This window comes from Camellia sinensis, chromosome 6 (assembly GCF_055761805.1).
Source record: "Camellia sinensis isolate YWXY chromosome 6, ASM5576180v1, whole genome shotgun sequence".
Classification (NCBI taxonomy): Eukaryota; Viridiplantae; Streptophyta; class Magnoliopsida; order Ericales; family Theaceae; genus Camellia; species Camellia sinensis.
Window position 1 is genome coordinate 152,271,073 of NC_138966.1, and position 60,948 is coordinate 152,332,020.

The 60,948-nt window shown below is 35.4% G+C and overlaps 2 protein-coding genes across 2 annotated transcripts; both read right to left on the reverse strand.

Moving 5' to 3' along the window:
- Positions 1 to 10,082: 10,082 nt before the first annotated feature.
- On the reverse strand, positions 10,083 to 21,623 carry LOC114267815 (kinesin-like protein KIN-12B). The gene is made up of 16 exons (XM_028208885.2): positions 21,188 to 21,623; positions 20,926 to 21,063; positions 20,755 to 20,838; positions 20,482 to 20,607; positions 20,328 to 20,387; positions 20,183 to 20,236; positions 20,001 to 20,093; positions 19,560 to 19,655; positions 15,964 to 16,109; positions 15,650 to 15,799; positions 15,439 to 15,568; positions 14,119 to 15,324; positions 13,925 to 14,023; positions 13,691 to 13,843; positions 12,801 to 13,601; positions 10,083 to 10,574 (listed from the first exon to the last, which is right to left on the reverse strand). Exons 1-16 carry the CDS (start codon positions 21,521 to 21,523, stop codon positions 10,272 to 10,274), a joined length of 3,975 nt encoding a protein of 1,324 aa, XP_028064686.2. The 5' UTR covers positions 21,524 to 21,623; the 3' UTR covers positions 10,083 to 10,271.
- A 14,264-nt stretch (positions 21,624 to 35,887) lies between these two features.
- On the reverse strand, positions 35,888 to 60,042 carry LOC145793705 (uncharacterized). The gene is made up of 5 exons (XM_082876572.1): positions 59,371 to 60,042; positions 58,629 to 59,287; positions 58,394 to 58,552; positions 36,950 to 37,178; positions 35,888 to 35,952 (listed from the first exon to the last, which is right to left on the reverse strand). The coding sequence occupies exons 1-5, from the start codon at positions 59,885 to 59,887 to the stop codon at positions 35,888 to 35,890; spliced, it is 1,629 nt and encodes a 542-aa protein (XP_082732698.1). The 5' UTR covers positions 59,888 to 60,042.
- Between the last annotated feature and the right edge of the window lie 906 nt (positions 60,043 to 60,948).

Consider the following 60,948-nt stretch of genomic DNA (forward strand, 5'->3'; position numbering starts at 1 on the left):
AAAAAATAAAATAAAATAATTATAAATTAAATATGACATTTTTTTTAATTAATTTTTTAGTCTATTTTATATTTTTATAACTAATTTAATTAAAAAAATCATTACAAACGATGCCTAAGGCCTCGTTTGTCAAGTGACTTTTTTAGTCAAAAAATAAAAAAGTTACTAAAAAAATCAAAAAAACTAACAACTTATATCAAAAAGTCAAAAATTTCTTTTTCTCTCTACTTTTTATACATCTTTTCGTAAAAAGTCAAAAAGTCATCCTAAACACACTAATTTTTTTTACATCATATTTTAGCCAAAAAATCAAAAAGTTAATAAAAAAGTATGTTCCTAAACGAGGCCTAAATGTAAATTCATCTCAAAAATATTATCAAACTATTTTATATCTTTGGATATTTCATTATTTAAATTGAATTTTATTTATTTTCTCTGAATATTTCAACCAATTCTAACTTCACACACCACCCATCCTATCCCTTCTTACCTCGTTAGCCACCTCTCCATTGCCCTGCCATACCAAACAGCCACCTAGGCCTCGTATGTTTGGAGGGTTAGAGGCGAAATTGAGATTGGTAGTGAGGTGAGACTCACTAATATTGTGTTTATTTTGAGAGATGAAGAAGAGATTGATAGTGAGTTCCGGATTAGGATAAGTCTCCCCAAGGGGATTCAGATGGACCTCCAGGACTTGGTATTAGAAAAATAGTCTGGCGGACTAGAATTTTTTTTTTTATTTATTTTTACATGTCGGGCATTTATTTTGAACATTAATGTTTAATTTTTTGTATTTTTTGTTAAATAAAAATCATTATTTTATTTGTTTTATTTTTTGCTGAAAATTTGTTATTTTATTTGTATTTTTAAAAAAAAAATTTACATGTTGGCGTTTTTTTTTAAAACATTAATGTTTAATGTTTTTGTATTTTTTTATTTGTTTTACTATTTTATATTTATTTTATATAAAAATAATTTAATAATTCCTACACTAACAACTATCATCAAAATAAACATAATTTTACTTGATCCCTCACTATCAATCTTTCCATTCTACCTTTAAAAACAAACGGCCCTCATCTCTTCTCTTTTCTATTCCGTGGTCCCTTCATTTTCTCCTAAAATGGGGGTGGCGAAGGATATCAAGAGGAAAGTAACGCTATGTTTGATTGAAATATTTAGGAAGAGATTTAAAAAAAGAAAAGGGAAAAGTATGTGAAAATTATAAAAATATTTTATTTACATTTTATCTATTTTTTTATTTTTCTTTTCAAATTTTTATTTAAATTTCACAATAAAAAAAGAAATGGAGATTAATGGAGAGTGAGAACTTAAAGGGGGTGACAACTGAAGGTGCAGAGTGGGTAGCAGTAACTGTCAAAAGGTGGTGGTGGCAGTTGCTAACAAAGAAGTTATGGCTGAAACTCGTGTAGAGAGGACATAAAAAGAAATGAATTTTAGGATTTTGTCCATTTTAATAATTTGACTTAAGGATACGATAGTATTTATAAAAAAAAATCTACGAATGTAAGGTTTAACAATATTTAGGGATTGTTTGGAATAACTTAAATAAGTGTATTTTTTATTTTTTTACGAAAAAATATACAGAAAAATAAAGAGATAATATGATGAAAAAAAAATAAAAAGATGAATTATTTTTAACTTCTCAAATTTGGCCTTACTACTAAACTTTGATCCAATGAAGCTATATCTTAAGATGTGGTAAAAGGAAGATCAGAAGTTCGAGTTGTGCAGCAGTGATAATTCCTTTAATTATTATTTAATTTTATTAATAAATTTATATCCTATAATTTTGATTTAAAAAAAAAAAAAAACAATTCAGTGCATTTAGAAGCTCTCTAGAAAGAGATGCTTTTTATTTATTTTTTTACCACGAAAATCCAAGGTAAGGTTTTTAGAGTTATTTTAAAATTAAAAAACTCAATTTAGTCCTATTTGATTAGGTCTTGACATGTTAAATTGAGCATAAATTTAACTTTTGACATAATTTACATAAAATGACTATCCTCATGTTTAAACTCGAAAGTTCAAAATTAATGAATTGAATTTTAATTATTCAGCCGTTAAAAGTACATCTAAAACTAATAATTTTAAAAAATTAATCAAAAGTTAACTTTTTAATTTTTTTATCTTTTTATAAATAAAAAATATAAAAAATAATATGATCTAAAATAAGTTAAAAGTCAAAAATTAAATTTTAACCAGCTTTTCTAATGAAGCCATCTCCGGTTAAAGGCCCTGTTTGGTAGGACTTATTTCCAGCTTATTTCAGCTTTTAGCTTAATATAAGCTATTTTGATATATTTAGTTCAGCTTAATAATACAGCTTATAGCTTGTTGTAAGTCAAAAATCAGCTTATTCTTTGAGTGAGGAAGGAGAAGCTTAATTTACAAGTCAAAAATCAACTTTTGTTCACAGTTATAAGCTATAAACTGTTAGGTTATAAGTTATAATCACTTTCTCATAACTCTACCAAACGGAGCAAAGTGTGAGTTGAGGAGATATTTTTCAACAAGACAGAATCCCAGAGACAGTTGTATGGGTAGCCCAAATTTTCAAATCAATGAGTTGTATAAATCAGTTCTGTCTATGTCTCTTTCAACATATCTCCCATATATTCTTAGAAGACTAAGGCTATGTTTGGCAGGTTAGTTTTAGGTTAAAATAATTAAAAATAAATAAATAAAATAAGTTAAAAAATTAATAAAATAAAATATTATATTTAAACTATAATCATTTTATTTTTTTCTCACAAAAATCAAAAAAATTAAAATGCCTATCACAAACGAGACTTTTTAACTTCAAATTAAAATGATAAAAAATTTAAAAATTAACCCACATCAAGGCTAATAAAGTCAATTAGATTGGAGATCTATTGACAATGGGGGTGTTTGGTGTAGCTTTTTTAAGCCAACTTATGGCTTCTGGCTTTTAAAAAGTTATTTTGGACTGTTTGGTTAAACTTATTTCAAACAGCTTCTGATTCTAACAACTTATTTTAAGTCAAAAAAGCTGATTCTGAGAAGCTGCTCACCCCTTGCTTCTGATTATCAGCTTCTGCTGTGGACATGTTAATTCACGGTTATACTCTTAGATTTTTTTATTTTTTATTTTTTTAAAAATAGAAAAAGACTCAAATGGACTATTAAATATTATTATTATTTTTTATGAAAAATGTAGATAAATAGTGAATAATAAAAAATAAAAATTAATTGAAAAAACTACTTCACAGCTTATTTAACAAACACTACTCAGCAACTTAAATCTATAATCCAACAGCTATACCAAACAGATTAACAGCTTCTGATTAAAGTCATAATCTATAATCTGTTAAGCTATAATCTATAATCTGTTTTAACAGCTACACCAAACACCACCAATCTCTGCTGATCACTTCTAATGGTTTGAATCCAAAAAATAAATAATACATAAAACACATGTCCAGTGCATAATGATGATGATGATGGATTTTGACTACAATTAGAAGAGCCTAATCCAATAATTAAAAGAATAATAATGATGGGTCCAAAGAAAAGAGTTTGGCTGGGGAGAGATTGATGGAAATATGTTACTAACAGTGGGGGCCCATTTACCAGGCTGTATCTCTTTCCTTTACTTATCATTGGTGGTGGTGGTGTTGGACTTGTGTCACTCACAACTTTATAATGTACCTCTGTTTCATTCTTTCACTTTCTTTCTTTCTTTCACCTTAAGATTAAGAAAGAATAAGAAGGCATTTGATTTTTAACTTGGGTTGGTTGGTGTGTAGTATCATCTTTTGATTGGATTGAGAGAAAACACAGGCTGTGAAGATTTTCCTCCATCATTTTATTTCACCAACCAGTGGCCCCATTGTTTAAAAACTTGATTTTAGACTCTGCTTGAGTTGACTTGATTTGATACAACATGTGTAGTAAAAGAGAAAATTATAAATCAACGTATGTGTTCAAAAATAATTTTAAATTTATGATTAATTTTATCAATTTTAATAATTAAAGTGATTAATTTTTTATGAATTTATAAATATTTTGTGAAATTATCACTAATTTATAATTTTTTGTAACGTTGTGTTTGGTTGGGGGATTTGAAGAGGGAATTGGAAAGGGAAAGAGAAAAGTTAGGTGAAATGTAAATAAAATATACTTATATTTCACTTAATTTCACACACCTTTTTCCCTTTCTCTTTCCAAATCTCTCCCCAAATCCCTTAACCAAACACAGCACAAGTGAAGTTACAATTTTTATTTAAATGTAACAGTGGGATTAGAGGGATTAGGGAACTCTGGCATTTTTAAGGTCTCGTTTGGAGACTTGAGTTTGTGGTTAAAAAAATAAAAAAATCATTACAAATTATCAAATTACTATTTTTATTCTTTTTTTCAATATTTTTTTCGTAAAACGTTAAAAAAATTAACAAAAATAACTAATTTCCAAACAACGCCTAAGTTTCAAATAAATCAATTAATTTGTAGTTTTTAGTTTGTAATTTTGAAAGGATGGACTCCCAAAACATTTCAAGTCTCACCATACTATTAGATGAGATTTTGTTTATGATTCATAATTATGTTCGATAATGACATATAATAGTTTTTTGGGTTATAAAGTGTTTAGTTATGGTGTTCGTTATGAACCAAACCAATGGTTAAATTTATTATTATTTTTTATTTATTTTAAATCTAACGTCTTGAAGTGGACATGTTTATGGCATGCATTTTTTTCAAAGAGTGTAATATCTTTAAATCCTAAGTAACGTCATGTTTCGTGCTATATGACGAAAAGAAAAAAAGAAAAATATCTATATAATTTTTTATTTTTATATATGCCTATCTTAATGCTAATTGAGAATTTTATTGATAGATTTAATGATTTTTTTTAAATGAATATAATGAATATTAGAGAAATCAAACCCTTTAGTGTGACTTACGTACAATACTTTCATTATAAATAAAATAATAAAAAGATGGTTGTCAATTTTAGATACAAACAATTTCGATTCTTCGTACTGTAGTTCTTGTATCTGTCACTACTTATATCATAATATCGATCTATTTATAAGGTTTCGAATCTAAAACTAAAAAGGAGCAAAACCCAGGTTCTAGACCTTGACCACCCAAAAATTGTTTGTAAATCACTTTCACTTTGCTTACTAATTTGCAATTCTCTCCTCTCTTTATTTTTTTTCCCTTTTTTTTTTTTTTTTTTGTCCTTCTTAAATATCAATTTGGGCAAGGGAGAGGTGGAGAAAAGTGTTTAGGTTTCTTCCTAAGTGGGCCAGCCTATCATTTAAGGTTTAAGAGTTCCAAACTGCTCCTGTAGGTTCTCTGTTAGAAACAAGTTTATCCTTCTTGCAATTGCTTTCTTGCCTCCTGAATTAATGAGGGTTGTTTTCTCTGCATGTCACTTTCAAACTCACTTCCCCCTCCTTATTAATTTGTGAAAGCATTTGGTTACTTTGATTTTCTTCCCAATTTAAAAGAAAATTGGATATTTTTCTTTCCCATTGGATAATATATGGTTGATATTTGTCCCCACTTGGTTCTTTTCCATGTCCTGTTAGACCTTGAATTTAATGAGGAAAAAAAGAGTAAATTACTTATATTTTTTAATAAGTAACTAACTATATATATTTATTTTCTTCGCTCAACCAAAAAAGAGAATTAAGTATTTGCTTCATTATCTTTTCATACGTTTTTTCCTCTCAACAAATTCAAAATCTACACAATTAGAAATACCTATAAGAAGAAAGAGAAATCCTGTAAAGTGCATAGCAATAGGATTCTCTGCAATAATCCTTACAATGCAATTATAAGATTCTTTACAATAGTTTGACTACTTAATTATAAATCATCTTTAAACTGCTATTAAAAACCCCTTAAACTAGCATTGTAAGGATTATTGTGAGATGAATTATTGCAGAGAATCTTACTCTTAAAAAAAATTTACAAAACAAGACACAGATGTGAGACAAATGGGTGAGACTCACGTGTATGAAATCTACAAATAAAACTCACTTTTTATCTCATATTTGTGTTCCATTCTGTGAAATTTTTTTGTATTAGTAGAATAGCTGTGAAGGGAAAATGGTCCACAAGAACCAAACGGGTTGTAACTTGTGTGGTTAATCTTTTGGCTACTAGGTCTCTCCTAAGGAGAGATCTTCGATTCCATTCTTAGGAGTGAAATGAGAGGCAAGATTAAGTGTTTGCAAATAGTGGGCGTAAGTTCAACTCTCCCAAATATTAATCTAATAACTAATCACTAATTTTCACAGATTAAAAAAGAAAAAGAAAAAGAAAAAGAGAAATGGTCCACAGATAGGAAGGGATACGTGTAAGAGAAGACGATCACAAGCAGCTTGTTTTATGGTCTCCACCATGACAGATAGACTTCTCCCTCCCACCCTCCTCCTTCTACATCATCATCAGTAGGGGCTCTGCCAAAGTAAGTACTTGACGACTTGTCTGCATTTGCATTTCCAAATTATTCAAAAATAAATAAGAAAATGGACATACTTCTCACCTATTGCCCCCTATCCACTTCACAACCAACCAATTAAAATGATCTATGCTTGTGAACTTACATATTTCTTTCGTCTCAAAATATCAATTTCTTATTTCTTATTTCATTTTTAATTATCTTAAAATATTAGTCGTTTTTTAAAAATTAAAGACTAAAATAATAATAAAAAATTAGTTTGTCCTTCTTTTAAATTTATTAACAATACAAAAAGTACAATTATGACAATTGGTATTCTCTAAAAAATATTCTATTAAAAGATAATTTTAAAAAATTAATATTTTTAAAATGTAATAATTATACTATTAAAAAAAATTAAATTTTTCAAAAAGAGACTTATTTTATGACAGATGGAGTATTTATTTTGAAGAACTTTCTTTGAGGCTTTTCCCAATATAAGCCTTTTTTCCATTGTATTTCCAAAACTAGGCCAACTTCTGACGGAATTCTAAAACTAAGCTAAAACGCCATTACTATTCGCGCTTTTACTGTTAGGAGGCCAAAAGTTAATGAATAATGAAATCGCTATTTGAAATCGCGATTTTAATTAAGAAAACGCTGTTCCAAATCGCGTTTTTAACATAAAAAAAATTTCTGAAGAAAACGCTATTTAAAATAGCGCTTTTACTGTGCATATAATAATTTTTTTTTTTTTTTTTAAAAAACGCCATTTGAAATGGCGTTTCTACTGTTGAATCACCAACCAAAGCCAACCCACACACTGACACACACACCAATGGGCACACCCACAACACTCAAGCATTGAAATAATATAATTTTTATATATAATAATAATTTATAATAATTAATTTTATAATTTTTATAATTTTCGTAAATATAAATCATTTTTAGGTTATGAATGGTTTGATTTATAATACGTATGTATGTAAGGATAAAAATTTTTATAATCAAAAATAATTTTTTCAATTTTTATAATCAAAAATAATTTATAAATTATCAAAAATAATTTATAATACATATGTATTATTTAAATCTTTACATTTTTTATTTAAAATTTTTTACAGTAAACCGATCTTCACATTTTATAATACGTATGTATTATTCAAAAATAATTTATAAAAATTTATAATTAATACGTATGTAAATTATTTAATACGTATCTTCACATTTACATTTACAGTAAACCCATCTTCACATTTACATACGTATGGTTTAAGGGTAAATTTTTTTATAAATGACTTAAATGATAAATCAAACCATTCATAACCTAAAATTTTTTGGGGGATGCACCAATAAATCCCAAATTAATAACTTATGCACTGTTTAGTCCTAAAAGTTTTCTTATAGACGGAAAGGTCCCATTACAATGTTAATAACATCAGATACAATGTTAATAACATCAGAGTCATGTTACAAACATTGGATTTCAAACATCTAATGTTCATCAAATTTCAATAATGTTTGAAAATATAGGATGAAAAACATCTAATGTTCATCAGATTTCAATAAATTTTGAAATTATAGAATGAAACATCAGATCATTTACATCATTCACATCAAGTTGATGTAAAAATGGGACTAAATGGAGCATAAAAAAACTTTTAGGACTAAATGGTTCAACGTTTCAAAAATTAGGACTTATGGGTAAATTTTCCAAATTTTTTACCCTTACATACGTATGGTTTAAATAATTTATAAAAATTATTGTCATACGTATGTAAAAATCGATTATAAAAATTGCAAAAATTGATTATAAATTTTTTTATATATAATAATAATTTATAATAATCAATTATATAATTTTTATAATTTTTAAAAAAAAAATTTAATTTTTACAATTTTTTTACCCTTTATTTTATAAATAAAGGGTAAAAAAATGATTTATATTTACGAAAATTATATTTTGCAATTTTTAAAATTATAAATAATCTAAATGTGAAGATGGATTTACTGTAATAATTTTTGAATAATTTTTGCAATTTTTATAATCGATTTTTACATACGTATGACAATAATTTTTATAAATTATTTAAACTATACGTATGTAAGGGTAAAAAAAATTAGGTTATGGATGGTTTGATTTATCATTTAAGTCATTTATCAAAAAATTTACCCTTAAACCATATATATGTAAATGTGAAGATGGGTTTACTGTAAATGTAAATGTGAAGATACGTATTAAATTATTTACATACGTATTAATTATAAATTTTTATAAATTATTTTTGAATAATACATACGTATTATAAAATGTGAAGATGGGTTTACTGTGAAAAATTTTAAATAAAAAATGTAAAGATTCAAATAATACATACGTATTATAAATTATTATAAAATTTTTTATAATACATACGTATTATAAATTGTTTTTGATTATAAAAATTATAAAAATTATTTTTGATTATAAAATTTTTTATCCTTACATACATACGTATTATAAATCAAATCATTCATAACCAAAAAATGATTTATATTTACGAAAATTATAAAAATTATATAATTAATTATTATAAATTATTATTATATATAAAAATTATATTATTTCAATGCTTGAGTGTTGTGGGTGTGCCCATTGGTGTGTGTGTGTGTCAGTGTGTGGGTTGGCTTTGGTTGGTGATTCAACAGTAGAAACGCCATTTCAAATGGCGTTTTAAACAAAAAAAAAAATATATATTTATTATATGCACAGTAAAAGCGCTATTTTAAATAGCGTTTTCTTCAGAAATTTTTTTTATGTTAAAAGCGCAATTTGGAACAGCGTTTTCTTAATTAAAATCGCGATTTCAAATAGCGATTTCACTATTCATCAACTTTTAGCCTCCTAACAGTAAAAGCGCGAATAGTAATGGCGTTTTAGCTTAGTTTTGAAATTCCGTCAGAAGTTGGCCTAGTTTTGAAAATACAATGGAAAAAAAGCTTATATTGGGAAAAGCCTCAACTTTCTTCAGTGACCCGACCATTGTCTTGGGTACAACCTTATCCATTACATTGGAAAGCATTGTTTCAGTGCAAATTTATATTTAAAGGAAAAAAAAATCAAAGATTTTATGAATCAATTATGAATAAGGGATAAAGTTACACTGACTCTTCCTGAACATAAATTTAAAAAAATATATAATTTTACATTAAACTCTCTTGAGAATTTAATTCACGTTACATTTAATCCCTTGAAATTTTTTATATTCTCGTACCATCTTTATTAATTATGATCAAGGATCACTCCACTTGTGTCATTTCACTTATATTCGTAATTTTTGTGATCAGTTCTGTGTTGGTTCTATTTGTAGAATATTATTGTTAAGAAATTTTTACTTGCTTTCTTACAATGTCATTCATATTCTAGCACAGAAAGCAGCACCAAAAAACAAAAAAAATAAAATAAAGAAAAGAAAGCAGCAAAAATGTGTGGCGTAGCTGAAATTGTGGATTTGGGTAGAGCAGAACGCGGGCAAAAGCATGTGACCAAATAGTTGAAAATATGCTTTTGTTTTGTTGTGTTTTGTGGTGTTCTGTTGAGTGTGTGTTACACAAAGCTTCAGTGAGACTGAAAAATCAGCAGTCATAGGTATTTTGAGAAATTGGGTTTGATAGAAGAATACAATCATTGATTCATTCATCTTTTATGATTCAAGAATCCAAAATGAATACATAGCGCACACAGAGGAACCAATTCATTGGTCCTCACAATTGGTCAGAACAATTAATATGAATTATGAATAATCATAAGTGTTAGCCAATACATACACTAGTAACGCCATTAGATGTATCTCGTCTATATGTTGCATCGATCATACCCCGAGAACCAAGAAGAGGGTGGTTCTGCAAGTTTTGATAACCCACCTTCTTCAACGTTATAGAATGGCTCAAACTCCGCTCTCCATCGCTCATCAGACTCTCCTGCATCATATTTCACCACATCAGAGTCATCATAAGCCGGTCTTGTTGCTTCCGTAGGCAACCGAGACTCTGCAAGTAGTTGATTTAAAGAACTGATCTCTTTTTCATGTTTTTTCTTCAATTTATCGATCTGTTTGTAAGCCTTTTTAGTCTCCTGCTCTGCCTCTATGGCCCGCTTCTGCAAATTTAGAAATTAATTAAACAATCAGTTACAAAATATTTATTAATTTCTTTATTATTTGGACATTTTTTAAAAATTTAGAAAAACAAAAAATGGCAAATAAAGTCTATAGCCAATATCACACGTTTCAATAGAGCAACAACTTTTGCAGCAACTTCTGAGTACTATGCAAGTTCCGAAATTTCAAGCTTCAGCAAATTAGGTAAATTGTAACAACTCCAAGGATTTGAATGTGACCATGGGAGGAACACTAAAACATCAAAATACAAGACGATATTGTGATATGTGTAGTTCAATTAATTGCAATGAAACATCAGAATGTGTATGTGTGTATTGATATATATACATACCACCAAGGGGTCATCCTAGTTAGTAAGGGAGCATGCTACTCTCCTTACTAACCAGGGTTTGAATCCCCTACTACTTAAGTAGAAGTACGACGATTTAGGTAGATCAGCTAGCTTCTCCCAATTTGACTTGTAAGGGTGAATTTTAAAGATCCTATCTTAGGGTGTTCTGAGTATCAAAAATATATATATATATATATATACATCATCCAAAATTTTGTTTTGCTATGTTGTATTGGTTAGCTTAGAAACAAAAATGTTACGGAAACATAAGGGAAACGGCAAAAGGAATTGGGAAACGTATGAAAAATGTTTGGAATCAAAAACTAAAACCTATATAAATGTTAATACATTCTCAAATATTTTCTTTTAGAAAAGATCATTCTTGGATATTCCTAATTGGTGTCGAAACGACTTATTGTTTCAGGATGTTTCATAGTGTTTCGGTGTGTTTGGTATGTTTCAGTGGACAAATTGGAATTTCAGTATTCCACTAATGTTTCATTTAGGTTTCCTAGAAAATGGAAACGTTTCAATGGGAAAAAAAAAAATGAAATTTTATTCCTTGGTCAGCATTAGCATATTAAGAGAATGGTAAAATGAATATATTAGAATGTGATGGTCCAGTTTTGGGGCTGGTTGTGAAGAGAAAAGAAGACATAAGAAGGTTATTAGAGTTTTTCAACATTAGAGTTATGCTGCCACTGGCTCATGATGTCAACTGACGTTTCCCCTGAAGATTTTCATTCAAGAAATTCACAAGCAACTCCATCCTTTTATAATCCACCCGTTAGTAATTTTGTAATCAGCTAGTGCAATTTGAAACTAGATAGGTTAAAACATCTTAAAACAAGATTTTTTTTACTTGAAAAAATTGTCATGTAAGTTGTAACAAACATTTAGTTCAAGACGAAAAAACCCATAATCACAAGCTTGCTCGGGGGATAGATATTGTCAATCTTTTGAAGAAACCTAAGAAGTTGTGTCTCGCGACAACAAAAAATGCGCCAAGTATTCCTCAGCAAGGCAGAAGACGGGGAAGGCAGTGAGAGGATTTGCGCTTTGCATTTTACTATTGCCTATTCTCTTGGGGTGTAAGAGATTTCTTTCTAGATCTAGGGTCCTTTTTCTCTCAGGATGTGAGAGATTTGCTTTTAGCCTTTGCGAGTGTTAAATTGTTGACCAATAAAACTCATTTAAAAGCTAAGCTGTTAGAGCGGATGGCAACTTTATTCTTTATTATATTTATAGTCTCAACAGGGAGTGACAAGTGTGTTTTGTGTAGCCTTGTTAGATATGTGTTGAGCCTATATGTAAACATCTAAAATTCTTACCAAAAAAACTATGTAGACCAAAGGAAATGCTTCATATCATATCACATTAGTCAGAATTTACACAGGCACATATCAATAGCAATGTTGGGCCACCAGAGATCCCATGTGTTCAATCCCCTCGGCCCAAAAATAACCAACCATTGTTGGACCAGGCCAGTGATTGTTATCATTGGCAGGTCATTAGCAACACGTTGTGCAGTAAACAAAACAAACCACTGAACAAAGAGAAAAGGAGATGATTTCTACATAGATTTAATCATCCTCCAAACCATCCAAATATTCCCTTTACTATCTCATTGCAATGGAATATCAAATAATCCAAAGAAACTACAGAAAGAAAAAGAAAAAAAAGGAAAAAAGCGGCACACCACATGGACATAAGATAGAAATGCAAGGAAGCGCAAAGAATATGCATGACCAAAGGAAATGAATGCATGGAGAAGAACACAGAAGATAGTAATCTTCGGTTCCCAATAACAAAAAACAACTAATATTAACAGAGAAGAAGTTACAGCAATAGATACGGCCAATTGCAAACTCACCTGGGCAGCAGCAATAGCTTCTTCTGCTTCTTTAAGCCGCACAAGTAGTTCACCTGCAGCCTGCACGGCTTCAGCAGTATCCCTCAGTTGGTTCTGCAAACCTTTTTTCTCATCTCTGAAATACCGCCTCTCTTTTTCTCTTTCCACTTTTAGTGCTGAGATTTCTGCAGCAAGGGCATTTATGAACTTAGATTCAGCACCCCTCACTCCAGCTTTGGCAGCTGCTTTCTTGACATCATCTATTCCATCTTGAATCTTCCTATGCCTTGCAAGCAAGTGAATATGTTTCTCCTCGAGATCTACATACTGTTCGAGCATGCGTGCATGGCCCTCCATGGCCATCTGCATTGCTTCCTTCAGCTCTTCTGAGCATTTCTTCTCCAAATCTAATTCATGCTTAAGCTTCTCAGCAAGAGAACGGCTGCCTTCAAGTTCAATCTTCAAATCTTCTGCAAGAGAAATCCAATTACTCTCTGCTTCAGTCCAACGAATTCTCTCCTGTACAAGTTTATGTTCAGCACTATCCTCAGTTGACTCTGGAATTGTGCACAAAGGGGGAGCCACACTAGGCTCACATGAATAGGTTAACTGTAGAAGAGGACTTCGTTTACGAGCAGACTTGGGTGAAGAGTCAATATAATAATGCAGTTGGCTCCTTAAATCTTGAATCTCTTCCAACAACACATCCCTCTCACCCATATCAAAGAAGTTTCTATATCGTTCCAGCTCATCTTGAACTCTTTTTAACTCGATTTTTGTCCTCAAAACTTCTGGATGGTTTTCATATTTTTCCTTTAGAAGCTGTAAAATCAAGATGGAATACAAATGAAGCACAGACAAAATAAAGATTACCAAAGATATTAATTCATCAGAAAAAATCAAATACATACGTTATGCTCATTTGTAAGTGATACTAATTCATCTTCCATGAACTCCTCAGTAGGTAAAATGCCATCCATCAGGCTCTCAAGGCAAACAATTTTATCATCCCGTGTTCGCCCAATAATTGCATTGCATTCCCTCTCATGCTTGTACTGTTGAACCTGAAACATCAGAAAAGATCAAATAGAAAGAAAATATGCCACAGTTTTAGTTGACTGCTTCCTAACCTGAATAAAACCTACCAAACGATTAAGTTGCATAATTTCAGATGTTTGCTTTGCACAGTATTCTTCTAATGCCATCTCTCTCCGAATAGCTCCGGCCAAGACCTTTTCTACTGCCTGCAGGATTATACAAATGTCAAACAATCATGCATACTAACAGTTCACAGCAATAGTTAAGTGCCATCATTCCTGATGATGTCTCCGGGACATACTTTAGGAACTAATTTCTTGGATTTATCAGCTGATTGTAACCCATCAACAGGTACTAACTGCAAATTCGAAGTGTCATTTGCATCTTTGAGCTCTTGCTGAGAATTTCCACTCCTACATTTACCACACAACACCAACGAATCCCCTTCATTATCTTCAGGAAGAGTTTGTATGCCCACATCAACTTTGCTGATTGGCAAAATTGGCTTGATATCATCAGGTTTATATGAAAACCTGAATGATGACCGCCTCAAAACAGAACTCTGGCGATGACTATCAATAATTTCAAGACCACGATGAAGACTGGCAGCCAAATATTCAGTTGGTGGAAAACAACTTCTACTTGGCAATGACATGCGTACAACCTCCAAGCCTAACTTATTTTCATCCCTGAGATCTTTCTGGGAAGGAGTTAGCATGGATGAAGTCCTAAGACTTTTCCTGCTGTGATTTACTGTTGGTGAAACACTCGGTGTGGGAGATCTAAGAACTGGTGATACTTCACATGGAACCAGGCTAAGGTTAGAGTGAGCGTCATCCCCTGAGCCCTTAGGGGGACTTTTAGACATCTCTTTTACTTCATTATTTGCAGAATCCTGGCACATTGACTCCGAAAGTATAAGCAAGGGACTACCCCCTGCTAGCTTGCTTGGTGATTTTTCATTCAGGAAATTACTGGTGGAGGAGGTGAGACACTCCTGACTGGGATTCCCAGGATAATCTTCTTTATCAAGTGCATTATCCAGTGAATGGATCAACTTATCTTCGTCATTTCCTTCAGTGTGGTTACGATGGTTTACTACATCATCTTTGGAAAAATCTAGAGTGCTCATAAAAGGCTCTCCGTGATCAACAGTGATGATTTCATGCTTGTCAACTTGTTCAGATACTTCTTCTTCCATAATGACATCTGTATCCTTACAGCCTTCATTTTCGTCGCATGCACTCTCAGATGTGTTTGGCTGAGGGTTCCCAGAAGTTCCTAGATTGCCCACATGCATGGCATTTGTTGATTGAACACCAACTTGATCAGCCTCCTCAACAATTTCCATTTCTTCATCACTGTCATCATCAACATGAGGTAAAGTCATTGGACGATTGAGGCTAAATTTCAGGAGATTCAAGCTTCTACGGGCATTCCACCCTGTTGAATAACCTCCATAAGGGTCGGCTTGGTTTCCATTTGCCTTCATCCGAAGCAGTTCATCCTGAGGAAAATATAAAGTTAGTAAGCTTTCATATGTTTGGACTTTGGTGTAAGTGGTAACAGATATGATTTACTTCTAAAAATGCAAAATCAAACAAAATATATATATTTATACCTTCAATTGCCGTATCACTTCACGCAAGAAATTCACATCATCCTGCATTACTTCATTAACAACTGCCCTGTTCTTGATAGCCTTTGCACGCTGGGCAAATCTCAGTGTGCTTAAAGTCTCACTCTTACAGCTGCATTACTGCCTCAAGTCAATTTTGCATGCACCAGAGGAATTAAAAATTCAAAGACATGCTAATACATGCTAATTTCACCTTTGCACAGGAGAAATGGCACAGACCATTGCTAGTTTTGCATTTCCACCAAGAGATTCCTGCAATAAAAATGTCAACCTGGAATCTCTGTAGGGAATATGCCTTTGCTTCCCAGATTGGGAAACTTCTGCAAGAATGTTTATCAAGTTCCTGCAAAACACATAGATAACAGCAATAAGCATGGGGAAAATGACTGTATCTTGACACAAGTTCAGAATAAAACCTTCATATGTTACATGACAGGCAGCAGCCACAGCACTTCTTTTTTAACATTAAACACAACCAAATACTACAAAGAATATGCAAAAACATACCCAAGCTGTGAAAGAGACCGATTTATATTCCCCGCTTCCTTTAAGCGTTCACCAGCTGCACCGGTCTGTTTCTGTCTTTCTGAACCAGCGAGATCAACAAGGTTTATTCTGCTTGTTTTAAAGCAGTTTAAACCATCTGCCACACTCTAGAAGATTGAAAATTTTCATAATTTTAGAATGCGTATTAGAAAGGGAAAGGATTCACAAAATCTTTGTTAAAATCCACCTACTACACACCTACCACTACCACCTACTACACACTCACCTACTTCACCTACTCCTCACCTACTCCTTACCTACTACACACTCACCCTCTTCTATATATAGGAATCATGAATCATTGTAATACACATTAACATATAAATCAATAAATCAATCAATAATACAATTCTCTATTTCTCTATACATCAATTTCAACATGGTATCAGAGCAGGTTTAGAACCTAATATTTTCGCTTCACCGGCGGGCGGCAACCTCACCTTAGCCGTCCGCCGGACCTCAACCTAGTCTGCTAAAATTTTCTACACGTACCTTGAAATTTCCTTTCTTCAACCTGCTGAGTGCACAAACCACAGACAGCACACCGTATTTTGCTTTTTCTGACTTGGTTGGGTTCAGCGTTTGGTACCTGGTTGAGGAGGGAGGTCGCGCCGCCGTCAATTGAGGGGGACGATGGCGTCCTGTCAGTGTCGCTGTGTGTGTCTAATAGTAATACCAGCTGCAACTACAAATACGCCTCCGATATTTCCATTGTCGTCGATTCTCGATCTGAGAGGAAGTACAGGAAGAAGAAGGAGATTTTCGGGCATTTCTTCCACAAGCCCTAGCTTTAGCTTCAGGGGAAGACAAAGACAATGCCTCCTCTTCAACAGAAATTATGAGTCCACTTGTACTACTAGTGGTCCCTTTCATCGATGCAACTCTCAACTGGGCAGAGACCTTGCCCCTGCTACCTCTGCAGCCTACGGAGTGCTTCTCCTTGTTGGTGGTCTTTTTGCCTATACAAGAACAGGAAGCAAAGGATCACTTCTAGGAGGCCTTACTGGTGGATCTCTAATGGCTGCAGCTTACTTTCTTATGCAAGCATCAGAGATGAAGGAAATAGGGGATGCCCTTGCGTTTGGATCCACCTTCCTCTTTGCGTCTGTATTTGGTATAAGATTGGCAGCTACTCGCAAAATAATGCCCGCAGGGCCTTTGTTAGGTCTTTCCATCTGTGCGTTGGCTGTGTCTCTTAAGGAGCATAAAGAAGAAAAGAGAAAACCAAACAGGGGGGTTCTCTCTATCTTTCTGATTTTTGGTGAGACCAAACCCACGGTCTCTCTCTCTCAAACAACAAAGTCACACGCTGTTCTTTCTTTTCTTTTCTTTATTTTCCACTTTCACACCCACAATCTTTTTTTCTTTTTTTTTTTTAATCAACCCACTCAACTTTCTTTTATTTTAATATATATCTATATATATATGTTTCTTATAATATATTGCACAGACTCCGTCTACTTTTGCACAAACCTATTTTCTTTTCTTCTTTTCTTTCTTTATTTATTTCTTTCTTTTCATTCCTTTATTACATCTATACCCATATCCATCCTCACACTCTTTCTTTATTTATTTCTTTTCATCACCTTTTGCACCTCCCTCACCGACTCCCTCACCACAAAATAGAATTTTTTATTTATTTATCTTATCTTTTTTTTTATGTTCCATTTTTCACAAAAAAAAATAAAAATAAAAATAAAAATAAAAATAAAAATAATAATATAACTTTGCACACCAAACCATATTTTTATTCATCTCAGGGATCAACCCCAATCACAATTTTACACAAAAAAAAAAAACCCAAACAAAACACCCAAAGATTTGTTTTCTTTTCTGCCGACGGCCACCCACCGACCTCACTTCTTCGCCTATTCCGCCGGTCTTTTCTTCTTGCCTCCGTCCTGGGCGGCCCTTGACGGTGTTGCCTCCGTGTTTCCCACTCCACTGGGCACGATCACTATTCCCTACTCCTCCACTGCAGCATATGGCGGACCCCCGAATCGGAACATCACGGTGGCCTTCCGCTTCAGCTCCTTGTTTTCTGCTTTTAGCACACTTATCTCTGCTCGCGCATCCTTATACATGCGTTGGAGCAGAGCCAGCTGGGAGTTTAACTGTTGCACCTCATTTGTCCTGCTCTGCAGCCGGTGCGACAAGTTTGTGACCGCAGTCATGGTTTCCACACATGACTTCAGAGTATACTGATTGGCCTCAATATCAGTTTGCACCGCCATTTTTTGCTCCACCGACCGCATCGGAAAGTTCAACGGAGCAAACACAGAGGTGTTTGGTTGAGGTTCACTGGCCACCGCACCAGTTCTCTCTTGTTGACTCATTGAGGTCGGGAAAGAGAGTGAGCAGCCCACGGGAAGACGAAGCCATTTTCTAGGCAACAGAGTGTTGCAGCGTATTACAGAGTTTCTCTCTCAGCAAAGGAAGAATTTTTCAGAGGTTTCTCTCAGTTTTTCTGTCTCAACTTCTGCCTCAGCCTCAGCCTCCGTCTTGGTTAAATAGCCGAGGCAGCCACGCGTATCGCGCGCCACTTGACGCCAGACGACAAACGGGCACGCCAGCCAAGGCACTCACGTGCCTCGCCATCATATCTGGCACGCCTTTTTATGGCTTGGGCACGCCTTTTTATGGCACGCCTTTTTTGACAGATTGGGCACACCTTTTGAGGGTACGACTTTTTTAGAGATCCGACAAGACTCTATAAACTGTCCCGACATTGATTCCGGTTAGCTCCTTCATGGGTCCGACAAGACTCTGTAAACTGTCCCGACATTACTTCCGGTTAGCTCCTTTATGGGTCCGACAATACTCTGTAAACTGTCCCGACATTAATTCCGGTTAGCTCCTTCATGGGTCCGACAAGACTGTAAACTGTCCCGACATTGATTCCGGTTAGCTCATTTATGGGTCCGACAAGACTCTGTAAACTGTCCCGACATTGATTTCGGTTAGTTTCTACAAGGGTCCAGCAAGACTCTGTAAACTGTCACAACAACTGTCACAACATTGTCTGCTACAACGGTCCGACATGACCCCATAAACTGTCTTCTACATCGGTCTGACACCGCCATCCAGTGTCCTCTACACCGTTATGACACCACCATACAGTGTCCTCTACAACGTTATGACACCCCCATACAGTGTCCTCTACAACGTTATGACACCACCATCCAGTGTCTTCACCAATGGTCTGACACGACCATACAGTGTCTCCTATCCTCTTTTATTTTTATGTATTTTCTTCTTTTGTTACTCTCTTCAAACTCAAGTTGGTTAGTTCCTATCCCCCTTGAGTTTGCGGGGGGCTGTTAAAATCCACCTACTACACACCTACCACTACCACCTACTACACACTCACCTACTTCACCTACTCACCTACTCCTTACCTACTACACACTCACCCTCTTCTATATATAGGAATCATGAATCATTGTAATATACATTAACATATAAATCAATAAATCAATAAATCAATCAATAATACAATTCTCTATTTCTCTATACATCAATTTCAACAATCTTAACAATTTAAGAACACGTATTACCTTACATCGTGACTTAACAGCACAAGTAAATACACTGTGCGAACGGGAACTCTCAGCATTTATACTTGTTGCACCTGTCCTCCTGTTTGACAATCCCTGCATCATTTATCCAACAATCATGTACACAATGTCTACCATATCATCCATTCCAAAGCTAGAAAATTTATGAAATGCAAAGCATCAAATAAAAAAGTAAATACAAATACAGTCACTATATCTGAATCTAATCCAATGGCAAATCACATGAATCAGATCAAAGCAGGCACAAATATTAGACAAAGAATAGAGGTAATTCCAACATTTAACTTTTGGTAAGTGTTACGTATACCCACCAACCATGATCCACAGTAGCAAAGAGATCCATTACAACTCTACAGTTCAGATGATTCTCTCTAGGAGATGCTGTAGATGATGCAACATAAGCAGAATGACTATGCTAACCTTCATTAAAAGCTGCGTGACATCTTTCATTGTAGATACACATTCCTCTGTCAAATTCTCAACATAGACACCAGAGTTGACATCTTCTCTTATCTAGAAAGAAAAACCACACAAAAAACTTAAGCAAACCACATAACCATGTCACAAAAATTCAAACAACATAATTAACATAACAACTTTACCTGGAGGTTTCTTTGGCTTGGATCCAACAAATCAATGATTTGTTCATTGTAAATCTGTACATACCAATTTTAAAGGATTAAGTAAATCTAGAAATTAACCTAAAATGTTCATATTTATGTCAAGTAATAAATTCAATTACTTAACCTCAAGAAAAGAACAACGGCATTGATACATGAGTTGCTTGTCAGCATGCTTAATTTGCTCCTATGATTAAAAAAAAAAGGTTAAAAAAAAAAGCACAAAAATTATGAGAATGTTACCATCAACAAGTTAGATAATGAAAAGAATATAATCACACCTCATTTATGCGGGCAAAAAGTCGCTCAAAAACACGGGGAGTTAAGCCTTGTTGATCGCTTGATAGATTTTCTTCCAACAAGGCGTTTGCCGGTCCCCACATCGTATACGTCTTTCCGCTCCCAGTCTAAATCAAATCAACTTTAAATAATTTAATAAATATAAATAGCATTTTTGTCAATGGCTGGTAACAACGTATTATACTTGGGTGTGTGCATACACGCTTATGTATTAGTCTTATACGTTTAAAGATCGTGGAACGAGAAGAAGTTACCTGTCCATATGCAAAGACAGAGCTGTTAAACCCAGCAAGGCAATTTTCAACAAGAGGAGCTCCAACCAGCTGGAAAATATCTAGCTGAAAAAGTACAGCAAGTATTTTATTGACATAATTGAACATGTATTCACTAACCCAATGAAAAAACATCAATAAATTAGATCTTACCTGCGTTGACTCTGTGTCAGCAACAGAGTCAAATGTAAATGTCTGTCCAAGTATAGACAAAGAATCACTAGCAATTTTCTGAACTATCAACTCTTCTTCTTCCTCATCCTTATTGGGTGGCCTCATTCGCACTATAACCTAATTATTGCAACAATCACCACGATGTAATTAATGTCAAATGCTGGAATTGAAAAGAACAAATTTTTGAATTAGGGTTTTTCATTCTCAAAAGACAATTAGGGTTTTAGATGAACACTGCTACCTTTACTCCAGAATCAGAAGAGACAGGAAGGCCATTCTCAGGGATTGAATCGATATTGAACTTTCGCTTCAGAGGGTTTGAAGGGGGCGGCCTCGGCGGCAGCGGACTTCTGATCTTCCCCGCCGCCGCCGAGGGTTTTCCGGCGACCGGAGGAAAATCCAGCATTGCGTTTGGATCCGACGGCGGAGCATTCTCTTTGGATGATTTACGTTTGCGAGAGGAGGAGGAGGAGGAAGATCTCTGCTTCACAGAACTAGGGTTTGGGGAAGATGCTGTCTCAGAAGATGGATGGTGTTCTCTGAAGATCGCGTTTCTTGGTTGCGTCAAGTGCTTCATTGTTGGCAGAGAGAGAGGAGAGAGAGTAGGGTTTGATCAGACAAGGAAGCCAGACAGAAGCGATTGAGGATGAGAGGGGGGTGAATTTGAATTGGGTTTCTTTTTGGGGGGAAAAAGTGAAGCCTTTGTTTTATTTATTTATTTATTTATAATTATCGGAATTTTTTATTTTTTTAAGGAAAATGATTTGTAGCCCTAAAAAAATTGCCCCTAATATTCCTAATTTCCAATTTTGTAAACTGTTTTCTTTTTTTCTTTCTTTTTCCTTTTTTTTTTTTTTTTTTACCTGAAATGGAATTTCGGGGCATTCGGGCTCCCCCATTTCGGGCCCTCAATCACTGCCTTTTTTTAAATGAGCAAAAATGTTTGGTTTAGAGCATCTTCAATGGTACATCTTTTTTATTATTAAATTTGAATAAAAATTCCATTTGATATGAAGTACTTTAACGGAAGATTTGAAACTTTCATCAAAACACTAGTTAATTAGGCAAATGTCCGATCCATAGATCGATCAGTGTATTTTTTTCATAAATTTTTGCCTAAAGGTGGTCATCCGAAAGACATCCTATGGTGAAAATTCAACAACTATAAATAGTGATTTGATAAAGGCTTATTTTGGGAAGATAGTAAAAAGTGACTTTTTGGCTTTTAACTAAACTTTTGGCTTTTTTAGACAAATGATTTGGGAAGTTGATAAAAAGTGACTTTTGACTTTTTTCATTAATATTTGTTTATAATGTCAAATCATAATGAAATGACCAAAGTATCCCTAGCCAATTGAAAAATTACACATTTTTACCCTTTCATTTTCCATCTATGGAGGGCAATTTCGTAATTTTTCTTTTGGCTTATAACCAACATCCCAAATCAATTTATGGCAAAAAAAAAGTCACTTTTTACGTTTTGGCCACTTATAACTTTCTTCCCAAATTGAGCCAAAAGCTCTAGTTGTCCTCAATTTTGTGAGAGATTTTTAATATCTTCGATTTGATACTAATATAATGAAACTATTGAAGCAAGAAAATAAGTGATTTTTCATCAAATTTAAATTTGATGACAGGATTGATGAACCATTGAAGATGGTCTTACTCACCTTGTTTGATTTTAATTAATTTTTTGAAAATTAAGTTTTTTTATTTTTTATGAATTTATTTAATATTTTTAAGTAAGTTTTTTTCCTTTAGAAATATTTTAAAAGAAAAATATTTAACAAAATTCAATAAATACACACAAATATGAAAAAATGTACTAGCATTTTTTCTATTTTTTTGTATTTGATGAATTTTGTAAATATATTTTTCATACATATTATATTTTTTATGTATATTTAGGTGATATACATTTAAAAAATAAAATTAAAATTTAAAATTTAACATTTTTTACTATAAATAAATAATACGGAAAACAAAAATTGATTATAAATTTTTTTAATGAAATGACCTAGGTAGGTGCCGTTTGGTAACACTTACGTTTTCAGTTTTAAGTTTATATTTACAAAAATTTTAAAAACTCAAATAAAAATTTATTTTGTAAATTTTTTATTTATAAATCAATGGTTTCAGTTTATAAATTTTGCCAAAAAATAAAAACACAAAAAATGAGTTTACGTTTTGAGTTTTGAGTTTTTTTTTTTTTTACCACCAACACTAGCCACCACCTGCCACCATTTTCCACCACCTTATTCCGTCACCACCACCCACCCCCCACCACCACCCGCCACCATCACCCACCACCACCGACTCGCCACCACCACCACCTACCCCTCGCTACCACCACCAACTACCAGCCACTACCATCCACCGCCCGCCACTACCACCTGCTACCTACCCGCCACCGGCACTCACCACCCACCTGCCACCACCATCCACCACCCGTCACTACAAGCCACTTGCCACCCACCCACCACTACCACCCACCACCCGTCACCACCTGCCACCTACCACCCACAACCACTCACCTACCACCTACTCGCCACTACCACCCACCTGCCACCACCCACCACCCGCCACTACCATCCACCGCCTGCCACCAACACTCACCACCCACCTGCCACCACCATCCACCACCTGCCACCTGCCACTCACCCACTCGCCACCACTACTCACCACCCGCCACCACCGCCACCATCACCCACCACCCACCTGTCACCACCACTACCACCACCCACTTACGACCACCCACCACCCGCCGCCACCACCACCACCACCCACTCCCTACGACCCGCCACTGTCACCCACCCACCCACCACCACCACCATCCACTTCCTACCATTTTCCACCACCATCTTCTACCACCACCACCCACCATCATTTTCCATCACCGTCTTCCGCCGCCGCCACTCATCTCTACCCACCACACGCCACCACTTGCCATTTCTCACTCTTTTTTAAATTTTTAAATTTTTTTAAGCATTTTGTCTAAACCAAACGCGTTTATAGTTTACATTTTTCTAAAAATAAACAAAAATCAGTTTATAAAAATTTTGTAAATATAAACTGAAAACGTAAACGTTACCAAACAGGCCCGTAGTGTCTAGTTTGGTTTTTAAATTAACATTTGGATTAAAAAATCAAAAAACATGTTTAATGAGCAAATTTTGAAAACTTCATTCAAAATTGTCTTTTTCTTCTCCTCTTTACTTGTCTTCTTTTTATATTAATAAATCAATCAAGGGTAATTCTATTTACACACTACAATTACTCTCGGCTCACACCATTATCTCATATTTTTTTATTCTCATTATGTCTCTATAAAATTACCTTTTAGGACAAAACTCTAAATTCATTCTACACCACATCAAACACCACCATCATCAACACCAACCACCAGTCTTCTCTTCCTTAGCCCAGTTGTTGTCGCTGCTACCTTTCTAGACCCATCACTACATTACCACCATTCTCGTAGACCCACTACCATCGCGTCTCCAAACCGTAATAACCCACTACCATCACAACTCACCTCTAGTTAGTGACCAATCATGTAACACCATGTCCCACATTGGAAGTTTGCATAGGTGATCTTTGGCATATAAAGTACCACTAGCTTGCTACTAAGTAACTTGGACTTCAACTTTTGGGTATTGTTGGTCAACCCACAAGTTACTTGGGCCAGCAAGTAGTTGGGGCATTACAAATCACATGCAACCATAGAGAAAGAGATGTGTTTGAAAAGAGATACATGTGGCACAACAATAATGTAATCGTAATAGGTATAAGCTGTGGCAATTGTGCATCGCGACGGTAGGAGGTTACCATGGTGGTGGAACAACAATGGTGATGGTGGTGGGGCAACGGCGGCAAAAGCTACGATGACAGTAAAGCAACGAAAGTAAAAGGTAGTGATCGAATGAGCTGGGTATAAAGCACCAAGAGATGATGGAAGTGTTTAAACAAAGAGGGGAAGAGAGTGGCTGCCGACGGCCAACGGTGGACGATGGCTAAGGGTTAGGGATAGGGTTAGGATTTGTTGGAGGAGATAAGGTAATATGGTATTATATGAAAATTGGTGGTGTGTATTGAGATAAAATTGTTAGGTTTTATTATTGGCAATCCCGTTTGACAAAGATTTCTTTAAGAAGTTGATTTTCTTCCAAAACTAGGATATCCAAAAGTAATTGGATTTCTTCCAAAACTATGATTACTTTTGGATTTTCTATAAATAGTTGGTTTTCTCCCAAAACTATTTAATTCCTCAAGATCTTCTTTTTGGTTCTTAAGGTTTATATCTGGGGATACTTTGTGAGTTTTCTTTGATGTTTTGATTGAGTATTCAACTCATGTTTTAAAGAGTATACGTCAAAGGTCTTGTTTGTTCTACAAAAGAGAGAGTTGTTCTTCGGTAGATTCTGAAGAATTCGAGCCTGAAGCTTTGGTGGATTCCGGGGTGGCTCATCGTAAAGACAATTCTGAGATGAAGACGGGTTGGAAGAGGCACATAGAGGTTGGTTCAATTAGGCGTGGATTCGCTAGGTAATTGAGAGTATACCTGTGTAATTACTTTAAATCTTCTTAGTGGATTATTTTGTGGCTGTTGCCCGTGGTTTTTTTAATCACAGTTGGAGGTGTCCAATTGTGATTTTTTCCACGTTAAAATCGTTGTGTTGATTTGTCTTGATTGTTTGATTGTGATTGTTATATACTGCTTAAAATTGATACATAATCACAAATCAATATCTAGAGGATTTCTAGATTTTTCAATTGGTATCAGAGCAGGTCGTTCTATTTTTTTTTTTAAATATATTTCTTTTAGAACGAGATCTTGTTTGATTTGTGATAATGGATACAATTCGTGAGGGAAATTCTATGGTTCGACCACTCTTACTTGACAGATCCAATTATTCTTTTTGGAACGCTCGGATGAGATCTTTTTTAAAATCTATTAATGAAAAAGTTTGGCAATCCATCATAAATGGGTGGACTGAACCAACAATTACTGTTGATGGAATTACAATCCCCAAACCAATTGATAAGTGGGACACAATTGATTACCAAAATAGTAGCTGGAATAGTAAAGCCATCAATTCTCTCTTTTGCGCTGTCATACTTGAAGAATTTAGTCGTATTTGTAATTATGAAGTCGCAAAAGAGGCTTGGGATATCTTACAAACTGTTCATGAGGGCACTCCTTCTGTGAAACATTCAAAACTTCAAAGGCTCACATCTAGTTTCGAAAACCTTTCAATGAAAGATAGTGAGACATTTGATGAATTTTATGCGAAGTTGAGTGACATTGTAAATTCCATCTTCAATTTAGGTGAAAAAATTCCAGAATCCAAAGTTGTGGGAAAAATTTTGAGATACTTGCCCGATCGGTTCCAACCAAAAGTCACGGCTATTGAGGAGGCTCAAGATGTTGACAACCTCAAGCTGGATCAGTTGGTTGGAAATCTCCAAACTTATGAGGCACACAGGAATTTCAAAAAGAAACAAAAAGATACTATTGTTTTTGTAGTACTCATAGAGTTAAAGAGGATTCTGATATGGATTATGAAATAGATTCCAAGATTACAGCTGCTTTTGTTAAACAATTTAAAAAATCTTTTTTGAAAAAGAATCATAATCTTTTGGAATCTACTCATACTCATAAATCTAAAGGCAAAGATAAATTCAAAATTAATTCTATAGCCAAGAAGGAGAAAGAAAAGATATAAGGAAACTCTGAAAGACTCCAATGCTATGCATGCTAAGGATTTGGCCACTTTGCTTCAGAATGCCCTACTCGTTTGAGGAAGAATAAAGCCCTCACTATCACTTGGGATGATGAATCAAAATCTGATGAAGATGAAAGTGACAACGAAGATCAAGGCGAAGAGGGACATAAACAATTCCTTACTTTCATGGCAGCTTCCAAAGCTGAAGGACAAACAGGTTCTCCAAAGATGTCAGTTGAGAATATCACTGATGATGAATCCTCGGAGAGTGATCATGAATAACTTTAGCAAGCTTATGAAAAGTTGTATATGGAGTCTCTTAACTTATTCAAATTGAATGACAAACTCACAAAGAAACTCAAAGCATGTGAAAATGAGAATGTCAAACTTAAGAAGGAGATTTCCGAGGCCAGGATTAATGCCATCAAGGTAGCTGATGATCGACAAGTTCTTTGTGCAAAACTGTTGACTTGTGAGACAGAGAGGAATGAGCTGCTGCAAACCCATGCCATGTATGAAGAAAAGATTGAATCTCTTGAGATGTCACAAGTTGCTTTGAAAGAACTAATGATCAAGAAAGAGAAAAAGCTCAAGTGTGCTATGGCTACCATTGGTCTTTGGAACAAAAGATCAAAGACTTTGGCGGATATCATTGGGTCTCAACAAATGAGTTGTGACAATAGTGGCATTGGCTTTGGTGGTAAAAAAGTGCAAAAACAGAGTGGTTCAACATCTCATAATACAAGAACTCAAGGAAAGGGAGAACAAAAAATTCAACATAAGGATGGATTTCTTAAACTTCCTAGAGTTGGTAAGGTAAAAGAAAAGAAGGTACACCCTGTTTTTATTTGTCATCATTGTGGTGCGCATGGTCATATTCGCCCTTATTGTTATAAATTGCATGGGAGAGTGTATTTGCCTAGACTTAGGAATAGGAAGTTGGAAACCATGTCGAGACGGGTTCCTATTACAGGGGAAATGAACCACAACGTCAAGACACCATCCAAGAACCGCAATTCTCACAATTTTGTTCGTACTAAAGCGGTTTGGGTGAGAAAACGTGACTTGTGTTAATTTGTTTATTCTTTTTAGTTTTTGGGTTTTTGTGTTTTTTTTTTTTGTCATTAAATGTGTGCTTGTTCATTTTTTTGTCTTGCTTTATTTTTTGAAAAAAAAAAAACAAAAAGATTTTCTTAGTATGGTTTTGCAAGCTTGAAATTTTTGAGTGGTCCTTGGTGCATATTGGAATTGATGAGAATATCCATTACATGTTAATATATGTGTGTTTTCTGTGGTCATTACTCATTTTGGAGTGCGTGTTTTTTGATTAGTATGTCTCATTCTGTACACACTCTTGGATTAGCAAATATCGGAGTCTTCCACCTTAGTGATTATTTTTTCTCTATGGACTTCTGTCATTGATCTTTTGCGTTTCTAAAGAAATTGACCTATACTAGCATATCATGGGTGATGTTGAGTCTCTTAACCATCTACCATCTTTTTGCATCTCCACGGCTTTCCCCTTAATTCTTTGCAGTCTAGCCATGAGGAAAAGGCTACCTCAAAGTCAACAACCAGGTCATCCTTATTATATCCATGCTTCTCTGGTTCGGTTTCCATACTCTTGAGTGTGTCAGCCGCCAATGATTGTGCAAAAGAAAAAGAAAAAAAAAATAAAAAATCTGCAAAAGAAAGAAAAAATGTGCAAAAGTAAGAAAAAGTGTGTGAAAAAAAAAAAAAAAGATTCATTGATTGAAGGGGAGCCTCCGCCTTTACTCACCAAATACCCCTTAATTCTTAGTGGTTTGACTTTCCTTTGTCGTGCTTAGATTCTCTTGTCGGAGGTCCAACTTTTAGATCGCTACTAGGATTGAATCTAGTGTTTGTTGAACTCCAAGAGTTACACACACACTTTTTATCATGGGATCTATGCTTTTCACATAATGCATCACTTTCTTTCATGAGGAATCTTCTACAATCTGCGCACATTGTGTTTTCTTGTAATGGTGCTTCTTGGATAGTCTTGTGTGTTTTAAGGTACTAATCTGAAATTTCTGGATTGCTCCACCATATTATTTTTGTCGTTTTCTTCTTATTCATTGTTTTCAGTGTTTGTGGTTGATTTTAGTAAGGGAGAGTGTGGTTCATCTTGACTTGGGTTGGTTTATAATCTTGCTTTTGTTGTTGGTTTATGATCTTGCTTTTGTTGTTTGAGAGTTGTTTTTCATGAGTCTTAGTTTTCAACTATTCATATTTTCCATCTCATGTTTCAAGATAATCTTGTCCTATGTTTATTGTTTTTTCTTATACTATTGTGGGACTAATAGTTGTTTTGGAGATTGTGGCACTAATAGCTGTTTTGTAGATCATGACCTTGAGAAAAAAGTTTGTTTTTGTTGGCTGTAATGGGTTGGGTGTTTAGGATTTCATTTGTTAGGTGTATTTTGTCACGGCATTGCCAAAGGGGGAGATTGTTAGGTTTTATTATCGTTTGACAAGGATTTCTTTAAGAAATTGATTTTCTTCCAAAACTAGGATATCCAAAAGTAATTGGATTTCTTCCAAAACTATGATTACTTTTGGATTTTCTATAAATAGCTGGTTTTCTCCTAAAATTATTTAATTCCTCCAGATCTTTTTTTTGGTTCTTAAGGTTTATATCTGGGGATACTTTGTGAGTTTTCTTTGATGTTTTGATTGACTATTCAACTCATGTTTTAAAGAGTATATATCAAAGGTTTTGTTTGTTCTACAAAAGAGAGAGTTGTTATTTGGTGGATTCTGAAGAATTCGAGCCTGAAGCTTTGGTGGATTTCGGGGTAGCTCATCGTAAAGACAATTCCGAGATGAAGACGGGTTGGAAGAGGCACATAGAGGTTGTGTTATCCCAGTTAGGCAACCCAAGAGGGGGGGTGAATTGGGTTATTAAAAATTTCACAATATTAAATATAACACAATATTCAGAATTTGAATAAATAAAAACAAACAGAATAATAATTATCAATATAAAAGTAGAAGAGATAGAGAGAGAAAATCAAACACTGTGATTTATAGTGGTTCGGCACGCCAGGCCTACGTCCACTCCCCAAGGAACCTCCTTGAGAATTTCTTTACTATCAATTGAATAAATACACCACCAAGCTTGTGGATTTGGCACAGGACTTACTCTTATTTATTGAGCCTCACTCAACAATAAATGCCTTACCCTTACAAAATCTCTCACAAAAATAAGGAATAAGAATAAGTGGTAATTGAACCCACTTTTACAATAATTCTCTCACAAAGAGTAGATATGAAAGTGTAAGAACAAAAGCTAGGCTTAGATTTGAAAGTGAAAGAGAAGAATACTCAGAATTTTGGAGCTCACAGAAATATTTTCTCTTCAAGTTCTTGATTTTTTCTCCACATCCAACACCTCTATTTATACACAAAAATATACCCGTTGGACGCTCCTTGCTGACGTCATGGCTTACATAAGCACGCTCCTGACGTCATCGCTTACATAAGCACGCTCCTGATGTCATCGCTTACATAAGCAGGCTCTTGATGTCACTGCTTACATAAGCACACTCCTTAAATTTAAATAGTCAGCAAATGATAAGAATTAAAAAGATAAAAATAAGATTGATTTTTTCTTCTTGTTTTTTTCAAACATGGAGCTACCGTTTTTGTAGACAATTTAATACAAAGTTCACAACTTTCAAACAAACAAATAATTTTCTCCATCTAGTTTATAATATATATATATACATATATCCATAACTCCATCTTGTTCTTCTTGTTTAATTATAATATGATATAATTAATGTAGTGTAAAAAATTTAATAGCGCACGTGATGTATTCTGCATATAATGTTATATAAGTTCTGATCAAAATTTTGCATACAGAAAAATCTCTATAAATAATATTTATGATGGATCTGAAAATATATGTCCTCTTTAAAATATTGTATATGTTGTAAAGATTTTAAACTAAATATATTTTACCACTCCATATTAATTTTGTCAAAATAATGCAACCCATAAATATCAAATTTGTCAAAATAATACAACCAATCAATCATTTTTGTCAAAATAATATAATTAATCAATTTGTCAAAAGATGAATAGTAATTAACCCTATTTTTCAAAAAGTGAATAGTAAAGTTTTTTTTTTTTTTTGAAAATATTTAAAATAATCATTTTTGTCAAAATAATATAATTAATCGATTTGTCAAAAGATGAATAGTAATTAACCATATTTTTCAAAAATTGAATAGTAAAGTTTTTGAAAATATTTAAAATAATATTTAACATATATATTTTAAAAAGATAATATTATTTTATTTAAATAATATTTAACAAATATATATATTTTAAAAAGATAATAATTTGTGTCAAATAATATGTATATTAACTAATATATTTTAGACATCATCAAAATTAAATAATATGATTAACAGGTTGGTTCAATTAGGCGTGGATTTGCTAGGTAATTGAGAGTATACCTGTGTAATTACTTTAAATCTTCTTAGTGGATTGTTTTGTGGTTGTTGCCCGTGGTTTTTTAATCACAGTTGGAGGCGTCCAATTGTGATTTTTTTCATGTTAAAATCGTTGTGTTGATTTGTCTTGATTGTTTGATTGAGATTGTTATATACTGCTTAAAATTGATATATAATCACAAATCAATATCTAGAGGATTTCTAGATTTTTCAAAAATAAACATATTTAACTTGTGTGTGGTGTGTACTAAGAGTAATTGTGTTGTGTAAATAAAATCACCCATCAATCAATCACTTTTTCTCTCTCATTTATCATTCTCTCAAATTTTACAAATCAACGAATCAAATTTGCTCTCACAACTATCTAATCAACTAAAAAAATAATACAAGTACAAATTATTCCAAAATTATTTTCAAAACTTGAAACCGAACAAATTTTCAATTTTCAAAACTCTTTTTAACAATTTATCTTTCAAAATATAATTCAAAATTATTTTTTAAAAACTAAATCAAACGCAGCTTAATTTTTCTATGTAATTTTTTATTTTTTTTTGCAACAGTGTGTTTGGTTTGAGTTTTTTGGATTAAGTTTTTTAAAAACTGGGTTTTTTAGTTTTCGTGTTTTTTTTTTTAATTTTTAGTGAATATTTTTAAAATTTTAAACTTTTTTTTTTTTTACTTTTTAAAATGCACCTTACTTAGATGTATCTAAAAAGTAAAAAAATTGTGAAAAAATATTTTAAAAAATTAATAAATACATAAAAATAGAAAAAATGTACTTAATTCTCTTTTTTTTTTTTTTTTGGTATTTAGTGAATTTTTAAAAGGTTTTTTTCAATATTTTTAAAATTTTTAGGCATATTTATGTTAAGTATGTCTAAAAAGTAAAAAAAAAAAATTGCTTAAAATATTAAAAAAGTTTAGTAAAAAAAAAAAAAAAACACGAAAAATAAGATAATATTTTTTTTTTTGAAAAGTGTTTTCGGAAAAATGAAACAAAACAAAGTAAAGTTTTTCATTTTTAAAATGACTCGTCGCTTGATTCAAAAGGATCCAACTCATCAACATACTAAGAAACTCTTTGAGATGATTTAAATAAATACACTTTTAACTTTTATAAATATATGTATATATAAAAATAAAAAGATAATATAACCTAAATAAGTGATTGATCGATCGTTTCTCAATAAAAAAATAAAGAACTAAACAAAGTACTAATTCAGCAGAACAGTGATTTGTCCAGGTATTGTACCACGAAGACTTTTGGCTGAGTTATATTAATTTGAATGGTAATTTTTAATTTAATTTGAAGAAGAGATGATGATTTGGTTTTTTGTTAATGATAATTTAAATTAAAACTAAAATAATCACGCAAATAAAGAGAATAACCTGAATATGGAGAGAAACTTAGGATTTCGAAACCACTTATCATGTAATTAAAATATTCAATTATACTAAATCATTAGGCCGGATAATAATGATATATCGCAATTACAAGCCCCAATATCATCGTTAAGAAGATGAGTATATTCAAAACGTATGCACGAATCATCTCCGGTCGGCACGAATCATCTACACTAAATTACAGTTGCATCACAATTCGTCTCCCCTAAGCATAATGCGTCTCACGATTTGTATATACAAGAAAGTAAGACAGTTATATGATCATGCATTTTCAATCACAGAAATTGAATATATAAATCGAATGAAAATATTATTTGACTAAAAGATCTGAAAAATAGCATACAACGATTATCCAATTCCAACGACAAACTAGAATTAAAAATACAAAATTACATAATACTTGATTAGAGCTTCATCTCAATTCTAAGAAAAAAGCTTAGCTTCTCACGGAAAGGTTGAACACTTCGAATGTTGAAGAGAAAGCCATGGCTTGATGATTTGCTCTCCTTCTCCAACTTCTAGCCGTATTCTCTAGGGTTTCAGATTCCAAAACAGGCCCCCAAAATCCTTTTTTATAGCCTCCATTCCATTCAGAGTAAAAAACACGCGCATACATATCAAAGCAAATCCGCTCTTACGAATTGGGAATTCCGCTCAAGCGAATCTAGTCAGAGAGGAATTATTTGTAGGGAAATCCGCTTGGGCGGATTGGTGAATTCCACTTGAGTGGATCTAGTCAGTGACGGATTGTTGCTCTTTTTGCCTTTGTTTGGGATCATTTTGTTTCCAGAGTGATATTAACATGAAAATGATAAAAAACACTTTACTACATTAAATATCATAAGTTCAAAGATTAAAAATATAAGATAGAGCCTCAAAGTTTAACATTTCGGCTCATATCAATGACGTTGAACAAACTCTGAGATATCCACCACAGTATCCAATCTCAAACCTCCGATGGGACAAAAATATTGTATTAAAAAAAATTAAAAAAAAAAACTACTCTAAGAAATATTAAAAATTTATTTTTCAAAACTTCAAAATTATTTTCATATAAAAAATAAGAACAACTTGTTTTTAATAAAAAATAAAAAATATAACGAATTGTTTTGAACAACACATCTCGGAGCATGATGATTCTAGGTCACGATGCCTTGCCTCACTCAACTTTTACCGTCCAAGACATCTCCAATGGGTGCTTAATGGGTTTGGTAAACCCATTGCTAGTGTCATACATCAGCTGACACCAACAATTAGCAACACTTTTGTGCTCAAATGATGTTGTTAATTTGTTAGTTAATTTTTTGATAGGAAAAAAATAATAATCTTGTTAGTTAGTTTTATTGTTTGCTAAGAATATCTCTTTTATTTTTCAATTATAGAAGTTTGTTTGGGAGTAGAGAACACTTCTCTAGCAAACTCGCTCAAATTTCACTAAAATGGTTGAACGTTATAATAACTCATAAAGACAAGCGCATTGTTCATAGGCCTTTCAATATCTTATTAATTTTTTGTTCCCTTATTTCTCATTTTGGCACTAAAGTGAGCAAAATTTCTGTAAAGTGGTCGATCAACTGCCCGATCATCTACTCGGTTAATCACTCGAAGTTTTTTTATCCAACCCTAATAGACCACTCAAAGCTTTTAATAATATTTTAAAAGAATTCAGTTAAAACAGAGAGTGTATTGGAATGTATGGCTCAAGAGTGGTTAGCTAAAGTTGTAAAAGTGAAATTACGATAGTAGTTTAATTATACTCGTTGAAGATGTTCTAAGGCTTATTTTGAAAAAATAAGTAAAAAAATAAAAAAAATAACGTAACCAAAATACATCAATAAGAAGTGGGTTCACTTTTTGACTTTTTGACTTTTTTAGTTATTTTAGCCTGAGTTAAAAAGCTTAGTTTGAGAAGGGCTTTTTGATTTTTTTGTGAGAGAATAGTGTAATGATTATGGGTTGAATGTGATATTTTGTTTTTTGTAGCTAAAATAGCCTATTTTGTCTTTTGTAACTAAAATAGCCAAAAAAGTCCCTAACCCAACTTACCAAACGGAGGCTAAGGCCTCGTTTGGGAACATGCTAATTTAGTAATTTTTTGGCTATTTGGCTAAAAAGATAGGTAAAAAAAACTTGTATGTTTGGGATGACTTTTTGACTAATTACGAAAATATGTGCAAAAAGTAGAGAGAAAAGAGAATCTTTGACTTTTTGGTATAGGTTGTTAGCTTTTTGACTAATTTAGGCCTCGTTTGGCAAGAGGCTATTTTAGCTAATTAGCTAAAAAGTTACTAAATTAGCCAAAAAGCCAACAACCCATACCTAAAAGTCAAAGATTCTCTTTTCTCTTTACTTTTTGCACATCTTTTCGTAATTAGCCAAAAAGTCATCCCAAACATACAAGTTTTTTTTACTTACTTTTTTAGCCAAATAGCTAAAAAGTTACTAAATTAGCCTGTTCCCAAACGAGGCCTTAGTAACTTTTTGACTAATTAACTAAAATAGCCTCTTGCCAAACGAGGCCTAAGTCAATAAACTAATTTTTTTCCTAATGGTCAAAATAAGCCTTAAGTTGTTTGTTAACTGCAGCCATCCTTTAGGCCTCGTTTGGGAACAGGCTAATTTATTAACTTTTTGGCTATTTGGCTAAAAAGGTAGGTAAAAAAAACTTGTATGTTTAGGATGACTTTTTGGTTAATTACGAAAAGATGTGCAAAAAGTAGAGTGAAAAGAGAATCTGACTTTTTGGTATGGGTTGTTGGCTTTTTGGCTAATTTAGTAACTTTTTTGCTAATTGGCTAAAATAGCCTCTTGCCAAACGAGGCCTTAGTTATAACATAGAGAGTGTTTGAGATGATATAAATAATTATATTTTTTTTATGAAAATATGTGAATATGAGAAATAATCAGCTTGTTTGGTTATGATTTTCAGAAAAAATAATTTTTAGAAAATTCTACTTTTTATTTTTTGTATTTTAATGTTTTCAATGATTTTTTTTTAAAATATTTTAAACATTTAAAAAAAAAATAGACACACCCAACATAAATACATTTAAAAAGTATAATATTTGTGAAAAAATCATTAAAAAATATACAAAATACCAAAAAATATAAATTTTCATATTTTTTGTATATTTACTAATTTTTTAAAATATTTTTTTACAAATATTTTATTGTTGACATACATCTAAATAATATGCATGTAAAAAAGTAAAAAAAATTACTTAAAATTTGACATAGGTGGGCCTATAGAGGCTTTTGGCCCATCACTCAAAATCCAATACATAACTCAAACACTAAAGCCCAACACTGCTGGAGCTCAACGTGGCATTAAAGACCAATGACATCCAAGCACGTGGCAGGGGAAGAACCAACCACATCAGCAGACAAAGATCCTGCAAAGTTATTGCACCACACATCAGACATTAATGAGTTTCCTTGCAGCATTTAGGGATTGTTTGGGGTGTCCTAAATAAATGCACTTTTTATTTTTTTGGACTAGAAAGTTGAGAAAAAAAATATGGATGTTTGGGTTAACTTTTTGACTTTTTTATGAAAAAAATGTGTATTAAAAATTTGTATTAATAAGTATGTATGAGAAAATAGGATAAAGAGATTGTACGGATTGTCTCCTTCTCAGGCTTTGATTGGATGGTGTTGTTTGGGCTGTGGGGCCCACCCGGGTCCCATTTTTCTAATTGGAACCGTGCAATGTGTAAAACTCATCAAGTACTATAGGCTTGTAAAAAATCACATTGATTGAATATTGATAGCTATCTGATCGTGGTAGTTTTTCTTATTAACTGTTAACTATAACACTATCCATTTTTATACAAAACTGATTTGATCATGTAGTTAGCGATACCCGATAGAAGTGATTTTTTACAAGCATATAATACTAGACGAGTTCTACATATTGAACGGTTCATATTATCAAAACGGGACCCATGGTGGACCCCCACGAGCCCAACTTTACCATCTAATTTAGTCAATATTCTACTACAAATTCTTTTTTCCCTCTGTCAGTGACTGACAAATCACGGCAGCAACTGATTTAGGCCAACTCAAATTTTTTGTATTAATATTTATATATTAATTTTTTAATATATTTTTTTGGTGAATAGTGATAAATTTTTAACTTTTTGAATAACTTTTTGCCTTTTTGGATTTTTCTAAGGTTGCCAAACTTGGTCTTATTGCGATAACCCTTCACGTCGGAACAGAACAACCTCACCATGAACAAGGCAAGCTAGGACATAGACTTTCGGCCAACATGACGGCTCGGAGTGGACAAGGAAATGATGAGCAAAGGATATAAGCAGGCTTCAAAGACAAAGAAAATGTTAAGCTCTCTATCTCCGTTCTCTCTCTACATTCTCATAACTCTCTGACTTGCTCGTGGGAGGGTTCGCTGGAGGACTCCCCGTTCCCTGTTGAACTCTTGTGCAGGTTTTGCAGTGCACCCAAAGCCCGGGTAACGGAGTGGAGAGTGTGGATCAATCCGGCCCGTTCCATCTGGAACTAACTGTACTATCAGTTGGCGCCGTCTGTGGGAAAGCTTTTCACTTTGTGCGGTAATTGTGCTTATTACCGCCGGAGACCCATTTCTGACATCTCCTAACTATCACCCACCACGGTGGATGGTTACAACTAGATCCATGACCTCTCAACACAACGTTACCGACTCCCAAGCCAACCCTCCTAACCCAAACAACTGTAGGACAATCTTCACTGTATTTAAAAGATTTAATTCTATTGTGTACACAACAACAAATAGAATTTAAAGAATAAAGAAAATGAGAGAATTCGTTTGATTACAAAAATCAAACTCGAAATAAAAATAAATAAATAAAAACAGATTTTATTTTGTTACAAAAACAAAGTTAAAATCTGATTTAAATAAATAAAAACAACACTGAAAATAAATTAAATAACTTACTTGATTTAATTTCTTTGAATTATTTTCTGATCAAGTCCAGTGTTTGACACTGTGTCCTTAAGACAGATTCGTCCTCTCCATGGTGCTTTCAGAATTTGGACGTCTATCTCCCAGGATGAAATGATCTACCACAAACAATAGTAGCACTACAAATTGTTTGCCTTACGAACACACTAAGTGTTTACACTCTTTCTTTCGGAAATAAAATGCAGCAAGATGAAGAATAGAAAACAGAAGTGAAATACGAAATTTCTGAATTTACCAAAACATCAAATGAGGGTGGTCCTATTTATAGATGTGAAGGTGGCTCTTGGATTTGAATTGAACAGGTATGTGGCTCTTGGTTTTGAATTGAACAGGTATGATACCTGTTGGGTTTTGAATTCAAACAGATAGCAATTACGGGAAGGGCCCTGTTTGGGTGTGCATTAATTCAAAAACAGTTTATTTCTGTTTGAAAACGGGAATGGCCCTGTTTGGATGAACAAAAAATCCAAACCAATTTAATTTGAATTCTGGATTTTATTTTAATAAAAAATAAAATTAAATTCAAATGTTTTTGGCCCAAAAAGATTAGAAGCCCAACCCAACCACGCACCCGCGCCCAAGCCCAGGCCCAGCCCGCCCGACCGGACGGACGGACGGCGCGCGCGTGTGTGGTGATTTTTGGGTCCAATGGGTCTAGCCCATTTTGCCCATAACCTCTCCCTCTAAAACACTTGGGTACCCCTTGGGGCACACCCCAAGTATCTCACCCTAAGCCTTATAAACCCTTTCAAAACCTCCCACCAAATCAATGTGGGACAAGCCAATTTACAACCTTAAGGAATTTCCACCAAAACTCCATTTCCATGGAGCACACTTTGGCTTCAATTTCCCATTCACTCGGTAATGGTTTTGAGCAACCAAATATACCACGTGAATCACAACGCGGCATAGAACGCGTTACCACTTTGACCCGAGTAAATCGACACTCGGGGCCCACCTAAAAAGTAGACCTAACTTAGGAAAAAATTCTGGTTTTATCCAGAATTTTATAACCATTTCCAACAATCCCCCACATGAATGAAATTTGATGACAACGGAAATGCAACAATATGCAGACTTTAACGAAAGAGTATAAGTCGAAAATATCTTGCATCAGGATAGGTAGTTTTCGGCTTTGAACCTTCCCTAGTGATAACCTATCGGACTTACTGGCTAACCAATGGACGCGATGCCTTGAATTGTTCAGCCGTTTGTGTAAGCCAAGACAATAGATTTCACACAAAATATCTTCTAACACATCGTGGTTCTCACTGTTGTGTTCATTTTGGCCTTGAACGCGCCTGGTTTTTATAAGTGTTTCTAGAGAATTTAGCCTTTTCATTCTCATAGAACCGGCCCCAGTTCAACACTCATATAGGTGATTCTTATTGTGAGTATCTCTTTATACTCGTCTTGATTTTATGCCTTAATCAAGATATAAGTAATCATTAAAAGCAAAGCTTATCCTTATACCCCTGCAGACAACATATGTTGCAGATATCACTCTCACCATAGGAATGGGTAGGAATTTTAATCCCTTGGTGATTTCTGGTGAGCCATACACAACTTAGTTGTCCCTTTGAACTTAGTTCTTGGGATCTCCAGTCATATAAGTAGGGTTACCATTATGACGACTCTTATGTAATAGGCTTTAATCCCATCCCCTTCGATGAACTATACACTAGCTCTTTTGTCAAACCTTTTGTTAACGGATCCGCAATATTCTCTTTAGATTTTATATAATCTATTGAGATTATTCAGTTTGACAACACTTGCCTTACGGTATTATGTCGACGACGTATATGTCGTGACTTACCGTTATACATGTGATTCTGTGCCCTGCCTATTGCAGATTGACTATCACAATGAATGCAAATAGCTGGCACAGGTTTTGGCCACATTGGAATGTCTTCTAAAAAGTGACGAAGCCATTCTGCTGCTTCACCTGCTTTGTCTAAAGCAATGAACTCGGATTCTATTGTGGATCGTGCGATGCACGTTTGTTTCGTAGACTTCCAAGAAACAGCAGCGCCGCCTAGAGTAAAGACATATCCACTAGTGGATTTTGAATCTTTAGTATCCGATATCCAATTGGCATCACAATAACCTTCGAGTACTGCTGGATATCGAGTAAAGTTCAAACCATGATCACGAGTAAATCTTAGATATCTAAGAACTCGAATGATCGCTTTCCAATGGTCTTCTCCAGGGTTACTAGTGTACCTACTCAATTTACTTATAGCATAAGCTATATCAGGACGAGTACAATTCATTAGATACATTAGGCTTCCAATGATTTGGGAGTATTTTAACTGAGACACTGCATCACCTTTATTTTTTGATAAATAAAGACTGATGTCTACAGGTGTTCTAGCTAAATTCAAATCATCCTTGATAAATTTATTAAGAATTTTCTCAATATAATGAGATTGAGATAATGCATATCCGTCAGATGTTTTAGTAATTTTCATTCCTAATATAACATCTGCGACCCCCATATCTTTCATATCAAATCTTTTGTTAAGCATCTGCTTAGTTGATTTGATCATGTTTTGACTGCTTCCAATGATAAGCATGTCATCCACATAAAGACAAACTATGACATATCCTTGGTCAGTGTTTTTAACATAGACGCATTTGTCACATTCGTTTATCTTAAACCCATTAGTAAGCATTGCATGATCAAATTTTTCATGCCATTGCTTAGGTGCTTGTTTTAATCCATAAAGGGATTTTACAAGTCGACAAACTTTCTTTTCTTGCCCTGATACTACAAACCCTTCGGGTTGTTCCATATAGATCTCTTCATTTAGATCACCATTTAAGAAAGCTGTCTTAACATCCATTTGATGTATTTCTAAATTAAACAACGCTGCTATAGAAATAAGCATGCGAATGGATGTTATTCTTGTCACAGGGGAATATGTGTCAAAATAGTCCAGACTTTCCTTTTGTCTGTAACCTTTAACAACAAGTCTTGCTTTATACTTGTCAATTGAACCATCTGCTTTCATTTTTCTCTTGAATATCCATTTATATCCAAGAGGTTTAGAACCTGGTGGAAGATCCACCAATTCCCAAGTATGATTTTGCATAATGGATTCAATTTCATTATTAACAGCCTCTTTCCACAAAGATGCTTCAGGACCTGTCATTGCTGCCTTAAAGCTTTGAGGTTCATTTTCTAACAAGTATGTCAAAAAATCTGGACCAAAGGATTTTGATGTTTTTGCTCTCTTACTCCGTCTTGGTTCATCATTAGTTAAATCCTGTTGGTCGAGACTATTACTAGTCTCTTGTGTTTGATTGTCATTAGTCTCTTGACTTTGTGTACAATCATAAGTTCTTTTCTGTGAACTTAATTCCTGTCCTTTCTTGTAAGGAAAGACATGTTCAAAAAACACAGCATTCCTTGACTCTATAATAGTGTTCACATTTATATCAGGTATATCTGATTTATAAGTCAGAAACCGATATGCACTACTATTCTGAGCATAACCAATAAACACACAATCTACTGTTTTTGGTCCAATTTTAGTCTTTTTAGGAACAGGTACTTCAACTTTTGCCAAACACCCCCACACTGTTAAGTATTTGTAGGAAGGTGGTCGACCTTTCCACAATTCATAAGGAATGCTTTTGATTTTCTTGTGGGGTATTCTATTAAGAACATAATTAGCAGACAATATTGCTTCCCCCCACAAGTTCTGTGGTAAGCCTGAACTTAGTAACATGGCATTCATCATTTCTTTTAGAGTTCTATTCTTCCTTTCAGCAATTCCATTTTGCTGTGGAGAATAAGGGGCTGTAGTTTGGTGAATAATGCCATGTTGTGCACAAAATTCATTTAATGGTGCATCATATTCACCACCCCTATCACTTCTGATATAAATCAATGAATTTTAAAACAAATTCAAGAAAAAACCAAAATAATTATGACTACTCAAGTCAGAATTAATGTTTTGACAAAATCATATCCTCATAAAAATTTTTGCCTAAGAATCAAACAATTCAAAAACCCATTTGATTGTATACATTCTTGCAACTCAATAACAAATAAATGTCACTGTCATAAAAATATTTGTGACAGAAGAAAATTAAATTATCTCAACTAATGCAAGAGATACACCCCCATATTAATAAAATGGTTCATGGTTTAACAAATTCTACTACGCAAGTAAAATAATTATTAATGACATCTCATGTCACATAATTCAATAATCAACATAAAAGATTTCTTAAATTACCTTCCAATTAAACGGACTGATATAATTACATACATCTTCATGTTTAAATTTCTCTGGTGTTCAAACACCCATTCAAAATTGATTAAAAATATTCAAATTAACATGCTTATATCCAAAGTCGACATAACAATTTATCATTCCAAATCACTTGAAATTATTGTTAAGAAATAACTCGAGTTGATATCATACATGCATATCAGACGCATCAACTAAAAATAATGAATTAACAAAATAAATTAATCATGCACGATCCCATCACTTGCATCATGAAATAAAAGGATTCTACTCATAAATAAAATCCAACGCATTCAAACTTTAAACTTCAAAATGATAAAACAAACATTCATTTAATAAGTTTGATTTGTACATAAATAAACAAATTAAATATGCATTAAAATGTTCTTGTGAATATATATATATATATATATATTCCGACTCAAGTGCAGAAACAATTCAAGACTATGAATCCACATTATAATAAAAATAAAATTAGTTTGTAAAACTAATATTTTACTCTAGAAACAAATTCTTCCAAGTATACTCATGATGAACTATCATAAAGTCAAAATAATTAATACATTTTCACAAAGGATTCAAAAATAAGTGGTCTACCAAACGAAACCATAAGTTACTTACAAAATTAACAGATTGTGACCAAGTCACAAAGTTACATGATTGATTAACAAAATTAATTTCTAGTTACTAAAACCAGAAAATAAATTACAATACAACATAATTTTATTTTCCTTGTTACTAAAACTAGTAAAATAAAATACCAAAATAATATCTGATTACAAAAATCAGAAAACCAAACCATAAATTAATTTTCTAGTTACTTAAACCAGAAAATAAATTATAACACAAAATCATTTTATTTTTCTTGTTACTAAAACTAGAAAATAAAATACCACAAAACTTATCTGATCACAAAAATCAGAACAAACACAAAATAATTTTCTAGTTACCAAAACCAGAAAATAAATTAAAACACAAATTAATTTTCTAGTTACTAAAACCAGAAAATAATTATAACAACAAAATAATTTTATTTTCCTTGTTACTAAAACTAGAAAAATAAAATATCACAAGAATTTTCTGTAATACCAAATAATATTCTGAATTGTTAATGACACCAGTATCGTACTACTAGTAGTTGTCAAAGAAAAGAGACAGTATATTACTACTATCTGTCAAATAGCATAAATCATTATTTGTTTTTCCAACCAGAATATTAATTTGAAAACACAGAAAATTAAATACAATGAAGATACCCAAAAAGGTTTCTGTCTTAAGATTGTAGGACAATCTTCACTGTATTTAAAAGATTTAATTCTATTGTGTACACAACAACAAATAGAATTTAAAGAAATAAAGAAAAGGAGAGAATTCGTTTGATTACAAAAATCAAACTCGAAATAAAAATAAATAAATAAAAACAGATTTTATTTTGTTACAAAAACAAAGTTAAAATCTGATTTAAATAAATAAAAACAACACTGAAAATAAATTAAATAACTTACTTGATTTAATTTCTTTGAATTATTTTCTGATCAAGTCCAGTGTTTGACACTGTGTCCTTAAGACAGATTCGTCCTCTCCATGGTGCTTTCAGAATTTGGACGTCTATCTCCCAGGATGAAATGATCTACCACAAACAATAGTAGCACTACAAATTGTTTGCCTTACGAACACACTAAGTGTTTACACTCTTTCTTTCGGAAATAAAATGCAGCAAGATGAAGAATAGAAAACAGAAGTGAAATACGAAATTTCTGAATTTACCAAAACATCAAATGAGGGTGGTCCTATTTATAGATGTGAAGGTGGCTCTTGGATTTGAATTGAACAGGTATGTGGCTCTTGGTTTTGAATTGAACAGGTATGATACCTGTTGGGTTTTGAATTCAAACAGATAGCAATTACGGGAAGGGCCCTGTTTGGGTGTGCATTAATTCAAAAACAGTTTATTTCTGTTTGAAAACGGGAATGGCCCTGTTTGGATGAACAAAAAATCCAAACCAATTTAATTTGAATTCTGGATTTTATTTTAATAAAAAATAAAATTAAATTCAAATGTTTTTGGCCCAAAAAGATTAGAAGCCCAACCCAACCGCGCCCAAGCCCAGGCCCAGCCCGCCCGACCGGACGGACGGCGGCGCGCGCGTGTGTGGTGATTTTTGGGTCCAATGGGTCTAGCCCATTTTGCCCATGACCTCTCCTTCTAAAACACTTGGGTACCCCTTGGGGCACACCCCAAGTATCTCACCCTAAGCCTTATAAACCCTTTCAAAACCTCCCACCAAATCAATGTGGGACAAGCCAATTTACAACCTTAAGGAATTTCCACCAAAACTCCATTTCCATTGAGCACACTTTGGCTTCAATTTCCCATTCACTCGGTAATGGTTTTGAGCAACCAAATATACCACGTGAATCACAACGCGGCATAGAACGCGTTACCACTTTGACCCGAGTAAATCGACACTCGGGGCCCACCTAAAAAGTAGACCTAACTTAGGAAAAAATTCTGGTTTTATCCAGAATTTTATAACCATTTCCAACAACAACTCACCGCAGTATTTCACATAACTCACCAACAGCATTAACCGCTTAACCGAACAAAACCAGGCCCTGATCAATACTTTGCTTCAAAGAGACCTTCACAACCCTCCTTCTCCACCTCAAGATATCCCACCCAACCGAGAATGAGCCCCTAGCCATCTTATCCAACAGTCCCACCCATCCAACTTGGAAGGCTTCCAACCCCCTCCTCCAAATGTGAACCCACCGTCTCGAGCCCCACATCCATCGGTCCAGGCACCCACCCCCAAGGGAGAGGCCAGTAGTGTCTCTCCTCCGCTGCATTCCGATGGTGACAATGTTCCTCTTTGGGATACGAAATTACGTATAGTTAGTTTAATTATACTTGTTGAAGATGCTACAAGGCTTATTTTGAAAAAAAATGTGTAAAAAAATAAAAAAATAACGTGACCAAAATAAATCAACAAGTCAATAAACTAATTTTTTTTCTAATGGTCAAAATAAGCCTTCAGTTGTTTGTTAACTGCGGCCATCCTTTAGTTATAACATAGGGAGTGTCTGAGATGATATAAATAATTATATTTTTTTATGAAAATATGTGAAAAATATGAGAAATAATCAGCTTGTTTGGTTATGATTTTCAGAAAAAATCACTATGTTTGGTTCCATTTTTCTAAAAACAGTTTTCAGAAAATTATAGTTTCTTATTTTTCGTGTTTTTTTGTTTTTACTGAATTTTTTTAATATTTTATGCAAATTTTTTACTTTTTAGACACATCTAACATAAATACACCTAAAAAGTAAAAAAAATTGTAAAAAAAATCTTTTAAAAATTCACTAAATACCATAAATACAAAAAAAATACAAGAATTCAGTACATTTTTTATATTTTTATGTATTTCTTAATTTTTTAAAATATTTTTTCACATTTTTTTTACTTTTTAGATACATCTAAGTAAGATACATCTAAAAAAGTAAAAAAAAATGTTTAAAATTTTAAAAATATTCACTAAAAATAAAAAAAAAAACACGAAAATCAAAAAATTCAGTTTTCAAAAAACTTAATCCAAAAAACTCAAACCAAACACACTGAATAATTTTTGGAAAATTCTACTTTTTATTTTATGTATTTTAATGTTTTCAATGATTTTTTTTTTTTATATTTTAAACATTTTTTAAAAAAAATTTAGACACACCTAACATAAATACATTTAAAAAGAATAATATTTGTGAAAAAATGTTTAACAAATATACAAAATACCAAAAAATATAATTTTTCATATTTTTGTATATTTACTAATTTTTTAAAATATTTTTTTACAAATATTTTATTGTTGACATATATCTAAATAAGATGCATGTAAAAAAGTAAAAAAATTACTTAAAATTTAAAAAATATTTACTAAAAATAAAAAATACAAAAAATAAAAAACTTAATTTTCAAAATTTAAATTTAAAAATTTGAAATCAAATACACTCAATATGATTTTGTAGGAGATGTCAAATAATGCTATAAGGGACTCTAATTGTTAACAGAGTAGTGAAAACATATGAAGAAATTATTTTCTGATGTACCTATAAAAAATATGAGGAAATTAGTGGGTACCCATCCTCGACCCATCCCCGGTTGAGATTTAAAGAATATCACTTACCCTACCCGATAGACAAGAAAAAAGGAGAAACCCAAGTATTTGGGTTGGGTCTCCATGGATACCACATGGTAGGTTATCCATTGTCATCTTTACTCTGTTGACAATTAGAGTTCTAATTCTTACTCTCTCTCATCCTCTTACTACAGCAACGGCAATTTGCGATGACGGCAATCTAGCGGTGACAAAATTGTGACTATCAATCAAAAACGCGCAATTAATCATAACCAAATCATGAAAATTGAAAATAAAAATGTACAAATTTTAATTAAGGCGATCGCTAGTTAGAATGAAAATTGAAAAATTCAATCTAAGGTTACCATCAAATCAGAGAGAAATCCAATAAAACAATTACAGGAGATATTGAAATAAGAAAATTTATTCTATAAATGCAAATAAAAATTTAAAAAAGAAAAAAGAAGAAGAAGAATAAGATGGAAACAAGAGCAATAACTCACTTTCAGATTATCGAAGATCAATTAATAGAGAGGAGAAGGAGATACATAAAATTAAAAAATAAAATAAAAAAGAAGATGAAATTTTTTTGTAGGAATATAATTTTTCTAAATAAATTTAAAAAATTCTAGATATACATAAAATTTCATAAGAATAATGTGACAATGTTAATTAATGTGTATTTGATTTTGTTGTTGAACCAAATAAAATAAAATAAGACTGAATGTATATTTAGGTTTGGTTGTGAATCTTAAAATTTAAAAAAAAAAATGGTTGTGAACCTTTAAAAAAAAACCATTTTTTTTTTTAAAAAAAAGATTGAATGTATATTTAGCTTTGGTTGTGAATCTTTAAAAAAAAAATGGTTGTGAACCTAAAAAAAAAAAATTAAAAAAAGAAAAAAAAAGATTGAATGTATATTTAGCTTTGGTTGTGAATCTTAAAAAAAAAAAACAAATGGTTGTGAACCTTTTAAAAAAATATATTTAAAAAAAAAAATTGAATATATATTTAGCTTTAGTTGTGAATCTTAAAAAAAAAAAAAAAAAGTTGTGAACCTTAATAAAAACAAAAGGAAAAAAAAAAGATTGAATGTATATTTAGTTTTGGTTGTGAATCTTAAAAAAAAAAAATTGTGAACCTTTAAAAAAAAACAAAATTTTAAAAAAAAAGAAAAAAAAATTGAATATATATTTAGCTTGGGTTGTCAATCTTAAAAAAAAAAAAATTGTTGTGAACCTTTAAAAAAAAAAAAAAAAAGAAAGATTGAATGTATATTTAGCTTTGGTTATGAATCTTAAAAAAAATAATAAAATAAAAAAGTTGGGTTCGAAAATATTCAAACACATTAGGAGATGGGGAGGATAGTACCTATAGAGAATGGAAAATGGAAAAAAATAATTATAAAGAAATGAGCATGGAGAATTAATATCCATCCCATTAACCTATTGTCATCCCTATAAGGGAGAGAGAGAGAAAAAAAAAAAGGAGATGGAAATGCTACTTGTGTCAGAAACGGAAGAAAATGAAGGAGAAATTATTTATTGTCCCAAGGTCAAATCTACGTGGTGATTCAATTTATATATGACTTATGTTAAAGATCCTAAATAATTTATTAAATTTTTTTATCAAAACTTTCATATAGGTGTAGGACATATACATGTGGGTTTACGTGAGTTCCACAATTATGTAAAAAATTTGGTATTTAGAATTTATAGTATTTTTCTTTATATATTATTGGTTAAAATAGTGAATCTCATTATTTATTTGTCTATTTTGAAGAGACAATTGAATACTTGTTCAATAATAAAAAATCATGACAAAAATAAAATAAAATAAATTGGATAGTTGTCCAAACCTAAGTGTTCGTTTGACAATGACTTTTTTAATTGGTTTTTTATTTTTTTGACTTTTTCAGCCTGAGACTTTTTTAGTCGTTTGGTATTCTTGTTTTGTTTTTTTGACTTTTTGACTTTGCAATAGTGTATATTTTTTGTAACTTTTTGCTTATTTTATCCTTATGTGATTTTTTGATTTTTTTTTTTTTTTTAATCCTTTTATACGTTTTTAGTCCAATCACCTAAAAAGTGTGGAGCATTGCTCCCAGACAATGAATAATTTCCCAAAATGGAGGAGCAGTGAATGACAGACACGTAGGGAAGAAAAGAGGAGAAAAGTGGGGGCCGGGAATGAACCTTTTTGTTTAATTTTTAATTTATACATATGTACATTGATATATATATATATATATATTATTCTTACATTTTAACACATTTTGATTATATTATTGAAACACATATTTTAATTAATTGAACCACATATTCAGGGCTGGTTTGAAAACTCTTAAAAAATTCAAAAAATTATTTAAAAAGTTAAAAATTATCACTATTCACAAAAAAAATATTAAAAAATATTTTCATATATTAATACAAATAAAAAAAATACAATTAACAAGGTACTGACGTGATGGGCCCGTCAGTGACCGGGAAAAAAAAATAAGAGTAAAATATTCATTAAATTGGATGGTAGAGTTGGGCCCGTGGGGGTCCATTATGGGTTTCGTTTTGATAATTTGAATCGTCTAATATGTAGAACTCGTACTATATGCCTGTAAAAAATTACGTCTATCGGATATTGCTAAATACATAATCAAATCAATTTTGTATAAAAATTGATGGTGTTATAGTTAATAGTTAACAAAAAAAAACTAATACGGTCAAATAACTATCGATATCCAATCAACGTGATATTTTACAAGCATATAGTACTCGATGAGTTCTACACATGGAACGGTTCCAATTAGTAAAACGAAACCCTTGGTGGGCCCCATGGGCAGAACAGGACCGACCAATTTATACCCGAAAAGTAGAGAATCAATCTATTCCAAAGTCGTCTGCCGCACTGCCCTTTAGGCTGCCCGCCGTATGGCCTATTCATGACTTCATTCCCCTATACACTTATTTATATAATTTTTAATACATATTTTTCATAAAAAGTCAAAAAGTTAACCCAAACATCCATATTTTTTTCTTCAACTTTTTAGTCAAAAAAATAAAAAATACACTTATTTATGACACCCCAAACAACCCCGTTTATAGATTAATAAATATTTAACACACATAAATATTTAACACATATTTACTTTGCCTCCGTTTGAGAAGTGAGTTGGCTTTTTGGCTTTTTTTGACTATTTTAGCATGGGCTAAAAAGCTTGGTTTGGAAATAGTTTTCTGATTTTTTGAGTTTTTTTTTGTGAGAGTAGAGTGTAATGATTACGAGTTAGATGTGATGTTTTGTTTGTTGTGGCTAAAATAGCCTATTTTGTCTTTTGTGACTATTTTAGTCACAAACCAATTTGCCAAACACCACCTTTATAAACTTTCTATTATATAATATCTAATGCATTTATTAAGGTCTCATTTGGAAATATATTTTTTAATAACTTTCTAATTAAAATATGATGTAAAAAAATTAGTATGTTTGTGATGACTTTTTAGTAGTTGTTTGGCATGTGCTAAAATAACACATGTTATTTTAACACATATCTTATTTGGGTTACATAATTTCTTATTTGAGTCACATCACTTCTCTACAACATTACTTCAAATCCAACCTATATTTTACATTTTTTCATAAAAAGTCAAAAAATATACTAATTTAGTACTTCCCAAATAACCTCTTAGTTTTTATAAAAATATGTATAAAAAGTAGAGAGAAAATAAAATTTTTGACTTTTTGATATAGACTGTTAGTTTTTTAGTTATTTTTAGTGATTTTTTAATTTTTAAGCTAAAAATGATATTGTCAGATGAAACCTAATTGCATTGCTAAAGTGGGTTAGTCACAATTAGCTGACAAATAAATGAGAAATATGTTTCAATAGATTTGCTGAGGTGCTTGTTAATCAGCAAGTTTGCCAACTTTGTTGCTGAGAGGGTAATTTTTGGGAAAAATTGGGCCGAGCTCCGAGTTTGGCTTCGAGGCCCAAAACGCGAAGGACTAAGTAAAAAGGCCGTAATGGCTACTTCGGCCTAGGGGCAAGGTTACTCCGGCCTTAAGGAGACAAAGTTACTTCGGCCCGAGGAGATGAGATTACTCCGGTCCAAGGAAGAGTAAAGCCACTCCGGTCCGGAGACGACTCGGAGTTAGGCCGGTCTCAGAGTTAGTCCGGCCGCAGTATGTTCTGGGAAGACCGGTTTCAGAATTAGTCCGGTCGTGACATACAGCGGTTGGGACGGTCAGAACTTGCTACTTGGAAGTTTGAACTAAGCACATCAAGGTCAAACAGGGCAGCCGAAGTAATCAATTGGAGGAGCAGACCGAGCTAAGTATAGTTCGGCCCTCTGTGGCTAGGTATAGCCAATTTACTTCGGTTACATGGAAGTTCGGCCGTGGAGGAAACCATCCCACTTGGTTTAAGCAGTGGGGGAGGGTGTAAAAGGATAAGCATTATCCTTAGGAGATTGAATCCTAGGAGGACTCTGCATGGAGAAATACGAGTCCTACTAGGATTGTGCCACGGGAAACTTATAAAAGCCTACAAACATCACCTTGGAGGAGGTAATTAAACAAAAATCTTTCTGAGAACTTTGAGCTTTGTCTATTTGTCAAGTTTTCTGACTTAGGCATCGGAGAGGTTTCCGGCACACACCCGCCGGCTAGCTCACGTTTGTGTTTTCAGGTGACAAAGCGACGTCGTACGGAGGAGCGTGGACTTGGTCAACAGGATTATACGAGGAGAATTATTTCCTCCCCGTACAATTGGCGCCGTCTGTGGGAAGAACAGACAAGAACAAAACCTCTTGACTAAGCTTCTCCTTTTTCTCAAGTCAATGGCACACATTGAAGAACTACCACAGTCCGCCGTCGACGGACTAACTCCAGAGGGGGGCGCAAGGCGAGAAGGATTACCTTCCGTCCCCCCCATGGCAGAGTTGGAACCCCAACAACATAACTCCAGGAGGAGTGGCAGGGGAAGGCGGAATAGCAGCCCTCGTCACTCTCAGAGTCCTGACAGACAAAGGAGGAGGATTGATCCTCAAGCCCTGGAAGATCGCGTAAAGGAACAGGATGAACTAATTCGAAGGATGGCGGCGGACATGGAGACTTTAAAACGCCAGATAAAGACCAAAGATGTGGCGACAGGAGAGGGGCGCAAGCATAAAACGCCCCCTCGCCACTCAGAGAATCGTAGTAGGAATACTACGCCCTCCCAAGAAGAGAGCAGAAGCCTCAGGACAGGCGACACTCACTCCTTATCTTCAAGAACTCGTCACTCCAGGTCTGAGAGGACGAGATCCGAAAGATCATATACTGAAGGAAGTACGTATTGGCCTTCACATTCACACCAAACCAGATCCAGACAAACCGAGCTACCCAGGTCATCCGACTTACGAACCGTGCTAGAAGAAAAAGCACGATGCAAGGAGGATGCCAGGGCAAGGGATCCACACCGAATTTCGGCCCTACAACGGTTGGCTCCTCGAACGCATGGAAGCGTCGAGGTTGGAATGCCAATACCGCGACCGGCCTACGAACCAGCGGACAAAGCATTGGCAAGACTACAGACTTCGCCGTTTGTCCCAGCGATCGAAAACGCACCCCTACCATCAGGCTTCCTTCAGCCGAAGTTCAATACATATGAAGGGAAGACGGATCCGTATTCTCACCTGAGCCACTTTCGCCAAGTCATGGCTGTGTACAGGCGAAACGAGGCCCTAATGTGCATACTCTTCCCATCAAGCCTGGGCGACTTAGGCTTGACTTGGTTCGAAAAGCTCCCAGAGGGCAGCATAGCCTCCTGGGCCCAATTGGCAGAAGCATTCGTAACAAGGTTTCGGACAAATACTAAAACACCGGTGGAGATAGACCAGCTACTCTCCATCGACATGGGTGAGAAAGAAACCCTCAGATCTTACAACAGTCGCTACTGGGAGACATTCAACCAGATTGGAGACTGCCCCACCAATCTAGCCATTGCGCAATATAAAAGAGGCCTACCAGTAGGGAACCGACTAAGGGATTCAATTACCATGACGCCACCCCTCACCATGGAAGCCCTGATGGAGAGAGTGCATCAGCACATCAGGGTAGAAGAAGATGGCGCACGTTCCAAAGCCAAAACAAGTGCGGCCACGGTACCAGAAAAGAAAACCTCAGCAAAGGTTAATACGGTGGACCGAAGTAACAAAAATGGACGTGGCAGACGAGATAACGGAGAAGACCCAGACAAAAGATGGCTAAGAATTCGCACTGCCATAACCACGGTGTTCAAAAAACCAATATATCGGATTCTGAGCGAAATCAAAGATGAGCCTTTTGTCAAGTGGCCAACCAAGCTTGGGGAAGCTCAGAAGAATTACGACGACAGATCACGGTGCACCTTCCACAAAGAAAAGGGGCACCGAACTGAGAATTGCACGTCCCTAAGACAGCATTTAGAAGAATTGGTGGCAGCAGGCCACTTGGACGAATACATTGAAGAAGGAGCGCAACCGGCCCCCCAAGATCATGACCAACCCAACAGAATGCCAAACGACGCACCACCGCAAGGCATTATCAATGTAATTCATGGAGTTTTTGAACCTGAGCGCGTATGCGAGCTTAGAGGTTCAATCAAGAAGGCTGAACACTTTAGGGAAGTATTAAGTTCCCAACCCGCCATCAAGAAGGGGAGGACAGAGGCAACAAACGTCATGTCCTTTTCGGATAAGGACTTGGAACGAATTTACTGCCCCCATAATGATGCCCTGGTTGTCACTCTCCGAGTCAAGGATTTTGACGTCAAGCGGATTCTGATTGACCAGGGTAGTTCATGTGAGATCATGTATTACGACACATTCAAACAATTAAAGCTGCAAGACAAAGACTTGGCACCTGCAGTTTCTCCCCTGATTGGATTCAACTCCATGCCAGAATGGCCTGTCGGCAAAATAATCCTTTCAGTCAGAGCTGGAAGTGTATCAAAACAGGTGGAGTTCTGGGTATTGAAGGTCCCCTCCACCTACAACATCATCCTGGGCAGAACATGGCTGCATGCCATGCGTTCGGTGGCGTCATCATACCATCAGGTAATGCGGTTCCCCAATGACGTCGGTATAATTGAAGAAGTCTATGGCGATCAGATCATGTCAAAACAGTGCTTCGCCACAGCAAATGGAAGCCGAGCTGCCAAAGGATACGTTCATTCGGTGGAAGAACCAGAGAGTAATGAACTATTCGCTGACGTCGGCAAAGAAGCTGATCAGAAAGCAGTGGAAGACTTGGTGGAGGTAAAAATAGATGAGAAGAACCCGGATAAGTTCTTCTTGCTTGGCTCATCATTGTCCAGCGCTGAGAGATTAGAGGTCATGGAATTCTTGACCTCCAATATCGAAGTGTTTGCCTGGACACCGTACGACATGCCAGGCATTGATCCAAACTTCATCAGTCACCAACTCAATGTCCACCCATCCGCCAGACCAGTCATTCAACGCACGCGCAGATCGGCACTCCACCACGCCGAAATAGTGGCAGAAGAGGTGGGCAACCTGCTGGAGGCAGGAGCAATAAGAGAGGTGCACTACCCAAAATGGATCTCCAACACCGTCGTAGTGCCAAAAAAGAATGGTAAATGGCGTGTCTGCGTCGACTACAAAACAGTCAACAAAGCGTGCCCAAAAGATAGCTTCCCTCTACCAAGGATAGATCAACTGGTGGACTTAACGGCAGGACATAACCGACTTAGCTTTTTGGATGCATACAGAGGCTACCACCAGATCGCCATGCATGAACCAGACCAGGAGGTCACATCCTTCACAACACCAAGGGGGTTATATTGCTACAAGGTCATGCCCTTTGGCCTAAAGAACGCAGGGGCGACATTCCAAAGGATGGTCACCAAGATGTTTGAACCATTGTTAGGCAGAACAATGGAGGCGTACATCGACGACATGGTGGTCAAAAGCAAGGATGAGAATGACCATCTGAAAGACTTAGGCGAGATGTTCCAGATCCTGAAGAAACACAAGCTACGCCTCAATGCGTCCAAATGCGCATTCGGAGTTGGATCTGGCAAATTCTTGGGCTTCCTGGTGACCAACCGAGGTATAGAAGCCGACCCCTCTCAGATCAAAGCGATCCAGGAGTTGGAGAGACCAAACTCAGTTAAAGAAGTGCAGCATCTTACTGGTATGGCGGCTGCACTCAACCGGTTCATAAGCAGATCGTCGGACAGGCTACGACCGTTCTTCCAAGCTTTAAAGGCCAAGTTTGAGTGGGATGAAGAATGCGACCGAGCTCTGGAAAGCTTAAAGGAGTACATGTCTTCCCCACCACTACTTGTCACTCCAGTACCTGGTGAAGAACTCTTTTTGTACCTGGCAGTTTCTCAGCACGCAGTTAGCGCAGTGTTGGTTCGTGCAGAAGGAATACAACACTTGCCCATCTTTTATGTCAGCAAGACATTATTAGGAGCCGAAACAAGGTACTTGCCCTTAGAGAAACTAGCATTAGCATTAATGATGGCATCCAGAAAGTTGGCACATTACTTTCACGCCCACACCATAGTCGTCCTCACAGCCTTTCCACTAAAAGCTCTATTTGAAAGGGCAAACTTTAGTGGGCGAATTCTGAAGTGGGCAGTAGAATTGGGACAATTCGACGTCAAGTTCCAACCCAAAACCGCAATAAAAGCCCAATCCTTGGCAGATTTCATCGCAGAATTCACTCCTGGAAGTCATCATATCTGCCCAGTCGACCTGACTGTAACAACCGAACTAGGGACGGAAGTTGACGCCGAAATAGCGCAACCCCTAGTGGAAGGTAGTCCATCAACCAAACTAGGGACAGAAGTTGACGCCGGAATAGCGCAACCCCTAGTAGAAGGTAGTCGATCAAGCACCAAGGCAGATCATGCTAAGGATAGCAAGGAAGAGACAAACAAAGGCTCACCAACAGTTCAAACAGAGGACGAAGGACAGATAGCCAACATGGACCTTGAAGAGAACACCATTCTAGACCTCACAGCATCATCTGATCCTTCCACTTGCTGGAAATTGTTCGTTGGAGAGATGTGGAAGCTCTTTGTGGATGGAGCATCCAACCGACATGGCGCAGGACTTGGCATAGTCCTCATCTCTCCAGACGGTCTGGTTATAGAGCAAGCAATCAACCTTGGCTTCCCAGCATCCAACAATGAAGCAGAGTATGAAGCGCTTCTCGCAGGACTCAAATCGGCACACTTCATGAAAGCAGCCGAAGTAATGGTATACAGTGACTCTCTGCTGGTGGTAAACCAAATTTCTGGCGAATACGAAGCAAAGGATGACAGAATGGCCAAGTACCAAGAACTAGTCAGAATGGAGATCAAAAAGTTCGATGTGGTAAGGATAGAACAAATTGGCAGGGAGGAAAACAGCCGAGCGGACGAACTAGCAGGCCTGGCTTCAATGGCAGATACATCAATCCCTCATCCCTTACTCATCGACTTCTTACCAAGACCAAGCATAGAAGACCCCGAAGCAGAAGAAGTATTTTGCGCAGAGTTAGGGCCCTCCTGGATGGACCCCATCATCCTGTTCCTAAAAGACGGCATCCTACCAGAAGAGAAAAAAGAAGCCAACAAAATAAGGGCAAAGTCGCAGCGATTTTGGCTGTCTCCATCTTTTGCATTATACAAGAAGTCATTCTCGGGGCCTTACCTCAAGTGCGTTCATCCCAACAAAGTAGAAGCCTTCCTGTTCGAAATACATGAAGGGGTATGTGGAAGTCATCAAGGGGGAAGGTCGCTCGCCTACAGGGCTATTTCGCAAGGATATTGGTGGCCATATATGCAAGCAGACTCAGAAAAATATGTGAAAAAGTGTGAAAAATGCCAGAAATTCGCGCACCAAATACATCAACCAGCAAGAGAACTCCTACCCTTAACTAGCCCATGGCCTTTCGCAATGTGGGGCTTGGACATAGTAGGACCACTTCCAACAGCACCCGGTGGCAGAAAATTCTTCCTCGCAGCAACAGACTACTTCACAAAGTGGGTGGAAGCAGAAGCATTGGCGTCAATCAAAGAGAAGGATGTGAAGAAGTTTGTCTGGCAAAATATTATCACTCGGTTTGGCATACCAAAAGCACTGATCTCAGACAATGGAACTCAGTTCGACGGCAGAATTTTCAGAAGCTTTTGCGAAGAATACAAGATAGAGTTCTACAATTCTACTCCGGCATATCCTCAAGCAAATGGGCAGGCTGAAGCATCAAATAAAGTCGTCTTGGATGGACTAAAGAAAAGGCTAGAGAAAGCAAAAGGCAAATGGGCGGACGAACTCCCTCACGTCTTATGGGCTTACCGAACCACACCTCGGCGATCAACAGGAGAAACACCATTCTCCTTGGCCTATGGAATAGAGGCAGTCATCCCACTAGAAGTTGGCCTCCCCACAATCCGAAGCGAAAATTTTGATCCAGACTTAAATGGAGAAGCCATAGCCTTAGAACTAGACCTTATAGAAGAAAGAAGAGAAAAAGCAATGGTTCACATCGCCGCCTACCAACGAGAGTTAATCAGAAAATACAGCAAAAAGGTACATCCAAGACAATTCAAGATTGGGGATTGGGTACTACGCAAAGTAATGGGAAACACCCTAATCCCAGGAGACGGCAAGTTAGGCCCAAATTGGGAAGGTCCTTATAAGGTGGTTGGATTAGCAGGCAAAGGGGCATACCACCTAGAAGACAAGGACGGCAAGGCAATCCCTAGGCCATGGAACACGGCCAATCTCAAGTTATTTTACTTTTAGCTTTTTCTTTTTCAAGCATATGTAATTTTCTCTTCCTTCAATAAAATAAGAAAATCTTTTTGGCACAAATTACCCTTTGTAAAAGTTAGCTTTCAAGACTTACGTATATTACAAACATGTTACTCTAAGTTAGCTGGAAAAACTAACTTAAAGGTTGGCTGGATTAAACCAACACCCATCCTAAGCCCAGGATAAGGATCCAGGCTGCAGGACATTTGGTCGGAATAACCAAATACTAGAAGTTAGCTGGAAAAACAAACTTCAATGGTTGGCTGGAATAAACCAACACCTGTTACTCCTTAGCCGAAGTAAGTGCATGACTAAGGAGTGGTTGGCTGGAATAAACCAACTCTTGTTACTCTTCAGCCGAAGTAAGTGTAAGGCTGAAGAGTGGTTGGCTGGATTAAACCAACAATTTGTACTCCTTAGCCGAAGTAAGTGCATGACTAAGGAGTGGTTGGCTGGAATAAACCAACTCTTGTTACTCTTCAGCCGAAGTAAGTGTAAGGCTGAAGAGTGGTTGGCTGGATTAAACCAACACTTTGTACTCCTTAGCCGAAGTAAGTGCATGACTAAGGAGTGGTTGGCTGGAATAAACCAACTCTTGTTACTCTTCAGCCGAAGTAAGTGTAAGGCTGAAGAGTGGTTGGCTGGATTAAACCAACACTTTGTACTCCTTAGCCGAAGTAAGTGCATGACTAAGGAGTGGTTGGCTGGAATAAACCAACTCTTGTTACTCTTCAACCGAAGTAAGTGTAAGGCTGAAGAGTGGTTGGCTGGATTAAACCAACACTTTGTACTCCTTAGCCGAAGTAAGTGCATGACTAAGGAGTGGTTGGCTGGAATAAACCAACTCTTGTTACTCTTCAGCCGAAGTAAGTGTAAGGCTGAAGAGTGGTTGGCTGGATTAAACCAACACTTAGTACTCCCCAGCCGAAGCAATTATGTCGGCTAAGGAGTGGTTGGCTGGTAAGTATAGTTTAACCAACCAAAAACCGAAACAACACTTGGAGTAATAGAAGACATTACAAATGCAAGCATATACACTATAACCGGAATAAGAGAAATAAAATTTTCATTCAAAAAGAAGTCATTACAAGGCTGCTTAGTTCGGTTACAAAGAAAAGACTACAAAATTAAGAAAAAAGTTCATCTATTTCGGCGTCGAAGGCAGCATCGGCGTCAACTTGAAGACCGGTTTCGGGCACTACAACATTTTCAGAAGGAAGAACGGGTTCGGCTGGAGCCACGGCTTCACTTGGTTGATCAAGAGTTAGATCTTCCACCACGGGCTCCGACCGAACTACCTGATCTGCATTCACAACCGAAGTATCCTCAGGGGCAGAGTCTTCATCAGAAACTTCATCGTCTGAGCCCTCAAGGAACTGCTGTTGCATGGCCGTGGCATAATCCATCAGGGAGTTCGGTATAAAGTAGGTTGGAGGGTTGAAAACCTCGGTCTGAGGATCATGACCGAGCTTCTCAACGGCTCCCCTCCAGCCGCACTTAAAGAACAGATCCTTGGCCGCATTGCATTGTTGGGCATAAGCATCCTCTGCCCTCTTGAAGCCTTGTTTGTCGGCTTCCTTCACCTTCTCTTTTATTTCGGCATCCTTCTTTCTTTCAAGTTTTAGCAACTCGCGCAAGTACTTGTCCTTCAGCACGATGGCAGTCTTTTGCTTTTCGGCCTCGGCCGAACTAACCATTTCGGTCAGACGACCGACCTCACCTCGGAGTTCGGCCATTTCCTTTCTGGCCTCCTCTAGTTCGGCCGATTTCGCCTCCGCCTCTGCCGCAGCTTGCCTTGTCACTTTCCTCAGCTCCAGCACCTTCCTATGGGTGATTTGATTTTTCTGGATAGCCTGACAAAGCAACAACTTCGATTTAGCCGAAGAAAAAGAAAAGTAGAAAAACAGAAATACGACCGAAGTTACTTACCAGAATCATTGATTTCGTGGCTGACCGGATGGACTTCAGCTCGGTGGTTAACTGTTTGTGGTGATGTTCCATGTCTTTAGGCAGACACACACTCTTGGCCAAATTGATGGCCAACAGGTGGTCCTTCTCAGCAACAACCGAGTCTGTTTCCAGAATGTCTCGGTCGTTGAAAGATAGCTTCGGTGCCCAGCAACTGATGGTCCGGTCGGAAGACTCCGGTCGAGGGCTTGGTGGTAAGCTCGGCTGAATGACAGGTTCTTCATCAACCAAAACTCGTTCGGGTTCGGCAGTCCGGGGACGTTTGGTCCGGCGGGAAGAGGATGGCTGTTGGGAAGGGAGGGCGACAACGGCAGGCTGCGATTGACTGGGAGGCGTTACTTCGGGCCTAGCCGTTTCGGTAAGAAGGGCCCTAACTCTGCTCCTTTTCGCCATCTCTTCTTCTGCTGTTAGAGGGACAAGTCTTATCTCGGGCAGAGTTGGGTCCGGCTCCGGTGCTTCCTCGAGAAGAAAATCAGTTACCTTTGCTTTGCGGCGACCGCTATACCGGTAGGTCGGCTCAAAATTTAGAAGCTTTGACCAACTTCTTTCTTTAACCCGTAGTGCGGCTCGCAGAACCCCAAGGTTGGGATAACTGTACAGGGAACGGAGATGGGCGAAATCTGCAATAAAGAGAAGTGTTAGTTCGGCTAATAAACTAAACAACCGAGATAACAAACAAGACAGAAGACCGAAGCAAAATTACCAGGCTCTCCCATTTTCCAATTTATAGGTCGGCCAGGAATTTGAGCTTGAAAATCCTCAAAATTCCCAGAGACCCAAAGGAAATCATCATCGTTAAGATCTTTGTCCGGAGTATGCTTAATTATCTTCTCTCGGCGGCGGCGAATTCTGAGGTAGTAGACCCACCCAGCATTCTTTGAGCCGATGGAATACTGATGGAATATTTCGGCTAGACCAAGATTAAGTCCGGTTTGGTGGTTTAATGCGTCTATTCCCATTATAATACGGTAAGTATTGGTGGACAGTTGGGTAGGACATAACCTAGTCTGTCTAAGAAATTCGCAGATGAGCGGTTGGACAGGAAACCGTAGTCCGGTTTCAATTATTGACTGAAGGGTAAAAGGGACGGAGCCTTCATTGTCCCAGGGAGTAGCATCTTTCTTGGCCAACTCCAGTTGGACATCATCAGGAATCTGGTAGTCCTGCCTGAATTCGGCCATGCCACCAGGGGTTTCGACTAAATATCTATACTTACCCATTTGTTGAATAAGTTACGAATAAATTATTTCGGTACAAAAATTTGGCTCAGTAGCCCGGTTGAGCACACGTAGGAGTGCCTGGGCAACCTAAGTCTGCAAGGTAGAAAACAAAGGGGTTAAGCACAGATCGTGGGACCGCGCTACAAATTATAAGCAAGATATGCAAATCCTACTTCGGCTCAGTGGGCTGGTTCTACCTCGGCTCATCAGAAGGTTTGTTAACTCGGTTTTGAGCAGGTTAGACCGGTTTTAACGTCTAGGGGCAGCTTTCTGAGTTCGGTCTAAAAAATTCAGAAAGCTGGTTTAGTCCCAAGGCCTAAATCGGTTGCAGTTTGAGGAAAGTTACTTCGGTCGAAGCCCCTAGGGGCGGCTTTCTGAGTTCGGTTTAAGAACTAAGAAAGCCGGCTGGGCCCCGAAAGCCTTAGCTCGGTTATTGACCGAAGTACCTAGTTCGGTACGTGCACGTTTTTCCGGTGAGTTTATCTTGGCTAGAGTGGTTGAGAAGAAACTACTGCTATTCCTTTGAGTCCTAGTTCGGTTGTTCTCTGAAATCTATCTACATACACAACACAAACAGTATCCTGGTTCGGTTGGGATGTGATTCTGGATCGAAATCGAGTTTTCTCTAGGGTATATGACATATACTCTTGGGTTTTATGGTTTCTTCATCAAAGTACGAAGAGCAAAGCAGACAAATGAAGAAAAATGTTTGCAAAAAAGCATACAAAGCAAAAACAGATGGAAAAACAAGTAACAAAAGCGAGAAGGGTAGACCTGCTTACCAGATTGAAGAAGAAGAAGCTGAAGATGGAGCAGTAGCAGCAACAGAAGCACGAACACAGTAAGCTCAGAACTCGAGCAGCAAGAGAACAGAGAGAGAAGACGAAGGAATAGCAAAAGTGTAGAGACCCTAGCCTCAGGAATTACTTTTGTTAGAAAGCCCAAAATTTGGGCGGGAACCGTTTCAAGATCACAAAGCACGAAGACGGCGTGACAGCCGTCCTTAACCAATCAGAGCCTGCCACGTGTCATTGGAATGAGAAGCGTTACAGTCGCTGTGA

Bases quoted from the DNA above. Each gene is read 5' to 3' on its own strand.
- LOC114267815 (XM_028208885.2), bottom strand. From the start codon at position 21,523: ATGAAGCACTTGACGCAACCAAGAAACGCGATCTTCAGAGAACACCAT. The intron at 15,800-15,963 runs GTATGTTTTTGC...TGTGTTTTGCAG, and splicing joins CGGTCTCTTTCACAGCTTGG to GAACTTGATAAACATTCTTG. The intron at 15,569-15,649 runs GTGAAATTAGCA...GCAGTAATGCAG, and splicing joins GCCATTTCTCCTGTGCAAAG to CTGTAAGAGTGAGACTTTAA.
- LOC145793705 (XM_082876572.1), bottom strand. From the start codon at position 59,887: ATGGGTAAGTATAGATATTTAGTCGAAACCCCTGGTGGCATGGCCGAA. The intron at 59,288-59,370 runs GTAATTTTGCTT...TCTTTATTGCAG, and splicing joins TTGGAAAATGGGAGAGCCTG to ATTTCGCCCATCTCCGTTCC. The intron at 58,553-58,628 runs GTAAGTAACTTC...TTGCTTTGTCAG, and splicing joins CCACGAAATCAATGATTCTG to GCTATCCAGAAAAATCAAAT.